A 72,089-nucleotide genomic window follows, 5' to 3' on the forward strand; every position below is an offset into this window, starting at 1 on the left:
TCATGGTGATAGGTACGTACGGTTTGTCCAGCATGTCCTAGGTGTGTCTATAAATATATTTTTTTTAAAAATAATAAAAAACAGTGGCCGGCCCTGGGGATTGGGGTCAAAAAAATATAATTAGGAGACAGGCCCTGGGGGATGGGGTCATCAGGGCCAATAAATTAGAATAAGAAGGGGAACCACTCAGCTCCCCTTCTTAAAAAATTAAAATAAATAAAAGACTGGCATTGTGCCGGAGGCCACGCCCCCTCCTTGCAGCACTCTGCAAACGCGCCCCCTGGTGAGTTGTAAGTTGGGGAATTAATTCCTCTTCAATACTGAGGGTCCCTGAGGGCCAACTAGCCCAACAGGCATCTCCAGTATGCGCCAGGGAGCTGCGCTGCAGACAGGTGTTCTGAGGCCAAGCCCCTTTTTACACCTCTCTGCAACGCAGCTCTGTGGCGCTTACTGGAGGTACCTAGTGGTCTAGTTTGACCCTAGGGACCCTTAGGATTCAAGGGGACTTAATCTCTTAACTTAGAACAGCCACAGGGCGCGTTTACACAGTGGTGAAGGGAGGGGACGGGGCCTGAGGTGACGGGTGCAAACACGTACTATGGCACGTTTTAAATTGGGGATATAATTTCCCTTCAATACTGAGGGCCCCTGGGGGCTAACTAGCCCACCAAGTGCTTCCAGTAAGCACCACTGAGCTGCATCGCAGAGAGGTGGTCCAGGCCGTGCCACTTTTTACACCTCTCTGCAACGCAGCTCTGTGGCACTTACTGGAGGTACCTAGTGGGCTAGTTGGACCCTAGGGACCCTCAGGATTCAAATGAACTTAATCTCCCAACTAAAAACGGACACAGGGCGTGTTTACACAGTGGTGAAGGGAGGGGACGGGGCCTGAGTTAACGTGTGCAAAAACGCCCTGTGGCCTGTTTTAAGAGGTAGTTTTAATCCCCCTGCCCTATTATATACTAGGGACTTACAGAGGAGGTCATGCTAATCACAGGGGGACCCCAACGCATAATGTTCCCTATTGTATGTAGGTGTTTTCACTGTATTCTAAGTGTCTTTTAACATAGCACAGGCTCTAGGACTGGTTAGTCAGACTCAGTTACCATCAGTATCCGTCTGAAAAAGTTGAGGGTACAGGATGATTTTGCAACAAGGCTTCTTTCTGCTCTTCTTTTTGTTCTTTCTGCACGCTATCCTTCTTTCTGCACTTTTCTTCGTCTTTGAGGACTTCTGTTGCTTCTTTCTGCACTTCTTTTTTTTCTTTCTGTGCATTTTCTCTTCTTGCTTCACATGTCCTATCTCTGTAGGCATAGTTAGAAATTAGCATTTAAAAAACCTTTGAAATTCACAGAAAAAAACATAGGTTTCAGGCACGTTATAGTTAGGAATTAGCATTTAAAAAAACTCAGAAATTCACTGAAAAAAACATAGGTTTCAGGGGTGTTATAGTTAGCTGGACTTTTCACTTGTACAAAACCATTGAAATTCCCCCGTTATAGTTAGTTCAGCTAACTATAACTCGCGCGCCCGCAATGCACTGCTGATGACGTCACATATTACATCACTCATGACTTGGTCAGTGACATCACTCATGACATCACTGATGACATCTCAAATGACATCACTGATGACATCACTGATGACATCATCCTTGTGATAGAGTGGCAGACCTCCCCTCACCCTAATATAACCTTTGATAAACACATTCAAAAAGAGAGACTAAAATTTTCAAAACAATGGACATACCAATACCAGTTACAACAACCTCTTCAGTAATTCTAAGATCCACATACACATCCACTCATTCACCAACAGTCCTATACAGTCACTCATACATGTACTCACTCATCATATGTACTCATACACCTATACATCCTGTTACACAATGCCACTCATCCATAGAGTTACTCACACACATAGTCACTCATGCTAATAAAGAATCAAACATACATTTACTTGCATATACAGTTATACACACACCACCACACTTACTTCTACGGAAACTTACACATACTTAGTCTTTTAAACAATCACTTATAGAAACACATACTTATTCATACAGGAACTCTTTCAATCTCTCACTCTCACATATACTCACTTATATACACCAATAGTCACATATACTAGTTTAAAACATATGTAGTTACTCATAAAGACACTATTGAGACAGTCATTCACTCACTAACACACCCATACACACACTCATCCACCCATACAGTCCTGCACACATGCTGTCTTCAACACATACAAACAGGGAGTCACTCATTCATGCAACTATGCACTACGTAATACCCCCCACCGAACGATGCAGACAATCAGACTGATACTCAAAAAACCAACTAATAACCTATATAGACACCCATGTAGCTACTCACCAACCCATGCAGCCACTTATACACAAAGTGAGAGACTGATACAGATATTTACATATTTACACATTACTCACTAAGCCATGTATTCACTATGATACACTTAATCAGTCAGTTACACAATCAATTTTCCAAAAACAAATCATCCATTTAGACACTTATATACACATTTATTCTTCCATCGACCTTGAGATATACATATATAAAACATATTTAATTTTCAGAAAAAACACACATTCACTGGATGGTGTCATCAGTGATGTCATCAGTGATGTCATTTGAGATGTCATCAGTGATGTCATGAGTGATGTCACTGACCATGTCATGAGTGATGCAATATGTGACGTCATCAGCAGTGCATTGCGGGCGCGCGAGTTATAGTTAGCTGAACTAACTATAACGGGGGACTTTCAATGCTTTTGTACAAGTGAAAAGTCCAGCTAACTATAACACGCCTGAAACCTATGGTTTTTTCAGTGAATTTCTGAGGTTTTTTAAATGCTAATTCCAAACTATAACGTGCCTGAAACCTATGTTTTTTTCTGTGAATATATATATGTATATATATATATATATATATTTATAAATATATATATATATATATATATATTATAAATCCAAAGATGCGGCACTCAGGAAAGAGATTTTCAAGAGTTAATTTATTAGGCAACACAGCTCCACCAACGCGTTTCAGCCAACAAGGCCTTGACATCTGCCTTACACATAGCGCATTTCTCGAAGCGATCGTTTGTTTGATGTAGGACGCACACGACCCGGTCTGTATACCGATACAGCGGGAGCCTCCTCTCAGACGCATAGGGAAAGAGACCACATCAAATATATGCAACAATTTCATACACAGCTCCAGTGTCTTTTTTCGACTTGATAAAACAGAAATTGTAAAATGGAAGCTCGGAAAGGAAAACGAGCAGTTACAGCGGCAACTTTATTCAAAGTGACGGAACCTACGGAACAAACAGAGGACGTTACCGCCAGAGTAACGACATCACCGGCTGATCTCACGATTAAACAACAATTCAATAAAATGGAGAGACTATACAAGAGGGAAATCAACAAAAGTTGGGAGATACTTGCACTTGAAAACTATATTGAAGTCAAACGAGTCCCTAGAGGACTTCGCATCTTCACAATGCCAACACATCCTGATACTAAAATTGAACTATTAGAAGAATGGGCAGAAAACAACGCCCAATGTTCCATGAATATGATGCGCATCCTGATTAAGCACGCAAACATCGATTTGCTGGAAATAACAAAACATCTTGAAGAATTAGAGACATTGATACAAGCACATCCAAACTTGGAGGAAATTATGAAACTACGTAAGGACATGGAATCAAGACTGGAGAAATATGAGAACGAAATTCAGGAACGGAAAAAACGTAAATTCATACGAGACGAACAAGATTATCGTTATGGAAGAATCCTCACTTTTGCCAAAAGGTTCGAAACTCTGAAGAAAAATTACCCCGCACAAATTCCAAGGTCAACAGATAGTACAACTGAAGGGGAATCAGACCTCAGTGAAGGGGAATCTAATATTGGAGCAACACCTGGCCCAAAAACGAATTTTTTAGAGGAAATGCGGTTGATGCACGTAGATCAGACTTTGACACGAGGAAGAGGCCGCGGAAGAAATCAAAATCGCGGACGAGGAAGGGGAGAACACCCCTCACAAGCACCAGAAAAACCCGACGTGCAAAGCGGAAAAAGACAATATTCACTACGGAATCGAAAATAAAAACACACAATGTCAACCTGATCATTAATCTTTCGAAACATGTACTCACACCTGAGGAGGAATCCGCACTAAATAAAGGACTATCTTTTTGTCCAGAAAGCCACTTTGACCATACTCAAGTGAGGATAGATTTGTATAAATATATCCGCAAACTGAAACTTGCCAAAATCCATGCAAACAAAGCCTCTAAAGAAATGATGAGCGCAGAAGTACCTAACGATGAATTCCTTCTAAATCAGGAACCTATGCTGAGTATTGACCAAGCAACTGATTTAAAGAACATCTTTGATCTCTTATATGACCTAAACGACGATGAGATGACTGAGGAACAACTTCTTGAACATCTATCAATAGAAACAGACAAAAGACCAGATAGTGGACTAAAGAAGAAATCGAAGTACTGCCCTGTCTTACCACCTGGAAATCGCTTCGACCAATTCAGCGAGGCAGTAATTGAGGAACTGGATAAAATCACAAATACCAGAAATGTCACACATAGAGAGAACATGAGCAAAAAAGAACGAGAAGCAATCAAAAACCTGATGCAAAATAAAAATTTGATAATAAAACCGGCGGATAAAGGCGGCAATACGGTACTTCTAAACACTGAAGATTACCTAAATGAAGCATATAGACAGTTGAACAATACCTCGAATTACAACAGGATTACCACTAATCCAATTAATTCAATGACAAAGGACCTTAGTGAAAAACTAACCAAATGGCATAACGAAAATCTAATTAGTGCAGAGGAATTAAAATTCATGACGAATGAATTTCCAACTATTCCAACTATATACTTCTTGCCTAAAATCCACAAAACCTTAAACCATCCACCGGGTAGGCCGATCGTATCCTCATGTGATTCTATGTTTGAGAACGTATCAGAATATGTGGATCATTTTCTTGCCCCAATAGCCCATAGCATGAGCTCCTACATTAGGGACACCGGAGATTTTTTACGTGTCTTGAATGGTATATCTTGGAACAACCAGTTTCTGCTAATCACCATAGATGTGGTGTCATTATACACATCCATACGACATGAGGTGGGTCTGGAAGCATGCAATTACTTCTTGAGACAAAGGAAAATCACAGAATTGAAACATACTCAAATGCTCCTTAGCATGATCGAAATGTGTCTCACCAATAACATTTTCTGTTTCAATAAAGAACTGTTCAAACAAATGTGCGGAACAGCTATGGGCATTTCCTTTTCTGTAAACTACGCTAATATCACCATGGGATGGTGGGAAAAAACTATAGCGTGGAACCTAGACAACCAGGATGAACTAGAGAAGATCGTATTATGGGTTCGTTACATCGATGACCTGTTTTTAATTTGGCATGGCACAGATGAGGATTTCAAAAAATACTTTGATAAATTGAACAACAACGAAATCGGCCTATCATTTACATACAGTATGAGCAGGTCAGAAATCCCTTTCCTGGACACTTTGATCTATATTGAGAACGATCAGATCCATTCGACACTATACAGAAAGGAAACAGCAACAAACAGTATCCTACATGGGACTAGCTTCCACCCCAAACCCCTTCTGGACAGTATTCCCTATGGTGAATTCATGCGATTAAAACGGAACTGCTCTAAACCAGAAGTTGCTGAAAGTAAAATTCATGAATCCATGGAAAGACTCAAACAGAGAGGTTACTCAGAACTGACTCTCAAGAAAAATAAAAAAAGAATCGACAACAAAACTCGAGCAGAGACACTAATACCCAAAATGACACCAACACCTGAAGACGAAAAACAAATACCGAGATTTGTAACTACTTACAGCAAAGAAAGTAGCACCATCATGGGCAAAATTAGAAAACATTGGCACTTAATCATGAAAGACCCAGATATAGGGAAATTAGTTGGCACCAAACCAACTGTTACATACAGAAAAACCAAATCTCTCAGGGATATGCTTGTCAAAAGCCATTTTGTACAAAGAGAAGAAACAACTTGGCTAACAGAAAAACAAAATGGATTTACCAAATGCAATTCATGCAAGGCATGTAAGATTGGCAAAAATATAAGAACTATTACAGAGCCTAACGGAAATGTTGTAACCATAGGGACAAGAATAACTTGTAACACCAAATTTGTGATCTACGTCATTGAGTGCACATGTGGACAGAAATATGTGGGGAGCACCATCTGCCCACTAAAAAAGCGTATTCTTGAGCACATTCGAGCAGTTAAAAACAAAGACATTGCTTATGCAACTGCTAAACACATGATACTTTGCCAGAAGGGGAACTGGAGATCAATGTGCTACTATGGTATTGACACCATCCCAGCAAATGAACGAGGTGGTAATAGAATCAAGAAGCTACGCCAACTTGAATCACGCTATATAATCAAACTCAAAACAAAGAACCCGAGAGGCATGAATAATGACGAAGAACTCTATGTACACTTAGAATAACGTCCCGTTACATGATGAACTTGTTGACCTCCGATGAACCTGATTGGGACCTTTATTCTCTCACCTTTCTTGTGTTTTCTTCTCTTGCTTGTGCTCCTCTCCTTTTCTCTTTACTTCCGTCCATGAAAACACAGTACTTTGAAACCTTTGTATTCTCTATCAATAATGCCGCTTGTATTACAATTGTACTATACAGTTACTTGAAGATGAAATCTACACTTTCTGAGAGATCATGATATTACTGTTACTGAACGTTTCTTTACTAGTACAATAATTTATAACCATTGATATATGAAATGTCTGGTACTAGACCTTAACTCAGTTTAAAGCATCTTTTCCTGTTATTTAACAGTCGAAAATGAGTTTCCTTTTGGATTTAAATACAATTTTGTTTTTTAATGCACTACATTACCCACAATGCAACATTGAGGCCTAGTGGTTGTATATAAGGTGCAATAGAGAAAGGACTCACTGACCGTGATCAAGGCCTTGTTGGCTGAAACGCGTTGGTGGAGCTGTGTTGCCTAATAAATTAACTCTTGAAAATCTCTTTCCTGAGTGCCGCATCTTTGGATTTATAATTGACTTTGGGGCCTGGATCCGGCCCGTATGCAGAGCACCCGCTGCCAGTGTGCCCCGGAACTTTGGGTCCCTTTGTTTGGCGATATATATATATATATATATATATATATATATATATATATATATATATATATATATATATATATGTATATATAAATATTAGAACGCAGTTCCAATCGCGCTCTCGGGCTACGAAACCAACCAACAATCCAAGATGTAGTAAAAGGGGTTTATTCACACCATAAACCCTCCGTGACGCGTTTCAACCCCGTGGGGTCTTGTTCACACAACGGAGTATCCAACAACCAGGTCTTACATACATTTCTGGGTGGGTAATAAACAAAAACAGAGGACTACACAATAGTGTGAAGTGCACCACAATTACGTAGCTATTTTGTAATGTACATTTCGGTAGTCTCCGCACCATTGTTAAACGTATCGAATTCATAGTTAAACCGATAATAAATCAAATGAAAAACAATGTTAGAGAAATATTGGCGATGTCACTGCCCGTGATATATCTTGAAATGCAGGCCACATAACTTAGAATGTCACCTAAAAGCATGTGCTTTATCCGCTATTGTTAGTGCGGTATTGGACTTCCGTGCCTTGTGTTGTAACTGCCACTCAGTGTCCATGCATTAGCGGTGTTCTCTAAGTGGTACAGTTGTGTGTGTAAGTTAGAAAACTCCATTGTTCCCAATATTCCCCTTGTTAGTGGGAATCGACAATATATTCTTTGCCGTCATGCACGTGTGTAGAGAATAGTGTATACTCTATCCAGAAACATTCCCCTTGTTACCGGGAATGCAGAGTAAGTTGTAATTGCTGCCGTCCTATTAGTATGTAGAGAAAAACATATACTCTAACAAGGGATAAGGAACACCTCAATGTATATACTCCCCTAATTAGTTAGATGTGGTATGAGGAAGGTATACCCAATATGGCATCTGGAACAACCTGGTATATGATCTGGTCATGGTACTCCAAAACGTAAAAATGTAGCCTTCAGGTACAAGGTACCCACAATGTAAAAGAAAGGCATAAGACTTGTGTTAGCTACAACAACCCCTGTGACTTAACTATCAGTGCACATAAATAAGACAAAATATAAAGTGCAAATAAGTCTTATCTGTGAACTGGATGGCAGCTGGATGATATATCGAAGAAAATGGTAGGGATCCCGTTGTCACTGGCATGAGACATGGTGCCTTCCTTCCCTCCTGTAAAGAATGCGTAGAAACTGTATTAAAATTTAATGGGGAGTCAGCATACGTGTATATACATGTGAAGATAAAAGCAATACAGAGAGAAATGTTACATTAATTCCTCTGTGGCATACATGCCCCTACCAAAAAACAAATTGTTACTTGGTGCCAAATATATTGATCATCAAATGAGTTAAATTATTCCTGCAGATATACACCCATCTCCTCGACCAGATTGTAACCATGCGAGCAGTGTGTTCCCATCCCTATGATCTGTCTAGATTCCTGTTGTCTAAGTCTAAGAGTGTGATTACCACCCCTCTTACTGCCCGTAACCTGCTCTATCACATAGTAGCTAAGTTTGGTGCTGTCGAGAAGTGGTGCGCGTCAAAGTGTCGTGGAATTGGGTATTGCTCATCTCTATTAGTGATGGCCCTCATGCGTTCGAGGATTCTCTTCTTGGCCATGTGTGTCGTGCTCCCTACATATCTCAGTTGGCATGGGCATTCAAGAACATATACAACAAAAGTGGTGCTGCATGTAAGGCATTGTCTAATGGGAACCATACTATTTGTGCTCCTGTTCCAGTATTCCTTCCTGAGGCGGCTGTTGTTGCAGGCCTTACAGTGGCCATATGGGAAGAAACCCTCTAGGTTGACTCTTCTGGTTACCTCTGTGTCCCTGAGGTCACTATGCACACGGAGATCTCTAAGATTTTGTCCCCTTCTATATATGTGTGTTTCCTAGAATGGCATCCCTGTCTACTGTTTTGATTCCCTCTATAGCTTTTTTGAGGACCCATGCTGGATAACCTCTCTCTCTGAATCTCTGTGTCATGACTGCTTGTTCCCTTATGTATCCTTCCTCAGTGCTACAGTTGCGTTTTGCATGGAGCAACTCTCCATTAGGGATGCTCCATTTTAGGTTATCCGGATGGCTGCTCATGGCATGCAACAGTGTGTTCCCTGCAGTGCACTTTCTAAAAAGGGTGGACTGTACTTTGTTGGATTTTATTTGTACCTTGGTGGCCAAATACTCCACCTCATTCTTACTGAGAGTGCTTGTGAGCATAAGGTTCCACGAGTTTTGGTTGAGTTTGTTTACAAACTCCAAAGCTTCGTGTTCATTGCCCTGCCAGACTACAAAAAGATCATCTATGTATCTGCGCCAAAGGATGACATTGGCGAAGTCGGCGGACAAACTGATGTCTTTCCTGACGTCCTCCTCCCACGCCTCCATGAACAGGTTAGCAAAGCTTGGCGCAAAACATGTACCCATTGCGGTTCCGAGGGTTTGCCTGTACAGTACATCACCAAACATGAAAAAATTGTTGAGCAAGCAGAATCTAATCATCTCCAAAATCATAAGTGTGTGTCTCCAGAACCTTACGTGTCTGTGTGTCAGAAATCTGGCACATGCATTAATCCCCTGTTCATGGTCAATCACTGTGTACAGTGAATTTACGTCCATGGTTAACAGGAGGTAGTCGGGCTGCCACTTAAGGTCATGTATTTTGGAAAGGAAGTCCTTAGTATCCCTCACATACGAGGGTAGGGTCATCTCAAAGTCTCTTAAAAAATTATCAACATATCGTGAAATGTTCTCTAAGGCGCTGCCTCTGGACGATACAATAGGTCTGCCAGGGGGATTAGTTCTACATTTATGCACCTTGGGTACCAGGTACATCACTGGAAGGATAGGGAAGTCCCTTTTCAGAAAGCAGTATTCTTCCCATTCAATGAGACCCTTGTCTTTCCAATCTCCCAATTTGTTCCATATGCAGGTAATACTGTTGTTGTACTCTGTTCTGGTGGTGATCATGTAGGTACCAGTGTCAGAAAGTTGCCGCCTGGCTTCCTCTAGGTACATGGTTTTAGACAGGATGACGATGTTACCCCCTTTATCAGCGGGTCTCACTACAATCTGGTTGTTGTTTGCCAGGACTCTGATGGCCTTTTTCTGGGTTAAAGTCAAATTATGTTTGAACTTCCTCATTTTTTTAGCCCAATTGTCCTGTCTGAACTTCAATAGTTCTGTCCCCACTACTTCCTGAAATGTATCTATATTGTCATGTGCCATAGCTGGTAAGAAGTTTGACTTGGGTTTAAACGCAGTACATGCAGATTTGTCATATCTGATCTCCATCTCGTCTAGAATTTGTTGAGTACCACTACTGACAATGTACCTGTCTGATTTCATCTCCAATTTGTGTAGTGCCACTAGGGCATCAATATCCCCAATGGTTAACCCATCATTCTGGTCCGAATGTTCCTCACAACGGTGTTCCCTACTTCTGGCTGGTTTCAATTTTTGCCATTTATGTAGTTTGAGCTTTCTACTGATTTTGAACATGTCTATTCTGCTGTCTACATTGTTCGTGGGTACTACCGGGCATAAGGAGAGGCCTAAGCAGATTGTTCTTTTTTCTGAGTGCTCATAGCCCTGTTGGAAAGGTTAATAATCATTTGGTTTACCGTAGTATCATCCATTATAGTTGTCTCTTGGAGCGTGTTTGCTTGTATCCCACTTGCTCCGAGTTGCTCTCTTTTTTCTCTCCTCTGCCGGCACCTCTTCCTCCACTTGTCCTGGTACCCCTTGTTCTTCCTCTTCCTCTTGCTGTTGGGGTGTCTTTCTTCTGATTCGCTTTGGATGACGATCTCATTGTTTGCCGGCTTAGTTTCATGGGCCGGTACTCATCTAAAAAAGTATTTGGCCGTGTGGTGCCATCCCCTTCTGACAGTGAACTCTCTGAGGTCCTGGACCCCTCAGAGACATCTCTGTTGGGATCACTCAAGCTTGCTGCTTCCTCGTCATAGTTTTCTCATGTCGTTGTTGTTCCAGTTGCCCCTTCTCCCGTGGTGTCATAAAGATGGTCATATTTCTGACTGTAAGTTAGTATACAGCCTGATTCATAATCACCGCAGTCGCTGTGAGGTTTCCGTTGTTTCCTCGCCTTGTTATCATCTTCTACTAGTTTAAGTCTCTTCTTCATCTCCTCTACAAACTTGTAGATCACTTCTTGTTCTGTGTTCGTGTTTAATTCTTCTTTGATACGTGCTATTTCCTTCTTAATGATCTCTCTATCTGACCAGGCGTATTTTATTAGGATCACCAGCATGTTCCTGGAGCTTATTGCGGAATTAGCTGACCATTCCTCCAACATCCGTGGGTCTGGCTAGTCATACGAGGGAGTGATGTAGATTCTTAAACCTCGTGGTATTATTTGTTTTTTCAACATAGTCCAGAAGTGATGTAGCTTCCCACCACTTGGATATCTCTTGTTTGTGGAGTTTCTCATATTTTCGTAATGTGTCCATAATGATTGATTTTTTATTTGTCACCACTGGTAGACTGCGGCCCACACCTGGTGCACGTGCAAATAGTGATTGTGCAGCTGCTCTGTGCTCACTTTCGTCACACATATTGCTGCTCCGATGTACCTGTTCACAGATACCTGGTTTGTGGTTGGTGTGTTGCCCCTCTGGTTCGTGGGCAAAATTCCCCTTGCCGTGTGGAAATCAAGGCGCAATGTTATTGTGTTGCGTGCATGTGCACCGATGCAATTATCTTGGTGTTTCCCTTGTTACCGTACAAACATTCCATGCATCCTGATCCCTGGATTGCATGTGTAATGAAAGTACTCTACGGCTCCCCTAGTGCACAGTCCCCCTAAGCGCTCTAGTGAAAAACTGCTGTTCCCACAATGGGCTTACCTTCACATTGTATCCCGGTCCTGGGATAGCGTGAGGGCGGAGTTCCTCTTGGGGTCCTGAGCATAAGCTGCAATCTGCGACCATGCAGCGGATTCCACTATTTCGCCCGGCCGGTGAATTCCTCGATCAATATCCTTTCACAGAGTCACTCCTTCCGGACTTCCGAGCCCGTGGAGAGGCGGCGTGATGACTTTTTTAGATGAGTACCGGCTCATGAAACAGAGCCGGCAAACAACGAGATCATTGTCCAAAGCGAATCAGAAGGAAGACACCCCACCAGCAAGAGGAAGAGGAAGAACAAGGGGTACCAAGACAAGAGGCGGAAGAGGTGCCGGCATAGGAGAGAAAAAAGAGAGCGACTCGAATCAAGTGGGATACAAGCAAACACGCTCCAAGAGACAAATATAATGGATGATACTATGGTAAACCAAACGATTCTTAACCTTTCCAACAGGGCTATGAGCACTCAAGACAAAAGAACACTCTGCTTAGGCCTCTCCTTTTGCCCAGCAGTACCCATGAACTATGTAGACAGCAGAATAGTTGTGTGGAATATTCGGACCAGAATGATGGGTTAACCATTGGGGATATTGATGCCCCAGTGGCACTACACGAATTGGAGATAGAATCAGACAGGCCCAATGTCAGTAGTGATATTCACCAAATTCTAGACGAGATGGAGATCAGATACAACAAATCTGGATGTACTGTGTTTAAACCCAAGTCACACTTCTTATCAGCTGTGGCACAAGACAATATAGATACATTTCAGGAAGTAGTGGTGACAGACCTATTGAAGTTCAGACAGGACAAATGGGCTAAAAAATGAGGAAGATCAAACATAATTTGACTTTAACCAAGAAAAAGGCCATAAGAGACCTGGCAAACAACAACAAGGTTGTAGGGAGACCCGCTGATAAAGGGGGTAACATCATCATCCTGTCTAAAACCATGTATGTGGAGGAAGCCAGGCGGCAACTTTCTGATACTGATACCTACATGATCACCACCAGAACAGAGTACAACAGTTTTACCTGCATATGGGACAAATTGGGAGATTGCTCTCATTGAATGGGAAGAGTACTGCTTTCTGAAAAGGGACTTTCCTATCTTCCAGTGATGTACCTGTTACCCAAGGTGCATAAATGTAGAATTAATCCCCCTGGCAGACCTATTGTATCGTCCAGAGGCAGCGCCTTAGAGAACATTTCACGATATGTTGATAATTTTTTAAGAGCCTTTGTGATGACCCTGCCCTCATATGTGAGGGATACTAAGGACTTCCTTTCCAAAATACATGACCTTAAGTGGCAGCCCGACTACCTTCTCTTAACCATGGACGGAAAATCACTGTACACAATGATTGACCATGAACAGGGGATTAATGCATGTGCCAGATTTCTGAAACGCAGACACGTAAGGTTCTGGGGACACACACTTATGATTTTGGAGATGATTAGATTCTGTTTGCTCAACAATTTTTTCATGTTTGATGAGGTACTGTACAGGCAAACCCTCGGAACCGCAATGGGTACATTCTTTGCGCCAAGCTTTGCAAACCTGTTCATGGGAGCGTGGGAGGAGGACGTCAGGAAAGACATCAGTTTGTCCGCCGACTTCGCCAAGGTGATCCTGTGGCGCAGATACATATATGATCTTTTTGTAGTCTGGCAGGGCAGTGAACATGAAGCTTTGGAGTTTGTAAACAAACTCAACCAAAACTCGTGAAACCTTAGGCTCACAAGCACTCTCAGTAAGAATGAGGTGGAGTATTTGGACACCAAGCTACAAATAAAATCCAACAAAGTACAGACCACCCTTTTTAGAAAGTGCACTGCAGAGAACACACTGTTGCATGCCATGAGCAGCCATCCGGATAACCTAAAATGGAGCATCCCTTTTGGAGAGTTACTCCATGCAAAACACAAGCGTAGCACTGAGGAAGGATGCATAAGGGAACAAGCAGTCATGACACAGAGATTCAGGGAGAGAGGTTATCCAGCATGGGTCCTCAAAAAATCTATCAAGAGGATCAAAACAGTAGACAGGGATGCCATTCTAGGAAACACACACAGTGAGAATCCTGATAAAATAGACAACACCGACAAGTTAGAAACACACATCATTCTCGTTTACAATGGCAATTCCAACAACATACACAAAACCATCACAAGTAATTGGAACATCCTCAAACAAGACCCAGTGATAGGCAAACTATATCCACCAGACCCAACATAACATATAGAAGGGGACAAAATCTTAGAGATCTCCTTGTGCATAGTGACCTCAGGGACACAGAGGTAACCAGAAGAGTCAACCTAGTGGGTTTCTTCCCATGTGGCCACTGTAAGGCCTGCAACAACAGCCGCCTCAGGAAGGAATACTGAACAGGAGCACAAATAGTATGGTTCCCATTAGGCAATTCCTTACATGCAGCACCACTTTCGTGGTATATGTTCTTGAATGCCCATGCCAACTGAGATATGTAGGGAGCATGACACACATGGCCAAGAAGAGAATCCTCGACCGCATGAGGGATATCACTAACAGAGATAAGCAATACCCAATTGAACGACACTTTGAGATGCACCACTTCTCCGACAGCACCAAACTTAGCTACTATGTGAAAGAGCAGGTTATGGGCAGTAAGAGGGGTGGTAATTGCACTCTTAGACTTAGACAATGGGAATCTAGACAGATCATAGGGATGGGAACACATTACTCGCATGGTCACAATCTGGATGAGGAGATGGGTGTACATCTGCAGGAATAATTTAACTCATTTGATGATCAATATATTTGGCACCAAGTAACAATTTGTTTTTTGTAGGGGCATGTATGCTACAGAACGATTAATGTAACATTTCTCTCTGTATTGCTTTTATCTTCACATGTATATACAAGTATGCTGACTCACCATTAGATTTTAATACAGTTTCTATGCATTCTTTACAGGAGGGAAGGAAGAGACCATGTCTCATGCCAGTTACAACGGGATCCCTACCCTTTTCTTCGATACATCATCCAGCTGCCATCCAGTTCACAGATAACACTTATTTGCACTTTATATTTTGTATTTTTTTCTTATTTATGTGCACTGATAGTTAAGTCACAGGGGTTGTTGTAACCAACACAAATCGTATGCCTTTCTTTTACATTGTGGGTACCTTGTACCTGGAGGCTACATTTTTACGTTTTGGAGTCCCATGACCAGATCATATACCAGGTTGTTCCAGATGCCATATTGGGTATACCTTCCTCATACCACATACCACTAATTAGGGGAGTATATACGTTGAGGTGTTCCTTATCCCTTGTTAGAGTATATTTTTTTCTCTAAATACTAATAGGACGGCAGTAATTACAACTTACTCTGCATTCCCGGTAACAAGGGGAATGCTTGTGGATAGAGTATACACTATTCTCTACACACGTGCATGACGGCAGAGAATATATTGTCGATTCCCACTAACAAGGGGAATATTGGGAACAATGGAGTTTTCCAAATTACACGCACAACTGTACCACTTGGAGAACACCGCTAATGCATGGACACTGAGTGGCAGTTACAACCCAAAGCACGGAAGCCCAATACCGCACTAACAATAGCAGATAAAGCACATGCTTTTAGGGGACATTCTAAGTTATGTGACCTGCATTTCAAGATATATCACGGGCAGTGACATCGCCAATATTTCTCTAACATTGTTTTTCATTTGATTTATTATCTGTTTAACTATGAATTCGATATGTTTAACAATCGCGTTGAGAATACCGAAATGTACATTACAAAATGGCGACGTAATTGTGGTGCACTTCGCACTATCGTGTAGTCCTCTGTTTTTGTTTATTATCCACCCGTAAATGTATGTAAGACCTGGTTGTTGGATACTCCGTTGTGTGAACAAGACCCTATGGGGTTGAAACGCGTCACGGAGGGTTTATGGTGTGAATAAACCCCCTTTACTACATCTTGGATTGTTGGTTGGTTTCTTAGCCCGAGAGCGAGCATGGAACTCCGTTCTAATATTTATTGAAAAAAACGGTGTACTCCGCCAGCATCGCTCCACCCCTCCATGGGCTCGGAAGTCCGGAAGGAGTGACTCTGTGAAAGGAGATATATATATATATATATATATATTTCGAAACAGTCGATTCCTGGTCAAGAAAAGAATCCACACGAGCCCACTCGATCATTAAAGCAGCTTTATTCCTCAAAGGGCAGAAGAGGACGACGCGTTTCGACCACGTCCGTGGTCTTGGTCATATATATATATATCACTTTCACTAAGTACTAAGGTACTGTTGCACTCTCGTCAGGAAACAATTACCGCTACGAGTCCATCCGTCGATGAAAGATCATGTTTTATTACATAATACAGAGCATCTGCCAGATAAACACCCAACGCGTTTTGGCGAAACTCGCCTTGGTCACGGGTAAGTGAAATGTCTCACAAACACAAATTTAAAGCTTCATGTTGCATGCAACGTCATATACATAAACACAGACGACAGACTTACATATCAAACCTGTAACATAAGCGTGGCGGCCATTTTGGAACAGTCTTATTTCTATTGTAACCCAAATATTTAGTAAATAAAATTCTAGTTGAAAAATTACTAACATTTATACACAAGCTCGATTTTTCCCCAAACTCAAGTGTATCTAATGCGATCTTCACCAATTCTTTTACATATTTATTCGTACACATGCTGCCTTAGTGGTTTTATATGCCGTATTTCTCCTCGTAAGTAAATACATGTTATTAAATACATAGGTGCCGATTACGATCCGTTAAAAACTGCGTACGAACCGTCGGTCGGAGCGAATTCCCCGTCCGACTCGTACCCGGTTGCAAAACTTTACAAACATGGAATTACGATTCGCACGGAAACACCATTTCCGTACGAATCGTAAAAAACACCGACCGACGAAAATATACATACGAATGTGATCCGGGAATGCTGCGACGTGACGTCGGGACGCTTTCAGGCAGCGTTCCACGAACCAGGAATTACGATTCGAACCGACAGCAGTCCGGACGGCAATATTTTCACGGCACCCAAAAAGTGCCGCAAAAGCGAAGTACGGCGCGAATCGACCAGAGCAGGTGGCCCGGTACGCGCCGACCCCCCCCCAGCCCCCGTAGGTACGCGCCGACCCCCCCCCAGCCCCCGTAGGTACGCGCCGACCCCCCCCCCAGCCCCCGTAGGGACGCGCCGACCCCCCCCAGCCCCCGTAGGGACGCGCCGACCCCCCCCCAGCCCCCGTAGGTACGCGCCGACCCCCCCCCAGCCCCCGTAGGTACGCGCCGACCCCCCCGTGTGTACACCCGTGTACGGTGCGTACCCCCCGTGTACGCTCGAGTCGTACCCCCCGTGTACGCTCGAGTCGTACCCCCACCCGTGTATGTACGGTGCGTACCCCCCCCGTGTACGCTCGAGTCGAACCCCCCCGTGTACGCTCGAGTCGAACCCCCCCGTGTACGCTCGAGTCGTACCCCCACCCGTGTATGTACGGTGCGTACCCACCCCGTGTACGCTCGAGTCGAACCCCCCCGTGTACGCTCGAGTCGGACCCCCCCGTGTACGCTCGAGTCGAACCCCCCCGTGTACGCTCGAGTCGGACCCCCCCGTGTACGCCCGAGTCGAACCCCCCCGTGTACGCTCGAGTCGGACCCCCCCGTGTACGCCCGAGTCGAACCCCCCCGTGTACGCTCGAGTCGGACCCCCCCGTGTACGCTCGAGTCGTACCCCCACCCGTGTATGTACGGTGCGTACCCCCCCCGTGTACGCTCGAGTCGGACCCCCCCGTGTACGCTCGAGTCGTACCCCCACCCGTGTATGTACGGTGCGTACCCCCCCCGTGTACGCTCGAGTCGAACCCCCCCGTGTACGCTCGAGTCGGACCCCCCCGTGTACGCCCGAGTCGAACCCCCCCGTGTACGCTCGAGTCGAACCCCCCCGTGTACGCCCGAGTCGGACCCCCCCGTGTACGCTCGAGTCGTACCCCCACCCGTGTATGTACAGTGCGTACCCCCAGGTACGCACCGTACATACACGGGTGGGGGTACGACTCGAGCGTACACGGGGGGGTTCGACTCGAGCGTACACGGGGGGGGTACGCACCGTACATACACGGGTGGGGGTACGACTCGAGCGTACACGGGGGGGTCCGACTCGAGCGTACACGGGGGGGTTCGACTCGAGCGTACACGGGGGGGGTACGCACCGTACATACACGGGTGGGGGTACGACTCGAGCGTACACGGGGGGTACGCACCGTACACGGGTGTACACACAGGGGGGGTCGGCGCGTACCTACGGGGGCTGGGGGGGGTCGGCGCGTACCTACGGGGGCTGGGGGGGGGGTCGGCGCGTACCTACGGGGGCTGGGGGGGGTCGGCGCGTACCTACGGGGGCTGGGGGGGGGTCGGCGCGTACCTACGGGGGCTGGGGGGGGGGTCGGCGCGTACCTACGGGGGCTGGGGGGGGGTCGGCGCGTACCTACGGGGGCTGGGGGGGGGTCGGTGCGTACCTACGGGGGCTGGGGGGGTACGGCACGTACCGGGCACCTGTTTGGACGTCTCCATGGTTGTTATGGGAGTTCGGTGCGGACGGTCTTTTCACCATACGGTTGTACATTCGGACGCCCGGGATGGATCGTGATTCCCCGGTCGGAGTTCACCTTTCACGTTTGTACGGTGAATCGTACGAGGACGTGTCGGACACATTTTCCGACCCGAGGACGTGTGGGGAAATATTCCCAGTGCGGTTCGTATGGACTTTTTACCATGCGAATCGTGATTGCCAGTTCGTACGGCACTTGTACGATTCGTACGGTAAAAAGACCCGATACGAGTCGTACGGGGACATTTTTTACCGGATCGTGATCGGCACCATAGTGTATCATTTACCGGCATAAGAGAAACTGCCACTTACTTCAATGGCTATATGAGCATGAAGCTAATAAACTCCCGCTCGTCTCACAATTAAACTGGAAATTAATCAATACACAGTTTATGCCCTACTCTGATTGCTATAACCAAAGCTCCTATAACATAGCAGCACCTCTTAAAGAGAACACGCCCCCAGTGGGGTTAAATTCATTCAATTTAAATAATGAAAATCATACTCAAATGAGACATATCACACAAGATTCTCTTTCAGCATATCGATAGTACTGCAATGTTAATAGCAAACCCATTATATTTAAGATGCAAACCATTTTAATTCAAATAAAAAAGTAAATGACATACATCAAAACATTGTACACATTAAAAACATTAATAATTATAAACATTATCATTTTAAATAAGCAAAAACATAGTAATAGAAATTGTAACACTATAAAATAAATGAAAACATTTTCCTTTAAATACATATACTATTACCATTACAGTTTATACAAAAGTAGGCAATACGTTGTACTATGGATGTACAAAAATTACTACTCCCACTTCAGGCAATGCATATGTAGGACAACTGTTACATCGCACAGGGGTAGAATTTACTATTCCTACTCCTGTCAGTGCAACAGTAGGGAAAGGGTTGGATTGCGGAGGGGTGAAATTTACTATTCAAACTCTAATAACTTCAACAGTAGGGAAAGTGTTGGATTACAGAGGGGTAACATTTACTATTCCCACTCCAGTCAGTGGAACAGTAGGGAAAGTCTTGGACTGTGGAGGAATAAAATTTACTATTCCCACTCCAGTCAGTGCAACAGTAGGGAAAATGTTGGATTGCAGAGGGATAAAATGTACTATTCCCACTCCAATGAGTGTAACAGTAGGGAAAGTGTTGAATTGCGGAGGGGTAATATTTACTATTCCCACTCCAGTCAGTGCAAGAATCATCAAAGTGTTGGATTGGGCAGGAGTAACATTTACTAATACAAGTCCAGTCAGTGCAACTGTAGGGAAAATGTCGGATTGTGGAGGGGTAACATTTATTATTCCGACTCTAACGAGTGCAACAGTAGAGAAAGTGTTGGATTACCAAGGGGTATAATGTACTATTCCCACGCCACTCAGTGCAACAGTAGGGAAAGTGTTGGATTGCGGAGGGGTAAAAATGACTATTCCCACTTCAGTTAGTGCACCATTAGAAGCAAACAAATTGTCTTCAACGCAATAACATAATTTCAAAAACATAGTACACCAAAATATGAATATGTAAAAAAAAGAAATAAAAATACATTTTATATTTAAAACTTAATTAAATAAAGTAAATACCTATTACAATGTTAAAAACGTATCATAAATAACAACAAAAAGTATTATGATTAAAATACAAAACTATTTTTCACAAAAAAAATTTTTTATATTAAATTATTTAACAAAAAATATGTATTAAATATTTTTATTTTTGTTATTTCCCTCCCTACACCTCTACACCCCTACAAAACTCAAAACCTGCACCTAAAACGTATCTTCAAAGAACAAATTATTTACACCTTTGACATAAATATTTATCAACAAACGAATTATCAGTAATTAAAAGTTAATTGTTACTTAATTATAATTAGTTTACTTTCCAGAATATACTCTCTCAAAACACACAACACGCTCCTAAAATTTAACTAAACAAAGCATTAATTAAACAATTAACACAATTATCAATTTAATAAAGAATATCAATTAGAAAATTAGTTATTACGTAATTACAATTAATTTAATTTCCACCCTATACCCCTACAAAACCCACACCTAAAATTTGAGTGATAAAATGGTATTGCACAAAATGTATAGTTAATTGCCAAATACATAATTTTTAATAATCAAAAACTAAATATTAATTACTTATAATTAATTTACTTACCACCATGTACCCTGATAAAGCTCACAACCCGCACCTAAAATACAAACATTTTTTTACACTATTAACATAATTAATTATTAATTAAGTACATAATATTAACTAACAACTAATTATTAATTAATTCGAATTAGATTACATCCCACCTTATACTCTTATAAACTCCACAACCCGCACCTAAAATAAAAATTTTAAAAATGTATTTAATTAAAATATAATTATCAATTTATTATAATTAAATTACTTCCGGCCCAGTACGCCTATAAAAATCACAAAAACTAATTTAATTTAATAACTGCTAAAAAATGTACAACTATATTAAAAAACAAACAATAATTATAGGAAAAATGTACATCATATACATTTAAAATATATACTAACATAAATAACAATAATTAAAAAACAACTATATTTTTGTAAATGATATTAATGACTTCAATATTTTAAAAATCGATATTACTTAACTTAAAATCGATATTCTTCACAACGATATTCTTGCAGAAGATATTTCCATTTCACTATATATTTTGGACATGATGGTTTGGTGTGAAGATATTTTAATTTTGATATTTTGTCTGAATATCATTTCCTGGTTATGTAGCATGCATGTAGGTGATCATGCTAATTTGGTAACCTATAAAGTGAACCATGAATCTGGTATATATGCACTGAATAAATGTATTCTGTTGATATGTGATGGTCAGGTGTGAAAACACAGTTGCAACAAACCTGTTTTACATGACATTTTCAGATTCATCCAGGGCAATCGAACAAGAAGGAGCCAACATTGCTGGGTACACAGCTGGTCACAGTGGGTCTGGACGTTACATTTCAGTGACAAGGAGGGAGTGGGTGTGCCATGGAGGACAGAAGCTCAAGTTCTTCAGAGTCTCAGTCATCCTCCGGCGTACACTCCCAAGGGACCTCACAGGATCAGTTCCAACTTCTGCTTGTCCATCACCCCAAGTTCCATTGCCACCCTCCCTGTTGTTCCCTAAACAGTTGGTTGGGCCACCTCCACTAAAAGGGGAGCCATCTCCTGCACTGCAGGCAACTCAGCCCCTGCCCCTGTACCACCCACTGTGCTGAGTGAGGAGGCTATTGACCTCCTGAAGAACATCTCCTTCAGTCAGACTGCATGACTGAATGCCATCCAGGGGCAAGGTATCCATCTGCAGACGATGGAAGGCATTCCCAGTCCAGTGTGTTGGTCTGCAACTGGATGTCTGCAGTGGCCCTATGATGAAGCATGCCACTGCATTGTGGGTGAGGTCAGCATTAAGAAATTCTTTAATTTCCCTTCTTTTATCATATCTTTCTTCTCTCTCAGATACACCTTAAAAGACATATTAGGGTACAGGAACACCTTACCAGAACCAAGGTTAATATCTCTGACCCTGTTTTTTATAGTACTTCTCTCTTTTGTGAGTCTTAAGGCATTCACAGTGCCATTTCTGTCTTACAGAGATCTTTTCAGACTCTGGCCTCCTCATTCACCGCTGCCTCCCATCCCCCCAAACCTTGCATTCCTCCCCCTGGCCTGTACCCACCCGAATTCTCTATTCCCAAATCTGCCCAAATCACATGCACACATTGCCATGCACCCACCCATACAGACCCAAGCATCACACACATACCCACACATAAGAACTGACACCACATCCACCACTGACAACACTACAACCACATACTCACACCACTCCCCATCACATCTCGGCACAGCACAGAAGACACCACACACGCATGCACACACCACGCCCCAAAACCCAACTTTCCCACCCAATAAAGACATTTTCACACCCACATGCACCATCACAACCACCATCACATCCATACAGACAACACAGATCTCTACACCCACAGTCACCACCACATCAGCATTCACAACACACACACTCTGTACTTCCACTAAACCAACATCCACAGACACATCACTCACACTATAAACACCTAGGAAACAGACAAAGACTATCACTGACTCAACAGACACCTAATAAAGCAGACACATGCATACTTGCAGCACATACACCATACACACATGCACCTGCTAAGGTTACAACAACAAGAAGCTCTCTATCCCTAACGAAGCCTGCCACAACGAGCTCAGAGCTGCTTAAGCCTACCTAAGGCAAGCTTAGGAGAACAACCTCCTCCCTTTTACTTCACCAAATTTGCGATATCCCAGGTCGGGCCATGAAAAGTAATCAAAAAACAACAGTAGCGCAAATTCATGCAGGGCATCTCCCACAGAAATCTGTCACCCATGTAAGCCCCTAAATCTCCTTGGAGACACGATCCCCTCAAAGGGAACACATTTGACGTTGTACATCAGTCCATAAGTCAGGACCACTATCAAAGGAATTTCTAACCACCTTAAAAGCTCAAATAGATGATCAAATAGAAGCATCACTGGCCCAAACGCCACTGCTCGCGAGAGGCTCTACCTCCAATTACTTTTCTCCGCATTAATCACACTAAGGGTGTAGTGGTCCAGCAAGTCCTGTAAGCCCAGTACATTTATTCCAGGAGGATTTATCCAGATACAAACGGGATACAATAGCCAAAGTCCTACTCTGGCAATTAAAAAATTGAGTTACAGATGGACCTAATTCAGTCAATTGCCACAATGCTTGCGGATTAAGGAAACAGGCTACTGCAGATTGAGCTTAAATTTAGCCAGATAGACATGGGTCTATTTTGCTCAGGTACTCATCTGATGGATAAATTGTCCGCATTACCAAAAATCTTGTGGGCTCTACTGCACAAGGCAAAAAAGAACCACCCCCTGAATAATTCTCGAACAGACAACATAGCAGTGGCAGCTAGTTCATTTCCATTAACAGCAGAACCAGTAATCTACTTGGCAGCTTGTTCAATTCCAACAATAGTGGAACCAGCCTCCCTCCTGGTGTTCCCCACCCAAGGTGAAAATATGGCCACTAATGACAATATCGATATAAGTACAGATGTCAATGCAGCCGTAAACTCTGTACAAAAACTTAAGACACAAGTGAGTCCGTCTCACGACATCCCAAACTCTCATACATTGGGAGAGCCTTCTCTCTCTAGAAGAGTAAAGAAGAAACAGAAGAAACTTTCCAAAAAACAGTGCCTTCAAAAAAGACATCTGGGGATACTGGGTCCAGGTTTCTGTATCGCTCCCAGTTTAACTGAACTACAGTTAACAAACTAGGGGCCCGTGGTCAGGAAAAGCAATCACCTTCCAAATTGAAAACCACAAAGGGGATCCAAAGAATGCCTATTTCTAATTGCACAAACAGTGGCAACTCAGGTGACTCGATGCTGATTCCGCTTCATACCACGGAAACGCAAATGTCTTTGGGAGGAATTAAACAAGAAGAACAGTCTAGGCCGGGAAAAACTATTTCTAACACAGGAAGCCTGACCTCACTACATGGAGCTTACCCTAGAGTTGTTCTTCCTTCAGTTGGCTCACCTATGACAGACAACCAAACTGAACACCCACAGGGTGCTGAAAATGAAGGCATACCGAATCTGTCTCGAATCAATAGATCTTCAAAGGTGAATAAGGATACACGGGAGATCGGCAGCAGCTCCCTGCAATACAAAAAAGGGACGGAAAATAAAAATTAAGCGCCCAGGGCTGCTGCACCCACAATATTATTTATACATGCTCAAGAGAAAGAGAAAGTACAGCACTTGCCTCCCAGCAACTAGGGCACCTAATACATTATAGCACTAAAAAATCTGGGCGAATGGGGGAAGACAAGTCCATGACCGGTCTAGCAATTACCCCCCACTACACGTCCAAAGGGACAGCGGATATCCTGTACAGAGGTAACCTTTTAAGACTATTTAAACATATCCCATCACTGAATCATCTTACTACTATGGAACTTCAATCAGTAAAATTTGCCCATTTCCTGGGCTCCAGAGTACCTGAATCCACCATAACCAACCCGGACTCAGTAACAACCCGAAATGCAATCCTCAAAGAGGCACCCACTTTTGAGTATGGGAGCATTGAGCTATAGCCCATACAGCCTCAGAAATACCCACATGTTTTAACAGAAGCTGTCGGACCTCCCCCTAGAGGAAGCATAATGAAGGGAGCCTGGGGAGCCACCCATGATAAGCTAGTAGGGTCTAGGCAGAATCTAATTCTCTAAGGATCCATTGCAGTTCAACGCACCAGTCCATCAGGTGGCAACCTGCAGCACAGTCCCAGGAGGGGCCATTCCAGCAGCTAATGCAGAGGGCCAGCAATTTCGACATTGATTCCTAGCACAGTGGAACCTTTTTCCCTCATACTATACATGCACCCTCAGATAAGTAACACAGCACCAAAAGATCAATTTTCAATCACAAGTCTCAACGTGGCAGGGCTGGCCTCAACGTTACAATCTAAACAGGGCTGGGACATTTTAAACACCTGCAACATCTTATGCCACCAGGAGACATGGTCGCTGAACCCCACGACAAAATATGGATTCTATGAAATCTTCCACCCGGCCATGCAGACAAGCCTTTTGGGCGGCCCTTAGGGGGCCTCTCGAGCTTCTTAAAGCAAGGAGATATAGGGGGTCATTAGTATAGCGGGCGGATCGTCACCGCCCGTATGGAGGTAGCGATCCGCTCTCTAAAAATCACCGCCTGCTTTCAAATTCCCCCCGCCACATTATCATGGCGGGGGAAACCCCGGCGGACGGGAGGACCGTCCGCCGGTTTTTCACCAATAGGCAATCCGCCCGATTGCCGACCGGGCGGAAAAGCATTTTATATGGTGGCAGTGTCTGGTAGACACCGCCATCCATATTACAATGCAGGCGGGGACCTGCCTTTCCTTGGCAATGCTGCCACGGAAAGGCAGGTGGTTTTTGACATTGGGGGCCCGTAGCAGGCCCCCAGAGTTTCTGGGGGGTGGGGGGTGCACATGGGGGGTACCATAGGTACCCCCCTGCAGTTCCATGCACAACATGGCAGACACCGCGTGGTGCCTGCCATGTTGTGCATGGAAGTGCACGACATGCCTTCTTGGCATAGCGGCGGGCAGTGCTGAGAGCGCCGCAATGTCAGGAACGCAGGATGCACCCGCCAGTGTGGCGGGTGCATCCTAATTTCACCTACGGGACCCCCGCACTAATAGCGGGTGGTCCCATTCCACGACAGGATGGCGGGCCATCCTAATGACCCTCATAGTGTCAAATTCCATTCCCATGCAAGACTATAGGGGCTAGCAAGCTTTATCAATAGTGGGCCTAAAATGTGGCCAGAAGACCTTCTCCTTGCTCCTCATTTACTGTTATTTGAAACCTCACAAATCCTCGACAGCACGTGCCATGGGTTAACTGTGCACAAGTATAAAATAAATTATTGAAAATTATCCAGACCACGAAGTTGTGTTAGCAGGGTACTTTAACACCAAATACCTGGGTCAATATAAACATGCACCGCAAAAGTCCAACGGAAAAATCCAATTCAACGATCTACAATCTGCATTCAGGCTAACATCGGCAGACAAGACACAGCCAAACACGGGGAACGAAACCCGCCACACGTTCAAAAAACATTCTACAATTGATTACATTTTCATGTGAAACTGTTTATTAAACAATCTCCAGAGCTTCAACTTAGTAACCCATGTAGAAAGTGATCATAATCCTCTGGTCATAAACCTGAACCAAAACCTCCAGAAAGCAGATACTGGCCAGGTGCTAGGTCTCTCAACAGGTGGCGAATTACATAACTTAGTTAGGAGAATCAATTGGCACCCTCATCTATTGTCCCCGTTGGCAAAATGGCTCGAGGACAGGACACCTTAGGTGAAGGACCAACCAGGGGTCCAAAACCTTTTAGCAAAGATCAGAACACTGGTTGCAGCTCTCCAGGGCCATGCAGGACCCCAAAAGCGAAATCGGCAACATCTTAGCCAGCATAACAACTCCCAACAGCAACAGAGTATTAATCAAACGCGGAAGAACTTGAGGAAGAGAATCCACCTGCTCAAATCCAATTTAACATCTGGGAACTTAGCAGCAGTAAAGGAGGCAGGGAAAGCACACAGGAAAAATATCTGGGCCTTAAAACATGCAAACCTAGAGGAGGAGTGGAAAAAGATATTTGTGATGATCAAGGAAGGATCCCTAGCATGGTTCTGGCAGTATGTAAATAGGCTAAAAGTGCCCGGGCCACCAAGGGCAAATGCAGTCTCAGCAATAGTGTGGGAGAATCATGTGAGGTGTCAGTTCCTAGCCTACAACCCCTCAGCCATCTTGGAACCTGCTAGGGCAAAAGTAGAAGAACACCAAGCCCCAATTTCATCTATGGAAATAGTAAAATTAATCAAATCCATGAAGGTTAGTGGAGCACCCACTCCAAACGGGCTCCCTGCTGGGATTTTCCAATCCGCCCCAAATAGCTTGGCTGAGCTTCTAACACCATTCTTTAACACCACATACATGTTGGGCAAAATACCTGAATACTGGCGAGGCTCAATACTGTGCCTGATCCACAAAAAAGGTAACCTCCTGAATTCAAATAGCTACCGTCTAATTGCCTTGTTAGACCTAGAGGCTAAAGCGTGTGAGAAGTTGGCCTAATATATGCTGTCCACTAGTTATAGTGGGCACCTTGTATCAGTCCAAACAACCCCTTATCGGTTATAGGGTAAAAACAACCTTTAATGTAAGCTATCCTAGTGGTAGCTATGGAGAGCAGCCTTCAGGCTATGTCTTGAAGGAATGTAAAGCAGCTTATTTTACCAGTCTATAATCTCTTGAGTCACTAAATGAATGACATCCACACCAGGTATATATATACAATATATGTATTTAATACTAAACACACCCTCCTAGTCTCTTTATGAGACTAGAGGTCAAAACACATAAGTTACGCTTCAATAATCACAGCAAAATAGCACAAATACACGTCAGGCCCTAGGGGCGAGCAAAACCATATACTAAAATATACTAAAATAGTGGTATAAGAACCACGACTTAACTAGACACAAGGCCTAGAGCATGTAAAATCGCTGTGACCCCAAGGAACCACCCAAGGGAGTGGCACAGGGACCCACTGGGGCCGTGTGCAGTGTGTGAACACAGCCGCGAGCTCCCGTTAGCTTCTATGGGGAAAGTCGCGGTTAGATTTCTAAAGATTAGGGACACTTACAATTGAGTCAAGACCAAACCCTTTTGGACTTAGGAAGTTCTAGGGCTAGCACTCACTAGGGGCGGGCGGAATTTGCGAAATCCACTTTCGCAAATTATCGCGAAAATGTTAAAAATTATCGCAAACACGTGGAAATATCGCAAGGATGCATAAGTTTTTTTCCCGCATGTTCGCGAGATTTTCTGCATGGTTGCGGCTCGCCAACTTACCCATGTGGTTGCTCGCGGGCGCGGCCATCTTGTTTTCAGTTGTCTCGCGGTGCATGATCGCGAGAAGAAAGACGTGATCGAGCGACGCATGACGTCACTGCGGGCGCGAACTGTCGCGAGACAGCACAAACGGCTAAAAACAATACAACAGCTCATGGAGAACGCGACCGGATCAAGAAAACTTGTCGGCGAACGCAGGGATTCAGGTAAGGCGATCGCGCGCGCGCGAGAATGTATTATTTTACAGCGCGAGCAAGAACCAAATTATCGCTAAGCTGTGGAAGGCGGAAATTTTGACATTTTCGCGCTTTCCGCGGAACGCAAAAATGTCAAATTATCGCAATTTCCGCGAACGGAACGAAATTTTAGCCCAGGCCTAGCACCCACGGGAGCACCGGAGTACTCATGTTACCTCACCCAGGGGAGCCGGGTGCATAGGTGTCTTTTGGTGTTGGGTCGCATCGTCGATTTCAATGGGAGCTGGCGAAGAAGTGCTGCTGCCATGAAGATGCAAAGTGTCCGAAGAGATCCAAGCCTGGATCAAGATGAGAAGAACCTGAAAGCAGAGGGGACAGATTCTGGGTCACTTACCAGTGACCAGCAAGGCGATGAGCAGATGCCCACAGATGTTGGGTGATTTCAGGAGAAAGAGATGAAGCTTGACTCTTCAGCATGAGGACCAGGAGGTGTCGAGGACAACCAGGAGCTGGATTCAAGCTGTCCTACAAAGGAAGTTGAGTGCTGCAGCATCGGTGCCTGGATTGGACACAACAAGCCTTGGCAACAACAACCCACGCAGAAAGAGAAGAAATGCTTTGGTGCAGACCAGCAAGGTCTGTAGGACTCACCACTTGGATGAGAGTCAGGGCACATCTGGAGCAACCAGGAAAGCCCAAGGAAAAGTGAAGTTACCCCCTCAGCGACCCACCAGTCAACGGACCAGTGATCAGGAAGGGACCTCGAGAAGAAACACAAAATGGTGGCCCACAGGTCACTCAGAATGACCAGGCTGACAATCTTCGGTGCATTCAGTGCTCGAGGGGGGGGCTACAAGTCAGCCAAGCACGACTTCAAGAGATGTCGAGAAGTCAATGCACTTGCAGAAATGCACGATAACCAGGAGTTCCGTTTCCACGCTACTCACAAGGGCTGTGGGTCTTAGCTTTGCTGGGGACTCGGGTCGGCATCTGAGATGTCTGGAAATTCTCTTCCTGGGCTGCAAACAGTTCGGAGTCTGGCGGGAGCTTCGATGATGCAGACCGGCAAATTGCTTTGTTGGTGCCTGCCAAGCAGGGGAGTCGCTCCTTGACCCCAAGGGAGATTTCTTCAGTCCTCTGGTCTTGAGCAGAGCGTCGAAGGTCCAGGATTCAGCTTCAGAGTTTCGTCCAGGGTAATCTAAAGTCCTAAGGACAGGGGTCCCATACTTATACTAAGGTAGGGGGTTGGACATACTCTGGGGACCCACCTATGGGAGGGTTTGGAAAGAGGGGTGGCTATACCCATTTCCTTTGTCCAGTGTCTGTGGCTGCAGCATCCATTTTGTGATGCCAGGGCTCTATTAAGTTTCTACCGGGTATACCAGTGCTGTCATGTCTCTCCCTCTAGAAGGGTGGGATTATACTTCCACACCAGTTACTGGTGTGGGGGTATGATTCCAAGGTGTTTCACACCAAACACGACATGTTTACATGCAGCCAGTCCAAAGTTAGCATTTACCGTTTGGTTATAATGCACTTAAGAGTATATGGTCAGGCTGCACTACCAACAGCATCAGAGAAGGGTCTCCGAATGCTGCAGAGGGGCTCTGCTCATGCAGGGACACCCTCTCACATAGGAACCAAGCACTCTGCCTTCAGGATTGATAAGGCCTGCCATAGGAGTGACTTATAGGTTTATATGTGGGTATGGTGAGATATAGTGAACCTATATCTCAGTAAGGGCTGCATGCACCACCGTACCCAGGCTGCAGTAGCAGTAGCAGACCTGTGGTGTCATTTTGGGTGGCTTTCCAGGGGTGGCATAATACATGCTTCAGCCCCTGGTAGGCCTTTGGGGTACCTATGCCCTGGGTACATAGTATACCATATACTAGGGGCTTACAAGGGCACCTCAGTTCCAATCTGAAATGTACCTAATGTACATGGAATCATTTTAGAGAGGAAGAAGCTAGGCTAGGGCCCTGATTAGCAGGGTCCCAGCCAGACTAAAGTTGAAAAACAGTGAAACACCAGCAAAAAGTGGGGGTAAACATGTGAAGCAGATCCCACTCTCCAATACAACCCCCCCAAACGCAGGGACATTAAACCAACCATGACCACTTGTGTCTTCATGTTCTAAGTGGAAATATCTGGAGAGTCTATCTGCATTGACATGGTTACTCCTAGGTCTATGTTCCACTATATAGTCCATCCCCTGTAGGGAAATGTGCCACCTGAGCAATTTGGGATTTTCACCCTTCATCTGTTTTAGCCATAAGAGGGGCTTATGGTCTGTCTGAACAATGAAGTGAGTGCCAAATAAGTATGGCCTCAACTTCTTCAGAGCCCAAACCACAGCAAAGGCCTCCCTCTCAATAGCTGACCAACGTTTCTCTCTGGGGGTCAACCTTCTGCTTATGAAAGCTACTGGTTGATCCTGACCTTCATCATTCAGCTGTGACAGTACAGCCCCTACCCCCAACTCAGATGCATCTGTTTGGACAATGAACTTCTTGGAGTAGTCAGGACTTTGCAGAATGGGAGCAGTGCACATGGCCTGCTTCAGGTCATCAAACGCCTTTTGACATCTAGCTGTCCACTGAACCTTTTGGGGCATTTTCTTAGAGGTTAAGTCATTCGGGGGTGTCACTATTGATCCATACCCCTTGACAAGTCTTCTATTGTACCCAGTCAGGCCTAAGAAGGCTCTCACCTGAGTCTGGGTAGTTGGAGCAACCCAGTCCATGATGGTCTGGGTTTTGCTCTGCAATGGTTAAACCTGGCCGCCACCTACAAGGTGGCCCAGGCACACAACCTGACTCTGCCCTATCTGGCACTTAGTAGCCTTGATAGTTAGGCCTGCTTTTTGCAGGGCCTCCAAAACATTCCTCAGGTGGACCAGGTGATCCTCCCAGGTGGAGCTAAAGACAGCACTATCATCTAGATATGCTGCACTATAGTCTTCCAGGCCTGTAAGGACTTGATTCACCAACCTTTGGAAAGTGTCAGGTGCATTTTTCAAACCAAAGGGCATTACTACAAATTGATAGTGCCCACTAGGGGTAGAAAATGCTGTCTTTGGCTTTGCATCATCAGCTAGTCTGACCTGCCAGTAGCCAGCTGTCAGGTCAAATGTGCTTAGAAACTTGGCTGAGGCCAAAGTATTCATTAGCTCATCTGCCCTGGGGATGGGATGGGCATCAGTCCTAGTGACTGCATTGAGACCCCTGTAGTCTACACAAAACCTCATTTCTCTCTTGCCATCTGTGGTGTGAGGTTTAGGTACCAGGACTACTGGACTAGCCCAAGGGCTAACTGAGGGTTCAATCACTCCCAAATCCAACATCTTTTGGACTTCTGTCCTTATACAGTCCCTGGCATGGTTTCCTGTAGATCTTATTCTTCACAGGCAGACTGTCCCCAGTGTCCACTTCATGAGTGCACCAGGTGGTCTGACTTGGAGTCAGAGAACACATATGTCTGAACTGACTGAGAAGCTTTCTGCAGTCAGTTGGCTGCTGCTGGGCAGTGAGGATGCCTGCCAAGGCTACTCCATCAACTGACCCATCATCAGGGTTCTGAGAAAGCAGGTCAGGAAGTGGGTCACTCTCTTCTTCCTGTCCTTCATCAGTAGCCATGAGCAAGTCCATGTCTGCCCTGTCAACATAGGGTTTTAGTCTGTTGACATGAAGTACCCTGTGGGGACACCTAGGGGTTCCAAGGTCTACCAAGTAGGTAACTTCCCCTTTCTGTTCAACAATTGTATGGGGGCCACTCCATTTGTCTTGGAGGGCTGCTGGGGCCACAGGCTCCAACACCCACACTTTCTGTCCTGGCTGGTAAACAGTCAGTACAGTCTTTTGGTCATGCCAGGCTTTTTTTAATTCTTGGCTGGCCTCCAGGTTTTTGGTTACCTTTTTCATGTACTCAGCCATCCTGGAGCGGAGACCAAGTACACAGTCCACTATGTCCTGTTTGGGGGTCTTGAGAGGTAACTCCCATCCTTCCTTAACCAGAAACAATGGACCCCTGACAGGGTGACCAAACAAAAGTTCAAAAGGGCTGTAGCCAACCCCCTTTCGAGGCACCTTCCTGTATGCAAATAAAAGGCAGGGCAAGAGTATGTCGCATCTTCGCCTAAGCTTTTCTGGGAGTCCTTTAATCATGCCCTTTAAGGTTTTGTTGAACCTTTCAACTAAACCATTGCATTGTGGGTGATAGGGTGTGGTGAACTTGTAGTTCACTCCACACTCCTTCCACATAGCTGTCAAGTAACTAGACATGAAGTTTGCCCTCCTGTCAGATACTACCTCCTTAGGAATGCCTACTCTTGAGAATACACCCAAGAGAGCTCTTGCCACCACAGGTGCTGTAGTGGTCCTTAGAGGAATTGCTTCTGGGTACCTGGTGGCATGATCCACCACCACCAGTATAAACCTGTGTCCAGATGCTGTTTGAGCATCAATGGGACCAACAATGTCAATCCCCACCCTCTCAAAGGAAACCCCCACCACAGGTAGTGGTATCAGGGGGGGCTGTGTGGTTCCACCTGCCTTGCCACTGGCTTGGCAGGTCACACAGGAGCGACAAAACTACTTTGTGTCTTCTGATATGTGGGGCCAGTGAAAGTGAGGGACAATTCTGTCCCAAGTCTTGTTCTGGCCCAGGTGCCCTGCTAAGGGAATATCATGGGCTAGTGTCAATAGGAAGCCATTAAACTTCAGAGATATAACCAACCTCCTGGATGCACCAGGCTTGGGGTCTCTACTCTCTGAGTAAAGGAGTCCATCATCCCAATAAACTTTATGGGTGCCACTAGCATTCCCAGCAGCCTCATCAGCAGCTTGCTTTCTGAGGGGTTCAAGAGAGGGGCAGGTTTTCTGTTCCTGGCTCAGATCAGACTTGGAGGGGCCCCCTGTCCCCAAGAACTCAACCTGCTCATGTTCAAGCTCCTCTGGGACAGTTCCTTCTTCAGGCCCAAGATCATCTCACTAAGTAGACTAATCAGCATTCTGAGTCAGGTGGGAAGGCACTGCCTTAACCCTACTGCTCCTCCTCTTGTATGGCACCTGGTCCATTATTCCAGAATCCATGGCCTGTCCAGCTTTAGACATTTTGGCCTGTGACCTAAAATTTCTGCATGTGTCCTGAGCTCCACTTCAGCCCATGCTGAAGTTTCTAGATCATTGCCAAGCAAGCACTGTACTGGTAGGTCTGCACTTACCACAACCTTCTTAAGGCCAGTTACCCCTTCCCAGGAGAAGTTAACAACTGCCAGAGAATAGTCTGTTCTGACATTGCTAGCATTGGTCACTTGGTACATTTCACCAAGTATAATCTGCCCAGGATCCACAAGATCTTTTGTCACCATTGTGACACTTGCTCCTGTGTCCCTGAATGCCCAAGCCTCTACTCCATTTATTAAAGGATGTTGTCTGTGTTTGCCCAGATTACTGGGGCTCACAAAGGAGGACATATCCATGCCCCCATCACACACAAGCACAGCCTGAGTTGGAACTCTGACTAGGCCAGAGTCCATCACAGAACCCAGGGTCAACCCTACTACACCCTTATTCTGAACATTACCACCACCTATTGTAGCTGTACTAGGGGGAACAGTTGCCTTAAGGGCAATGGTGGCTAGAGTAGATTCTTTGGACTTGGTGCAATCACTGGTCCGGTGAGTTTTCTGTTTACAGATTTTGCACCAAGGTTTCTTTTGGCCTTTTCCCTTGTTAGACTGTGACTCGCCACCTGAAGAAGATTTTTGGGGGCCTGTGAAGACTTCTGGTCTTTACCCTTCTCCCCACCCTTATCAGAGTTTTTGGGATCTTGCTTCTTGGGTTCATCACCTTGGTTCTGTACCTTCTGCCTCACCCTGGTTCTGACCCACTTGTCTGCCTTCTTTCCCAATTCTTGGGGAGAGGTCAGATCTGAGTCTACCAGGTACTGGTGCAACAGCTGATTCTGACAATTATTAAGGATCTGCTCCCTCATAATCAAATTGTACAATCCTTGATAGTCATGCACTTTACTGCCAAGTAACCAACCTTCCAGAGCCTTAGTAGCACAATCTACAAAGTCTACCCAGTCCTGAGTCTGTGCTTTTTGGGTATCCCTGAACTTTAACCCGTATTGTTCAGTGGTTAGGCCAAACCCATCAATTAATGCACTCTTCAGACTGTTGTAATCATCTGACTCCTCTTCTCTAACAGTGAGGAGTTTATCTCTACCTTTGTCTGCAAAGGAGAGCCATTAGATTGCTGCCCACTGCTCCTGGGGGACCCTTTGTACTTTACAGGCCCTCACCAGTGCAGTTATCCATTTGTGGATGTCATCCCCACTCTGGTAGGGAGGGAGAATCGTATTCAGGTTTCTATGGTCATGAGACCTTTCCCTATCTCTAGGGCTGTTGCTGCCACCATGGAACTCCAGTCCCAACTTTTTTCTAGCTCTGTAGAGCTCTAGGGCCTCCTTATCTAGGGCTACCTGCTTTCGTCTGATTTCAAGCTGAGCTTCCTCATACTTAAGCAGTCTCTCCCTTCTCTCCTGTGAGGTTTCCCTCCTATGAGAGGAGATTGAGGTCCCTATAGATGAGTTAGAATGGTTAGTCTCCACTGAGGGAGATCTTGACCTTCTTGGCATACCACCAACTCTCCCAGGAGGGACAAAGAGGGATCCATTTTGATCCTCTCCATCACTGTCTAGGGGAGCTGGAATTTACAGGTCCAGATCATTGTCATCTGCCTGGAAAGACTCAGAGGTCAGGTCATGGGGAATTTCACCCCAAGGCCTTTCCTCATGTGCTGTCCCAACCACTCTGCCTACCTCACCAGATCCTAAAGATCTGCTAAGGTCATCCAGCCTGAGTACCTCTATGAGATGCTGGGTGGTTGGACTTTTGCCTGTCTTCAGTTTCCTAGTTGTACACGATGCTCTCAATTCCATGAATGGGAGTCTATCATACTGGGAATCTTGAAGCCCATTGGCTTCTGGCAAGGACCTACTGGTTCCTGGCCTTGAACACATTACTAGTGTGGTGTGGTGTATTGCACTACCTACTCTAGTGTGGCCTACTAAACTCTCTTAAGTTGTAGAAAGGGTGTGCTATCCCTTAACACACAAATCTAAGTTCAGTAGAACTTACTATTCTAAAGCTTGTATTATATGTACCTAGGGTACCTTTAGTGGTTTTCAGTTAGTTACTTAATTGAGATTATCTGGTAAAGCAATAGCAAACTGGAATCCCACCGCTGCCACCAATGTGATAAGTTGGCCTGATATATGCTGTCCACTAGTTATAGTGGGCACCCTGTATCAGTCCAAACAACCCCTTATTGGTTATAGGTTAAAGACAACCTTTATTGAAAGCTATCCTAGTGGTAGCTATGGAGAGAAGGAATGTAAAGCAGCTTGTTTTACCAGTCTATAATCTCTTAAGTAACTAAATGAAAGATATCCACACCAGGTATATATATAAAACATATGTATTTATTACTAAACACACCCTCCTAGTCTCTTTATGAGACTAGAGGTCCAAACACATAAGTTACACTTCAATAATCACAGTACAATAGCACAAATACACGTCAGACCCTAGGGGCGAGCCAAACCATATACTAAAATAGTGGTAAAAGAACCACGACTTAACTAGACACAAGGCCTATAGCCTGTAGAATCGATGGGACCCCAAGGAACCATCCAAGGTAGTGACACAGGGGACCCACGGGGGCTGTGTGCAGTGTGTGAACACAGCCGCGAGCTCCCGTTAGCTTCTATAGGGAAAGTCGCGGTTAGATTTCTAAAGATTAGGGACACTTAGAATTGAGTCAAGACCAAACCCTTTTGGACATAGGAAGTTCTAGGGCTTGCACCCATGGGAGCACCGGAGTACTCGTGTTACCTAACCCAGTTAAGCCGGGTGCATAGGTGTCTTTTGGTGTCGGGTCGCGTCGTCGATTTCAATGGGAGCTGGCGAAGAAGTGCTGCTGCCGTGAAGATGCAAAGTGTGCGAAGAGATCCAAGCCTGGATCGAAGATGAGAAGAACCTGAAAGCAGAGGAGACAGAGTCTGGGTCACTTGCTAGTGACCAGGAAGGCGATGAGCAGATGTCCACCGATGTCGGGTGATTTCAGGTGAAAGAGATGAAGCTTGACTCTTCAGCCACGAGGACCAAGAGGTGTCGAGGACAACCAGGAGCTGGATTTGAGCTGTCCCACAAAGGATGTTGAGTGCTGCAGCATTGGTGCCCAGATTGGACACAACAAACCTTGGCAACAGCAACCCACGCAGAAAGAGAAGAAATGCTTCGGTGCAGACCAGCAAGGTCTGTGGGACTCACCACTGGGATGGGAATTACGGCACATCTGGAGCAACCAGAAAAGCCCAAGGAAATGCAAAGTTACCCCCTCAGGGACCCACCAGTCAACGGACCAGGGATCGCAAAGGGACCTCAAGATGAAACACAAAATGGCAGCCCACGGGTCACTCGGAATGACCAGGCCAACAATCTTTGGTAGATTCAGTGCTCGAGGTGGGGGCTATAAGTCAGCCCAATCATGACTTCAAGAGACATTGAGAAGTCAATGCACTTGCAGAAATGCATGCTGACCAGGAGTTCCGGTTCCACACTACTCACGAGGGCTGCGGGTCTCCGATTTGCTGGGGACTCGGGTCGTCCTCTGAGATGTCTGGAAATCCTCTTCCTGGGCTGAAAATACTTCAGAGTCCGGTGGGAGCTTCGATGATGTTGACCAACAAATTGCTTCGTTGGTGCCTGCCAAGGGGAGTCACTCCTTGACCCCAAGGGAGATTTCTTCAGTCCTCTGGTCTTGAGCAGAGCGTCGAAGGTCCAGGATTCAGCTTCAGAGTTTCGTCCAGGGTAATCTAAAGTCCTAAGGACAGGGGTCCCATACTTATACTAAGGTAGGGGGTTGGACATACTCTGGGGACCCAGTTTGGAAAGAGGGGTGGCTACACCCATTTCCTCTGTCCAGTTTCCCACCAGAGCAGGGGCTGGAAGCCCCTTAACCGGTTTGAGCTGGACTATGCACAGGGACACCAAATGTGCCCCCAGTGCAGGACTTCAAAGCACTCAGAGGGTGCTCCCACCCAGCCCCAATACACATAAGCCTGTCTGGGAGGTGGTTACACTTCCCTGTGACAGGAAACCTATTGTCCAAGCCTCCCCTGCTGGAGTTTCGGTCAGCAGCAGGAGGCTAGACCCGTGTCTGTGGCTGCAGCATCCATTTTGTGATGTCAGGGCTCTATTAAGTTTCTGCCGGGTATACCAGTGCTGTCATGTCTCTCCCTCTAGAAGGGTGGGATCATACTCCCACACCAGTTACTGGTGTGGGGGTATGATTCCAAGGTGTTTGACACCAAACACAACATGCTTCCGTGCAGCCAGTCCAAAGTTAGCATTTACCGTTTGGTTATAATGCACTTAAGAGTATATGGTCAGGCTGCACTACCAACAGCATCAGAGAAGGGTCTCCGAATGCTGCAGAGGGGCTCTGCTCATGCAGGGGCACCCTCTCACATAGGAACCAAACACTCTGCCTTTAGGATTGATAAGGCCTGCCATAGGAGTGACTTACAGGTTTATTATGTGGGTGTATGGTGAGATTTAGTGAACCTATATCTCAGTAAGGGGTGCATGCACCACCTTACCCAGGCTGCAGTTGCAGACCTGTGGTGTCATTTTGGGTGGCTTTCCAGGGGTGGCATAATACATGCTTCAGCCCCTGGTAGGCCTCTGGGGTACCTATGCCCTGGGTACATAGTATATCATATTCTAGGGGCTTACAACGGCACCTCAGTTCCAATCTGAACTGTACCTAAAGTACATGGAATCATTTTAGAGAGGAAGCAGCTAGGCTGGGGCCCTGATTAGCAGGGTCCCAGCCAGACTAAAGTCGAAAAACAGTGAAACACCAGCAAAAAGTGGGGCTAAACATGTGAACCAGATCCTACTATCCTACTTTCCTACAAAGCGTATGCTCAAATTTTATTGGAAAAACTGGAAACCTTGGCAGAAGAAAATGTGTTTCTACCTTTTTTCCAAGCAGGCTTCCGAGGAGGAGCAGCAACTACTGATAAGATAATAGCCCATCTGCCCTCAGCTACCAAGCCACGCAGATGAACCAACCTTCCCTCCTCTGCTGCTTTGTAGACCTAACAGCAGCCTTTGATAAAGTGGATAGACATGTCCCTTGGAGGAAATTGGCAAACTGGGGCATTCCATCTTCGCTCCTAACAGCTATAATATCTCTGTACTCTGACACCTGGGTTAACACGTGAACACATGCCCCCTACCTCGGTCTGCTAAAATCTGCTAGTTTGTAGGTTTGAAGCAAGGATGTGTTCTTGTCCCTTTACTTTTTAATCTGTACACAGTGGATCTGGCCAAGGCTCTCTCCAACAGCCATTTGGTACCTCCACGATTAGGCCACCGCTCTTTACATGTCCTTCAATACACGGATGACATTCTTATCATGGATCACACCGAAGTAGGACTGCAATGCACACTGACCAGTCTGCACATGTACTGTACCTTCAACAACTTAATCATTAATTCAGAAAAAAAAAGATTCAGGTACTTGGAAGACAAAAACACAAAAAGCTAATAATTTGCCATATAGGCACTATGACCATCACCTCAGCCCCAAAATACAAATACTTAGGGGTCTGGATTCTGTGCACATAGAAGCTGTGATGCATGTGCAAAGTGGTCTATGGCCCAGGGCCCCATCCTTCCAGGGATCTCCCTGATAGTGGCAAACCTATTCTGCAGAGAGTCTTTACATTGTGCCCTTTGAATGCTTCTCACACTGATTATTTGGAATCAAGTTTGCCTGACATTAGCGTTTAATGGGGGTGATGTGTGAGAGTCCTTTACAGAGTTTTAGTGGGGAAGGTGTGTTTGAGTTTCATGACACATCCATACCGATGTATCTTTGTTATCACAACAGGACCTAGCATGTGAGCAATGTGAGGGTGTCACATAGATCAATAGGTGTGATATTGATGAGTAGGTTCTGTTGTGTGACACAATTTAATGCACACATTATTATCTCTGATTAGGAGATGTTGACTTTTGTAGAGTGTGCCTGTGCATTGTCAGTGACCTGGCCAAAGAGGGCATCATAGAGCTGTAATTGGATCATACATTGAGAACAATTGCGAACAGGGGCCACAAAATAGGTTTAGCCCAGGGACCCCAAACTCCTTGCCAGATTCATGGCAGGGCATCTATTTGCTGAGGAGTCTACGGAAATGGGTAAGAGCGTGGCTTCAAGACAAAGAATGTCCTGAAGAACTCCCTTATTATTCTTCATTATGGTTCATGTTGCCTTCCTTTTTTATTGTTTGGCGTGCAGCACCCATATTAGTGCGTTGTTCCTTACGCACCTAAGCATAATTCATTCAAGAATGGTGGCCCGCAAGTTAGCAGGTCAAAGTAGGTTGCACAGCTGTATGCACATTGGTATCTCAAAGTATTACACATCCACCTGAGTAAACAATTTTTGTCCATTTTATTTTCTTCATTTTTCATCATTATTTTTCCACTTATTTTTCTATCACATCAAAAGCTGTGAAATTAGTTGAAAAACTTTTAGCATGTAACTTGTTCTATGTATTGCCCATCCAGGCCTATGCATGAACGTGTTCAGAATTTCCTCCATAACATTCAATTCACATCCTAATCAATGCATTTTGGTTGGAAAACCTTCATCAGGAGTACCTACAAGTCAAAAAAGTATGTATGTCAGTCACATTGCATTTCCGACCCACATGATATGAAATAATTATCTCCATAATTTCCCATTCTTCTTTGATACCGACCAATTTATGCAAAAGTGCCCATGTCCCGATCCGATACCCCATAACGTGACTCCCACCTCACTCACCACATGCAAATCATTCCGTGTGATCCACAAGTTTAACCCCTAACGTAAACGTAACGTAAACATTCATCCTAAATTTTAAAAAACGCATCCTTAATCTGTGCGTCCTAATGCAACTCACACCCTAATATCCTAACATCGAACCCCTATGAGCCTTAAGCCACCTCTACTCAACCTAAACGGTCTTCCAAAACTACTACATTATTGCCTTATGTTAAGTTTGTCACCTTATCGAACCCCCATGCATACCTAATGTGAAATAAGAGTGTGGCTTACCATCGGCTTCGTCCACGACGGTGTCGGTTTTTGTGATACCATCAAGCAGGAGTAGCAGTAGCAGCAGCAGTGCGTGTACTATCAGCGAGCAAAAAGTAAAGGGTGTTATTTATTTAATATTACTTATCCAGTCGTCTGTTGACTTCCACCACCCCCAACCAGCCCCACTCCACCTCCCACCCCTCTTACCTGTGCAAGCCACTACTGCTTTAGACATTGCCTCTTTAGATAAGCGTAACTGCTCTGTGCCAAGCTACCAGAGGGTGAGCACAGGTTATCTTTCAGTGCGTACCTATCTTACCATGACTAGAGTGGTGATTCCTACCTGGCCTGGGTGCTTACTTCAGCCAACCAGGAATCCAATTTCGAACAATCATAAATCAAAAGGTAGCAATGAGAAAGAGTAAATCAAGTCAGTGCAATAGTTCATATTCAATATATGGTCCATATGGACAAATATTGTTGGGCATGACCGTATTGTTGTTTTAAAGCTTTTTTTGTCAATCACCATGTGATGTATGAATGCCTAACTGCTCTGTGCCAAGCTACCAGAGGGTGAGCACAGGTTATCTTTCAGTGCGTACCTATCTTACCATGACTAGAGTGGTGATTCCTACCTGGCCTGGGTGCTTACTTCAGCCAACCAGGAATCCAATTTCGAACAATCATAAATCAAAAGGTAGCAATGAGAAAGAGTAAGTCAAGTCAGTGCAATAGTTCATATTCAATATATGGTCCATATGGACAAATATTGTTGGGCATGACCGTATTGTTGTTTTAAAGCTTTTTTTGTCAATCACCATGTGATGTATGAATGCATTCTCTCATTGAGTTGTACAGGAGGCTTCAGTGATATTGATTACTCTGTTGTCTTATGGATCAAGGTCATTTAGCATCACTGACTTGGTTTCAGGGAAACGGCCATATGATGTCACTTGACGTTTGATGTAACTTCTGACACCCCGGGAACTTTGGCGAATCGACGCCCATGACTGTTAGTGTTAAAGCCCTGTAAAAATGCTAACCAGATACAAATGGAGCCCCGTTGGATCCGTGGTAGTTAACCTGACGTAAAGTAGCTTTATAGAGGCAAAGGTGCGATTACTTTTCCATGGCTATTGCAGAGTTTATCAGCTCTGCTGAGATTGCAGAAAGGATAATATCCGGCGGCATTCTGGGCATCCCACAGTAAATGATGCGGTTGTAATGCCATACGGCAATTTCTTGTGACCGCATAAAGCAAGCGAGCTCAGCCTGTGGGGGACTTAAATGTCAATGGAGACCCAATGGCGGTCTAACGCATCCCCGGCTGATGAGGAAGAGGAAACATTTTGGAATAGGATCCGAGTACCGGCATAAAAACCACTCTGAGGTTTTACAAGGAGTGCAATGTGCGTTCAGTTATAGGCGACTGGGCATGGTCCTGTGCTGTACGGCAGCCATAACGCGAGGCTGATGATGGCCGTCGGTGAGAGCGCGTGTCCTGTAATAACATTTTGAGAACTTGCACTACGAATATTGGGCAGAGGCTTCAGCGCGGGGCCCATTACACAGGGGGTAATGACGGCTGTCGGCGCCATTAAAAGAATTACTGGCGCCAGTAAAGTGGCTCGCAGTACGGAGATGAACAGCGGGAATTCGGCTGTAAAAATGCCAGGAGCCACGCTGAGAGGCGTAAGCGGCTCCATACCTATGTACTTTCCACTCTTTCAAACCGAGCACGAGCAGGCAAAACCGCGCAATTATGACCGTTTCTTCATTTTGTATTAGAAATATGCCGGGTTTTTTTTAGCTGTAAATTTTAATCTCAATTTATGCCGGCAGTTCACAGGGTGAATCCGTTTGTATTGTTACTGCTTTCAGTTCTTTTATGAGGATGATTGCAGTTTCAGTAGATTGTTACATGCTAATCAATTTTAAACAACCAATGCCATTATTTTGAATGTGTTTCTGTTGTTTGTCGTTCTAGCTTTGGTCCGTCAGTTTTCATCGGAGCAGTCGTCACAAGGCACTCGATGTTAAATCTATTAAGCTCCTGCATGAGGCTGACAAGAGCAGAGTGATTGCTAACTGCACTGGCTATTACACCGAGGCAGGCATTCTCTCGCCACACCGTTTAGGAACTTGTATTGTTAAGGGACTGAGCTCAGATGTACCTAAAGTAGCAAGCTGCAGCACACACGCTAAGAAAAGTTTGTTGTGCCTCGTGGCCATGCAGGGTGAAATTCCAGTTATTGCCTATGGGTTTTTATGGCTAATATTTGGGTACCCTTGTAATAATTTCGCAGCGTTTGAGGATAATTTCATTAAATATTTGAGTTTATTTCGGTGCCTCGCAGGTGTTGAAGGTTAGGTTAGAAGAGGGAAAGTTAATTGTCAAATAAACTTTAAAATGACACCTGGCTGAACCCTATTCTGACTTAAGCCTACCCTCTGGCTGGTATCCAACCTCACGCAGTGACAACCAGAAAACAAGCATTTGCAATGCAATACGTTTCACATTCCTGAAGGCTTTAGCTATGGCGCAAGAATGTTTTTTTGATTTTTATTTTTTGTCTGCAAAGATCCCAGCATAAGTAATAAAAGAAAATCCATAAAAAAAGGCAAGGATATAGTACAATAGGCCGTTACTCGGTGTCGCTGTGGCGTAAAAGGACCTCTATTAGCCATATAAGGTTGATCCAGCGTGACACCTAATCAGGGATCAATACTTGATAAACATCACTTTCAAATGGGCCATACACATTCACCCAAATCGCTGATGCGCTGGGGGTCAAGTTTTAATTTCGTAAAAATGTATTTCCTTCACAGATTCTTGTTTGACATCTCTAGATACATAACTATACCTTATATCAACTCTCTTTCCTCTCGGTCGACGGACCAATTAGTTGAGAAGTTGATGATAATGATAGCACTATCTATCTAACTATCTAGTCAGCTAAATAATCACAGACTCTTGATACGATTAATACGTTTTATCTCAACTCGTTGTAAAATATAATGCTCATTGCATAAGGTTACAAATGCAAACAAAGAAATTCACAAAGAGAGAGAAAACAATGAGAATGCAAACAGTGTCATTCTCATCATCAATATTGATGTGCACATGAAGGAGTGAATACATTAAGAGACATAAGTTTCAGCAAAATAATGCGAAATAATAGACATATATCGGAGAGGATAGATGAAGAGACATCAGTTTCAGAGACAAAAATACATTTGCAAATAATTATGCAAAGTACGAGTCAGAAGGATAATACAAACCTTAAAGGATCTGTGAAATACCACCCCCTTGGCCGAGGAGATGGTGGGGGTCCCCTGAAATAGACCCAGGGAACAAAGATTTCAGAGACAGGAACGGAACAGGGACAGCTAGGCCTCTCTGCAAACCGACGAGCAGCAACACATCACCCCTCTTGAACAGCTATCGGCTAAAGGCACTAACCATACCCCCAAAGACACCCCAGTTTTACCCTAAAATGTACATGTCTGTCCCACATCAGTTAAAACAATTCATAAATTACAATAGCTCATTGGTGGTTTTGGTAGGTGGTCTGTCACACCACTGTGACTTCATTCACAATTTGTATGTGTCCATTGTACCACCTCCTTTCCCATTATATCAATTTTGACTAGTTCTTTTAATACAATACCCAATACTTTTACATAAATTCTCATATATTTCCCAACTACGTCTGTGGAAGGAGCCCTGGATCCCACGGCCAGTTTCATCCACTTGGCAGACATTCAATGTTCTCTGTGCTGCATAGCCTTGAACCTTCACACTTTCTATGTGGCGCTCAGCACTTCCGTCTGCTTGGTCATATGTTCACTCTCGCTCATTTCCAGCCCCTCATCTATCCGGACAATTTAAGAAATATGGAGGCCCATTCAGCTCACTACGGCAAATACAACGTAAGCATTAGTTAATTACAATAGAAATATACGTATCACTGTTTACCACCCGCCTTTGCACTATTCCCTGTTAATGTTTTCCTAGCAGAAGCTTAAGGCAAAAGCCACATTATTTGTTATTAATATTAAAGCAAATGCAAGATACCACAAGCGGCCTAGCCACGCATTATTTCTTGTTTCTTTCAAAGCGCAATGTAGATGCGGTTTAATTCTTCCATGCATTAGTTCACAATTAGTGCTCACATGCGCAAAAGCGTTTTCCCTTGTGTTCATGTGTATAGTGTGTTAGTCTCACTGCACACTGTTAGTACGTATTATGGGGGTGTTAATCCGAGCAGGTTTCATTTTTCAAAAACCTCTGCTCCATCAAGGTACTGCACCCACAATTCAATTAAAAAGAGAAACATTGCAGCTGAGCATATGTTTCCATTTGTTTTTATTGAAAGTGAGATTTTTGTTAACTTGTGTTTAAAAAATGCACTATTAAAAAAAAAAAAATGGTGCATTTTTAAAACTCAAGCTAACAAAAATGTTACTTCTAATAAAAACACATGGAAACATGTTCAGCAGCAATCTTGATCTTTGTAATTGCATTAAGGATGCAGTGCCTTATGTGGCTAATAGTGGTCCCTCTACAACTCCCCTGGGACACCTAGTAGCAGCCTGTGGTACTGATATTTTTTGTTGCTTCATGGATTATATTTTATTACTTATGCTATTGCTGAGATATCTCTTGACAAAAAAAACTATAACAGACATTATCATTTGCAACGCAAATAGCTCCATTGTTCAGTAATGCAAGACCTATTGCATTGCAAATGCTTGTTTAGTAATTCTTGCAATGCTTAGTGTTAAATCTGAACACAATATCATACATGCGTATGTATTTGATAATAAAGACAGATAATTATGAAAAGTAATTTATGTTTTTGCACGTGCATTTCAGTGCAACATTAGAGATAATAATGAATAGCAATGTAAAGACATGATTATTGGGGGATTCTTTTGTTTTTGAGTTAAATGCCTTGCAGCGTTTGTTGCTGGCAAAAGCCGTAGCTCAGAGCAATGTGTGGTGCAGCATTTCCTGGTGCTATAGGACTATCCTGCTTTGGAGCAAGATATCTTGGTTTCCCGGTTTGAACCGGTCTCCACGCCCTCCCTCTCTTCTCACCACAACAGCACACCGCCTCAGGGCAGATAGAACTGCTTGCTCTTGCAGATCACACACACTCTTTTAAGTATGCTGTGCTAAGATTTGTTGGTGCCATTTTTCAGCTCTGAATCAAATCAAGTGCCACAAGAGATGCAAGGCACTCAGCCCATTGTTCTCTTGAAGTAGTGATAAAATAAGCTAATTACATCACTTTATGCAACTCTTACTCAGTTTGAAAACCATTTTATGTGGAACAAAGAACAGACAAATTAGCAGCTTACTTCTACATGTTAGTATCTTGAAATCTGCACTTCGAACAAACAATAACACCTCAGCTGCCCTTGGCTTCAGGCAAGGCACTCAGAAAGAGGGGTGAGGGGTTAGCATGAGCAAGCAGTGTCCTGAGAAAACAGCATTGGCCTCAGAGGGTTGGTTGGGGCCTGGATCCGTGTTGTGGGAGCGGTGAGGGGTAGGCACGTAGAGATTAAGCGACCAACCAAATTAAGCAATAGGACCGCAAGCAAATGGAGTGACTGAAGTTTCATTGCACAAGTAAACAGAGCACTTAAGAAGCAAAGATGCTGCCCAACCAAAAAAAAAAAGATTTTGCTCCAAGAATAAATACTGTACGAACACATGTAAGAGGGCCAGTCCACTTGGGAGGGTACAACATTTTGAAAGGAGGCACAACTAAGTGTATTCACCAATGGAAAGTTAGCATTTTATAAAGGACAGCAATAGGAACCGATGAAAAAGATGGGCGTTTTTTCAAGCCTGTATCCTAGATACAGCATGCCTAGGTGAGACCGAATGAACAATGAGTTTCAAGTAAGACTGTGTACAGAGTAGCCCAGCTTAGACAAGTGGTTAAAATAGCTTGGGGGCATTGAACATACTTCCCTAAGTATGAGTGAAGTATCAGGATCAAGTAAGGGTGAATTTGGGGTGAAGTTTGTACTTTTGAAGTCATAAGTAGGGGTATGGAACAAGGAAGCAAAGTATAACAAAGGTGAGCATCAGATGAAGAATAGAAGTACATTTCAGGAAGGAATGTGTAGAATTGTCCAGCTTTGTATCACGTGCAACAGGAATGGTCCCTTTGCTCTTTTGTACAGGAGCACTGTTAGCAGAAAGAGAGGTGGAAATGTTTTGAGGAAAAGCAATGAAGACAATGAGAAGTAGATGAGAATTAGGTAGGTCAATGGTACCTCGAGGATGCTCATTATTGTAACCTAGGGCTGAATAGAGTTGAGGATAATGGGATGTGTTTCATGGACAGGGGAGAGCAAAAGCAATTAACCATATATTGGACCCCAATTAGCCTGACCAATTTCTATGTATCAAGTACGTGAGAAGGTATGCAAAACCAGGTGGGAAGAATCACTGAAGTTTCTCAAGAGAACCTAAGGAAAGATCTTTTTTCACAGGATAAAATGCAAAAAAGTGTCAAGTTCTGTGTGCACAATACACACAGAGTTTTTGTGATAAAGAAGGAAACTTAGAGAAGAACTTTCCAAGTTGTCTAAGCAGGGTACTGTTGGGGAAAATTAAACTTTTGCCAGGTTGGGAATGGTAATGTTGGCATGAACGCCCAATAGTATGATGAGCATGTGTGTGTGTTTCCATAACCTCCAATTCCAGCATCTAGTTGGAGCACTACCCACTTCCTAATATGTCTGAGATACTGGTGCTGACTGACGGGTGCTTCCATATTTACTACCTTTAGACATTTCCTCAGTGTACCATAAAATATTGCTCTGTGAATAATTGTATCATCTCACTTCATTTGAAAGTCTAGAGGGAGCTTAACAATTTACAAGAATGCTGTCAAGACTAGCATCTGGGTCTGGAGTCTTTCAAAGAGACTTGCCCTTTCTATTTAAGCATGGGATGAGTATTTTATGCCCCAGGTAATATTCCTGTGTCTAGGACAAGTAAGTAGTAATAAAACAAATTGTTGATATGAGTGTGGAACATCCTGTAGGCCTACAGAATGACATTAAAAAGCAAGACATGCAAGATAGTCTTTAGAAATGTTGATTATCTGAGACATCCTTGGTCAGGAAAAAGGGTGAGGTGCAAAGTAAGTGTGCTATCAGCAGGAAAGGATGAGCCTATCTCCAGAAAAAGGACCAGTTCATTTTTGGACTTTTCAACTGTTGTGCTCAATTTGTATCACAAAAAAGACAACACTATTCATTTGCTGCTCAAGAAGAATGAGATGTCCTGATGGGAATGAACAAATAAATAACAAATGTAAGGAAGCATTTATGCAAGCCACAAGTGATAAAGCGTTAACTTTGAGGCATTCAACACATATATTAGGTGTGTTGTCACGATGGATGAAAATGATTACGGGCTGGGTGCTATCTTGAAGCAGTTGAGAAAGGGACAGGAAGAGGCTGTGGCGCTTGCGTGCAGGTTGCTGAGGGGAGCAGAGATCACTTATTTTGTGAAAGACCAGAAAGCTCTGGCATGCTTGTGGGCTGTGAATTATTTTAAGGTCTACCTGCGCAGAAGTGCAATCACACTGAGGCTATACCACAAGCTGGTATTTGTTTAACACCAGCATACCATTTCAAGATGGCCAAGTGACAGTATATACTGCAGAAGTCCATGATGTAACATGTTAAGGGTGTGAGGCATGTGGCTTCTGACGTTTATTCTCGTGTAAGATGCTAGGTGGAGGGAAGGTCTGGTGAAGATCGTGTGGTGCGGCATTTAGGAGGTTGCTGTGATGAAAGGGGTCTGAATGACGAAGAATGGGTGTAAAGTATAGATAAGCATGTGAGGTGACCAAGTATATTAATTAAATTAGGAGGGGAGGTCCTCAGCAGGGAAATGTACCAAATCATCGAATTATAGTTAAGGGATTGCGGGGAGACTGCAGTTGCTAATAGGGACTGCATGTAGGAGGAGCATACTGCTAGAATTCGCCCATGTGAGCCACATGGAAATGCAAGAAATTAAACACTGAATGTATGAAGATTTGTGGAGGGCCGCTTTGGAAAAAGTGGTGAAGCGCTTTTCGAGTGAATGCTTGACTGAAATTAGTGACAAGGATTCAGATGACAGTTCCTAGTTTTAAAAAGTTGCAGAAGTATTGCAGGGCTTTGATGCAACTTTTCTCTGGGTGTGACCACTTCATTTAGTGTGCTCTCTGGAGGTCCAAATACATAATCGTTATGGTGGATTAAGATTCTACGTGGCCCGATATGACATCTGTTCATAATGTGTGTTCAAAAGCTATCATAGGTTTTATCGGTGGTGTTTTGAATCGAGAATAGATTCCTAAAGAACGTGTGTCAGATAATGGCAAAACTCTTGTACCTGAGGCGATGGAGCAGTTTTTGAGGTTGTGTGGGATTAGACGCGTGGATACCCTCTTGTAGCACCTGAAAAGAAATGGGCTGGTTGAATGTAATTAAAGATAATTTGCAGTTAGCTTCACTGAAAGGCTTATACTAGTAGGAAATGGTGAGATGCAGGTTGTGAGTGGTGCAAACATACTTCGAGTCAATACTAGCATAGCCTTTTTAGGTCTCGCCTAGCGTTGCAGCGCGAATGCGCTGCCATCGCTTTGCGAGGCATGCAGTATATACTGTAGTGTGGAAGCTTCGTGGTAGCTTGACCCACTCTCTGCCCATTGGCTTTTGTCTTAAATGCTGGCTTCCAATTGGTTTGAGGCTCATTACTCCCTCCTCATTCATCATTTGTATCCTTCCACAGCTATTGGCCCCTTTACTCCATGCACTATTTTCTTTTAGGCCTCGTCTAGCTCTGCAGCGCGCTTGCGCTGCCATTGCTTTGCAAAGCATGCAGTATATACTGTGGTGTGGAAGCTTTGTGGAAGCTCCTCCCACTCTCTGCCCATTGACTTTTGTCTTAAATGCTGCCTTCCGATTGGTTTGAGGCTTGTTAGTCCCTCCTCATTCTTCATTTGTATCCTTCCATGGCTATTGGCCACTTTACTCCTAACACTATTTTCTTCCCTGTCACCCCACCCCATCGCCCCCTCCCTCAGTCTGTGACTTCTCAACCTCCCCTGCCCCTCCCCCCACTCACGTTCGTGTTTTCTTGCCTGCCGGCACTTCCGTTTTAATCTTTATTATTGCCACCTTGAAATAAGCGCGTTCAAGATGCGTGCTGTACAAAAACTTCTCTTGTTTAATAAACTAGATATTAATGTTACTCTAAATATAATAAGACTCTAGGCAACATTTGGGGTATGCATGGCACCTGACGCCTCTTAGTTCACAAATGGCATTGTTGTCGGGCAGGAGCGGCAGTGTTTTAACTCATGCTTAAAACAAGCACTTTTAATAACTTCCTCTCAATCCAGTGCTATAATCTTGTGTACTGAGGTGACGCGCTAAAGAAATGCACTTTTGTGAATTCTGAAGAGACATTATCGCACATTTACATCGTGTTTACTGTATGATTAACATGCCGATCATTTTCACGTCTCGCCCACTGGCTCGTATACGCTTGGCTCTTCTCCGGCTGGCTCTACCTGCTAATTAATATATTGGCTTGCGCACCTCTAACAAAGAGAGATAAATGGATACATGACAGTGAGCCCGGTAGATGGTAGAAAAATAGACTGGTGCAGACAAACAAACAAAGTCAGTCTCCATTGCCTCACGTCAGAATCATCACTTTCAATAACCTGGAAATCTGCCGGCAACTCCCGCATGCCCCAACCTCATCCCGCTCACCTATTCTTAGCAGAAGCGGCATATTCTGAGCTGTGCCATGCTGGTGCAGAGGAGCACGGCAGAGTCTGTAGAAGCGCTAGGATCTCTAGCCTCTCCGGGCGGGCAACTAAGCCTTCCGGGTGCCTTCACACTCAGGATAAATGAATACATTTTGTTCTGTGCTTTAGTCGCCCCTCTGTGATCACTGTCTGGTAGATGAACCTCTATGTTAATAAACACATTCAAAGAGGTGGTTGGATACAAACAAACAACAGCCACAATACCGTACGTTTTAAACGTGTAGTTAAATAACTGCTCATCGAGTACCTCATTGGCTGATCATTCCATGGGACTACCAAAACGACATTTGGACACATTTGCTCAACTGTAAAAGACTCCCTTCTATGGGTAATGTAACAACTCAGGGCTTTGGGGTTAGGTAACCTACGTTGGATGCTGTGTAAAAGAGTAAATACAAAAATAATGCAATGAAACTAAGCAACCAGTATTGTCTAAAACACTGTGAAAACTGACACGCATTCTGGCATTTTATTTAGTTAATGTCGATTTCCTCATAGATGCGAGTAAAGTACTCTAAATATCTTAATGAAATCTGCACTCTTTTAACTAATAGCACCGGGCAACCTTTGACAACTAGGCAATGAATACATTTTCATGTACCCCCGAAGCCCCCCTTCCCCCGCCCCGTTGGCAAACTTCATTGCCTCCCAGTGTTTTGGCGATAACCAAGACGCAGGATAGTGAGTCAAATAGTCCAGAAAATGAAAGAGAAGCCGGGATTCAGATTCACATGCTCCGATCCCGATCGCGTTGTTTAGTCTGTAAGCACGAGTTTCACAATATTAAAGCACCACAGTGTGCATGTGTGGCAACACTTCACCCATGAGGTACGTGCCAAGCAATTGTTGACACAATCCACACTGCGTCTTTTTCAATATATTTATTACGAAGTGCAGGACCTTTCCAAGGGATTTTGCAAACTACATACATTCACTCCAAAAATAAAACGTGTAGGTAAAAAAGAAATTGCCATTTACAACGTCTATAGTTCTAACTCACAAATGCGAGACCTATTTGCATTGCAAATGCTTGTTTGTACTTGGGAGCGGTAGGGTTGCTGGTACCAGGTAAACCAAAGAATAGAATAATCGGAAGCATGTAAATAAGGACAATATGGAAGGGGAGAGAGAATTAACATATGGTGCACAGGAAGTAGGCAGTGTGGAAAGCAGGGTTGGAAAGGTGAGAATAAGAGAGATAGTGACGGTGAAAACAATTATGACTGGTTGCAAGAGTGAATGTATATTCTCTGCACCTGGAAAGGTGGTTAGGTTTAAGGATGAGGGTATTGGTTGAGTGTGGAGCAAAAGCAAGGTATCTGAGTTGCCAACGATGGTCTGGGATGGACTGAGTGAAAGGTTTGGGGAGCAAGAAAGTGATTGGGCACAACCAATTAAAGGATGTACATCAAGCCTATGTACTTGAAGGATTGCATATCTACAAACATGAATTAAAATTTTGTTTCAACGCACTATGTGCTGGTGTAGTCATGTTGTCATTCTGTTAAACATTTGTTGGGTGGGAATGAAAGGTATGTGTTTGAAGGTGCTTTCTTGGAAAAACGGAATGTGGAATCCTGAAGGGGTCAGTTTGTAAAAGGAATGCCCTTGTCAGAACAGTAATGAGAGAAATCAATCAAAAAACATTCATGGTTGACAACGCACATTTCGACCTTATGGAAAAACTTAAGTGGGATCTTCTTCAGGATAGGTGGTCGGGAGAGGGTGTATGTAGCCTTACGGCTAGAGCGGTCGACTTTAAAGCTGGGGAACCAGGTTCGAGTCTCAGCAACCAAGCTCAACATCCTGTGATTCTGGGCAAATCACTTAATCTCCCTGTGTCTACCAAAAATGAATGTGTCCTTCTGTAACGAAACTGGTGCTCATGTAAAGCGCTCTGATACCTGATGTCTCGGGTCTAGTTCGCGCTATATAAAACTCTTTAAAAAACACAAAAAACATGGCACCCCAGTTCTAAAATAACTGCGTAATTTAGGTTTGTAAAGAAACGATGAATGGGTGAAAGAGGTAAAAAGATGATGGTGGTGAAAGGCATCCGCCAGAGCGAGGGTGCCTGCAGCAGCAGAGATCAGCCTTAACAGTGCTGACCGAAACTGCCTTCTTACTACAGCTGTGCCTGAGCTGTTCCCTGATGATCTTGACCTGCTTGCTGTTACCGCTGATATTTAATACCCACCTGCTCCATGGTGCACCACACACCGCTTTATGATGTTATCTCAGCACTGACCTACCTACTCCCTAATAACCACTTGATCTCACTGACATTACCTTAGTCGTGCCCTCCAGGTTGCTCAGTGAAGCTCATTGCTAGGCCTCAATATCCCAACACACTTCCTGTTGTCAGATATCCTTAGCTGCTTCCAATTACTCATCACTTGCCACTGTCACCTGATATGGAGGCGGGTCACTTAAATATACATGACTAAGGGACATGGCTACACCAGTAATTGTATGTAAGACCCTGCAACGCCATACTTGAGCCAATGAAGGCCACTGGATGGACCCAGCACGCTCAAACGCCGAGATGCGTTCACGAGGCAACGAGCATGCGCTGTACAAGATATATAAATGAAATAGGTCAGTTTTTCATCATAAATGACAGCAAAATGAGCGCTGGACTCTCCATAAAATGCAGGCCGAGGTGAAATTTTGGTAATGCCAGTGTAATCTTGCATATTTTTGGGCAGTTCACAGTACGCTTGTAATGTAAAATTCCCGAAATGATGTCATTATGTCATGTTGCATAATTTCAAGTCTGTTCGGTTAAAAATCCTACTGTGGGAGCATGAAAACAACATGAACGAACAGAGCGCAAGCTGCTGTGGTTTGGAGCGAAATACATTCACAATGGACAAGATGGCGCATTTAAAGCACTAATTGCCAGATTGAGGACACCCCTTTACACTGACCTGCTCCCTGCTGACGAGAGGCAACTACCTCGAAACACGTGTCCAGGGATGGCTAACGCAACACATACTGTTCTATTTACATTCCGTGGCATAGGTGTACCCGCCGTCGCCACTACATTTCCCACAGTCCCTTGGGGCAACTTGCTGGTGTGACGAGCAGTGTGCGACCTACTTTTCCACAATTTAAACGGCTTCCTTGAGCTAATGGGCTGACGAGCCTTGGATCTGCACCTGCGCGCCAGGAGAGGTACTTGACCTGCTTTTAATTACACTTTGGCAGTCCACACGGCACCCCTTTACACTGACCTGCTCCCTGCTGACGAGAGGCAACTACCTCGAAACACGTGTCCAGGGATGGCTAACGCAACACATACTGTTCTATTTACATTCCGTGGCATAGGTGTACCCGCCGTCGCCACTACATTTCCCACAGTCCTTTGGGGCAACTTGCTGGTGTGACGAGCAGTGTGCGACCTACTTTTCCACCCTCTTTTCGCCGGACTCATCTGTTCGCTGATCTAATGTCACTGTCCTCATGATGCCCCTCCATCACCTGCTCCTTCAGGCTTCTTCAACTTGTTTATTCTGACGTTACCCAGTGCCCTCAAGTCGACACATCTCCGTACCTCTGGTAAACCCATCGCCCACGCTTCCTGAACCAGCCAACACTTGTCCCCTGACATGTTTAATAATAGTTGCCAAGCAGCCTCGTATCACGTGTAAAACCAAAGCCATTCCGGGCTTAGTAGTCAAGGGCAGGCTGCATTCTGGGACTTGTAGATGTGCCTTCCTGAAGCTCCAAGGGTCCAGGGAGACAAAGTGAACGGGACCCTTAAGACACCGCCTTAAATATGCCATGGCTTAGGATTCAGTTTCGTTTCCGCTAAAGACCATCCCAACCCTACGTCACTGGTCAGTCCCCCTCCCAACTACCCCACCTTGGGAGCTCGGTCCTGAGGCGCTACTAAGGGCGCCCCTCCCCTAGGCACGGGGAGCGCCTGTGCAGTATTACAGCTTTGAGCATAAATAATGAAGTTTGCAATACCAATGAATCAATCAATCAGTCACTTGTAAAGCGCACTACATACTTGTGAGGGTCTCAAGGTGCTGGGGGGGGCGCTACTGATCGAACAGCCAGGTCTTGAGTAGCCTCCTGAAGGTCAGCAGGTCTTGGGTCTGTCATAGGCTCAGTGGGAGGGTGTTCCATGTCTTGGCTGCGAGGTGGGAGAAGGATCTCCTGCCGGTGGTTGTTCTTCGGATGCGCGGGACGGTGGGGAGTGCGAGACCAGCAGAGCGGAGCTGGCAGTTGGGGATGTAGAAGGAGAGTCGTCTGTTCAGGTAGGCTGGGCCGGTCTTGTGGAGTGCCTTGTGTGCGTGGAAGAGTAGCTTGAAGGATATCCTCTTGTTGACGGGGAGCCACAGCAGGTTTCTCAGGTGGGGGGTGATGTGGCCGTGTCGTGGTACGTCGAGGAATATTGGGGGATAGGGTGCGGAGCAACCCAGAGCTGCCTCTCTGCTGATAATGGAATTGGGGAACTACTAACTGGTGCTCAAGTAAAGCACTCAAAAACCTGTGCCTAAAGTTTGCCCTATAGAAAACTGCAAAAGATATATGTATATGTATGTGCTGCTGGCTACGAAGTCATAACTATCTGAAGCTGCATGCAGGGCATGGGACTACTCAGGAACAATAGGAAGTAGCTGCACCAGTACCCCTCCCCAGCTCGCTGTAACTCCCAACCCATGTTTTTAACCTGCTCTCCAGACTACTGGCCACCTCCCTCACCTGCTCCCCATTCCATACAGGATCCTATTCACTTCTCACAGCTCCCGCTCCAGAAGGTAATTCTCCAGGACCTGTTCCAGCTATTCCAGCTCCCTAGCCATAGCGAGGCGCTGCGGGTGCTCAGCGTCTACAGCCAAGTATGAGTCAAGGGCAGGGGTGGAGCCATGGGGGAAACGAGAACCCCTGGGAGGGAGGGTGCTCAGGGAGAGGCGGGCCGGGAAAGAGAGGGGTAAAAACTTTCTTTGAGCATAAATAGTCAAGTTTGCAATAATGGGGGAAAGGAGTCAAGGTTGCAATATTGGGGGACAGTGTGTGGCGTAACCCCAGAGCTGCCTACCCTGGTGAGATTGGAATTCGTGAACCATGTTTGAGTCTCGACGTCTGCTCAACCTCCTGCGATTCTGGGCAAATCACTTTATTTCCCGTGCTTATAAATATGAATGTGTCCTTGTGTAACGGGGGTGCTCATGTCAAAGCGCTCAAATAGCTTTGCCGCGAGTTCGCGCTATATAAAACTTGATGAATAACAACTATGCTATTTCCATGGTATTCCAATTAGCTGTGGAACTAAACGGAAGGTACTGGAAATAGACTGGTGGAATAGAGTTTTCATTATGGTCAATCACGGCATGGTAGAGTGAATGTATGATTGCTCTCTTTCTCTGATTTTGATTGTTAAAAATGATGAATTCAGCAATTAATTTTACATCAGTTTCCCCCCCCCCCAGGTATGGAGTTGGGCCACATTTTTTTTCCTTTCTTTTTTAAGGTTAGGCAAGAGGTTCTTGCCTCTGCTCGACTGTGGTTGACCATTGCGGTTGAAGGTGTAGGCTGGTGCATTTGTTTGAGTGGTTGTCCTTAATCAGCCCATAACAAGCTCCCTTGTGCGCAGTTTCACTCAATGTAAACAAGTAGTCTGAGGAATGGCTCTTCTCAGTGTTACGCTTTGAGCCATAATTATTATTTGTTCCTGTGTGCGCCAACTGGACAGTTGCCAATGGTAAGTTGCCAATAAGCGTATCACTGTTCTTTTTTCATAGCTGCATGTGGGCCTACGCCAAGTATGACACATTCAGTCTGTCCTGGCTTAAACTGCTAAAAAGCTGGGACTGGTTGACGGTGTGACATGTGACATGAGGCCACTTGGTAGCTATGTTTTGTGAACTGTTGATGTCTGCATTATACATAAGTGCTTTACAAGTCCAAAAGAACGGACTCCTTGGCTGGAGTCTTGTTCATCGAGATGGGGGTTCAAGAATAGACACACTCACTGACTATCTATTTTTTTGTATCTGCAATCTGTATGGAAGTAACTGGAGAATGGTGGAAGACCTGTTAACCAGTGAGGTTAAATAAGCGTTCGTCAAAGACGTAATGGTAGGTTGGACCCGTTACACTTTCTGGTAACTTATTAAGTTATGGGAATTGGAAACATTTAGTTGTTCAATCATTCTTCAAGATTGGGTGGCAGTGAAAAGCCAGAATTCCTTGGATGTTTAACAAACAAACTGCCCGTGTTTACTCATCCCGGATCACCACATGCGTTTCTCATACCTACACAGATGAATGGTTGAATGGCCAGCCCCCCACCAGCGTAGATCAAGAGAGACGCAGCTGTACAATCATATTTAGATAAAACTATATGTCACACAAGAGTACTCATGTACAGCTGTACACAGAAACACTCAGAATTTATTAAGGGTGTAGGTAAAGGTGTTCATTGGTAGAATTAAGAAAAATGGCAATTAAGAAATACGTACTCCTTACAACAATATATATACCTAATCGTCAAACAACTACAAGTGTCAGATGTGGACTTCTAACAAAGCCCATCAGGATCGCAACCTCACGTGTGACATCAAAGTCCATCACTGATTATTCAAATTTTCTAAATTACCCAAATGCCCTTTCTACGCTATTCACTGAGGCCTCTAAGGAAGAGGTCTTTGCTTCCAGGAGGAGCTTGAGGGGACAATAGAAGTGTGAAGGGAATAATAAAGCAGCTGCCAGACACAGGGGGGTTGGGGGCTGGGCAGGATTAGGCTGACAGAGAAGGGCAAATTTAGCTCCTTGCTACCAAGTTTGGTGCAGGCGCCCTCCCGCTACATCCATACCACACTCAAAATCCCTCACTCCACATGTGGCGGCTGGGCAAGGCACATTCCTTTGGGAGACATGGTGTGGCGTAACCCCAGAGCTGCTTATTCTGCTGAGATAGGAATTGGGATCCCCATTCGAGTCTAGGCGTCTGTTCAACATCCTGTGATTCTGGGCAAATCACTCTATCTCCCATGCCTACAAAAATAAATGTGTCCTTGTGTAGTGGGTGCTCAAGTAAAGAACTCGAACACCTTTGCCTCGAATTTGCGCTATAGAAAACCGCAAACAAACAAAAAAATACATAAATTTATATGCTGCTGGCTATGAAGTCATAACTATCTGAAGGTGCATGCAGGGCATGGGATCACTTGGGAGCTATAGGGAGTGGCGGCCCCAGTACCTCTCTACAGCTTGCTGTAACCCCCAACCCATGTTTTTAACCTGCTCTCCAGACTACTTGGCGATGCCCCTCACCTGCTCTCTGTCCCATACAGGTTCCTATTCACTTCTCACAGCTCCCGCTTCAGAAGGTAATTCTCCAGGGCCCGTTCCATCAATTTGAGCTCCGCAGCCATGGCGAGGCACTTTGGGGGCCCAGTGTCTACAGCCAAGTAGGAGAGTCAAGGGCAGGGGGCAGGACCACAGGGGGAAATGGATAACCCCTGGTAGGGCGCTCAGGGAGATGCGGGCCTGGGAAAAAGAGGGGTGAAAACATGAGAGCTAAAGAGAGAGACGGGGACAAGGGTCAGACAAGCGACTTCCACACTGACGAAACACAGCCAACAAACTGGAAAGAAGCACCTGTGTTCCTAGAAGCAATCAAAGGCACACAGTGACGAAATGGGCGAGCCCATAAAGGTTTGGAGGGTGGGGCCGGTTACAATATGGAAATAACTAAAACAAGATAAAGGCACGCAAGCAGCTTACGCGCTGCTGCTTGCTCCCGAGCCAATACTCCATGGGTGTTAACTTTTAAACACAGGTGGGACATGCAACACCCATCAGCCATTACCACACTCACATTTTTAAATGACAATCAGATAAGCCAATCCTAAGTAAAGGAGGAATCAGACGACACAAAATAGATACAACAGATCGCCTACAGCACAAGCGCTGTTTTGGCTCGACCTAAAAATGAAATTTCCAATAATCAATCGCATTTGTGCTATTTGTAAGGTAATTGCCCGAGGTTTGAGGGGTATGGTCAGACGAGGTCCAAACTACATTAAGTGGGATAAAAACAGCTGTGGCCCATGCAGGTAAGAGCAGTGGGGCAGTGGGGCCGGGTGGGGGGGATTTCGACAAATGACCATGAGGGAAAATTAAATAAATAATTTATTACCCCTCATGGTCATTTGTCAAAATCTCCCCCACCCAGCTCCACCCACCCAGCTCCACCACTCCACCGTTCTTACCTCCACAGGCCACGGCTGGATAAAAATAGTGGGGAACTTTCTTAAAGGGGTGTCACCTATGTAATTAAGGGCATGGCTTAATAAACACATAAACTACATTTCTGACATACACCTAAAACTAGCCTATTATCTTTGTAAATTTCTGTTAGCTGTTGAAGATTAATGAGTAACAAGAAGGATTTTTGGGTAAATAATTAATATGGAAAATGTTTCAATTCTGAAATTATGAGACAAATATTACTGAGACATGTGGAACCGATAGCAGCCTTTAGAGTGTCTCAGTCACTCTATGTTAGAAATGTACACCCCTTTTCTCTCCACCTCTCATTCATGTAGAGATCTCACAGCTCATATATTTCAACATTCAGCACCCTCTTTTCAGTCTTTCCAGCCAGTACTTCCCTAAATTTCTTGCACTTCGCCACCTCAAAAAACCACAATGCACCCACTCATCTGTACGCATTGTATTTTCTTTTACTTTCATATTGTCAATATTTTGAAACCTGTGTAATCCTTCACACACATTTGCACAGAATCTCAATTGCAACTGGAATAGGTGACAGTTGCTCAGTGTTCTCTGTAGCTCGTTGGCTCACTGACAGACACTGTGAGAAACTTGCACTGCTTTCAACCTAAACTCCAGAGCTCTTAATCATGGCACATTATAGGCACCTGGAGGTGACTCAGTTCAAAGTATGCATTTGTGATAAAGTCATCCTTATTGTCCTGTTCACCCCCATTTTTCTGATAGATGCTGGTGGTAATTGATTCTAACTGAGCCCTGGGCTCTGCTAAACAGGCCCAAGACCAGGGTTCTGATATAAAAGGTATATGGTAATTAGGTATAATTAAAATTGTCAATGACAAACCCTGCAATTACCTCGTATATAATAGATCAAGGGGGATGCAAAGTACCTAGAAGTCACTAATATAGAATAGGTGATGGGGATTTAGAGGCCCCAGAGTTACTGCACTTGCATGTGAGGACTGCTGCAGCCTGCAGTCATTTTAAAGGCAGCCTTGCTTTGCAGGCTGTCTTTAAAAGTAAATTGCATGCAAATTCGACTTTGGTGGTATGGGCATTTTTAATGTGATAATCTATCTTCTTTTTACATATTAGGCAATCCCAAGTTCTCCCCCTAGGTATCCCAAGGGTGGGGGTCATGTCCCTATAAACAGGGACCTTATAAAATGTTTTCTATGACCTGGTGAGGGAAAAACTCCCCCTTTCATGTTTGCCCATTGTAGATACTTAGCCCTATAGGCGAAGATTGCAATATTCTATATAAGAACAACTATTGCTTGGAAAGGAGAACAATGTCAATCAAGGACTTAGAAGATTTGTATTGATACATTCAACAACCTGCCAGTGTTGCACTTATCCTAAGTAGTATAGAAGAAGAAAAGAAGTTAAAATACGTTTCTGTGAGCCAGAATCCAGCCTTCTAGCAGTCTCCCCTGATTGTTCAGCTCTAACAGGTTAGCCAGGCTGCTTTGATTAGGTGATGAGTGGCTTGGCCAGAGTAGAGGTTATCTAATGGTGGGAGTTCTGCAGCTGTGAATACCAGGGCAGGCAGGGGGATGGGTGATAAAACATGAGCTTCAAAGAGACCTGTACAGTAAGCAATGCCAACCAGGCCCGCCCCTCTTCCTGCCAGGTGGCAGGGCCAAGAATAAGATTTTCAGGAGTATGAAGGGGAAGGGTTCACGTTAATGAACCACACTAGTAGGTTGGTTTAGCCAGCTTTTACTCCTTTGGAGAGAAATTATCCATGTTGGATTTTGAAAGTGCAGTGCTCTGTGGGACAAGAAGATGCCACAATTTGGAGGACGCTGTCATGCTTTTGGATGGCACCCTGCACCTCATTGGAAAGGTGTGCCCCCCTGCTTGTTGCCACAGATCATTGAATAAATAGGTGAGAGCTGCAGAGCAATTCAGTTCTGAATTTGAATTTGCTGCCTGTAACTACAAGAAGAAAGATTGCCCTGCTGGAAACCTGATCAGCACCACACAGGATAGCTCCCTGAAGGACTGCTCGTCTTTGTACACTTGTAACTACAGCCCTGTGGACTTTGCCTTGCTTCAAAAAGGATTAAGGCGTAGACTCCCTGAAAGCAACAGGTTAAATGAGCTTGCCTGCACCATCGCCTCCAAGAAGCCCCCAGCCTGTAGTGTGACCAGAGGTCTTTTAATAATTTGGCCAGGTGCATTGTGGGAACTGTACTCCAAACTTCCAAGGACCATCTCAGAGCTTCTACACTAGGCCTGGGCAGAGTTTCCGTAGTTTCACTCAGCTGAATTCTGCAGAGTTCCTGAAAAATTTGCTGAATTCTGAGGAGGTCCACGGGTGGGCAAAGTATTGTTTGGCCACCCTAACAATGGTACAACAACACAACACCTTCCATGCCTATGGCAGAGCCCTCAGCTGGTGTGGCGCACAAGAGTGAGCCGTACATTAAGGCCATGCACAAGAGCAGCCCAGATGAGGCTGCCCTTGTCAGAGAAGGCACAAGGAAAGGGATACTTGCCCTTGCCACCTCCATGCCTGCACAGTCATAGTGTCAATCACTGTGAGCCAGTAGTACAGTACTTAACAAATGCGCTGAGTGGGTCTGACAAGTCGCAGCTCTTCCACTACCTCAAACCTATAATTCAGCTGGTCCTAGGTTGTCGGCAATGGGAGCACCACAAAATGAATGGACGTCATGTCCTAGAGCACCACTGTCGGGGTAGACACCCTCAGGAGAACACGAAGGCCATGAGTCAAAGAAACATGGACTTCGGGTGTTATGTGGTAACCGGCGGTCTCAAACCAAAGCTTCCCTCCACGGCATCTGACTAAGCTCTGCTGTTGATGTTTCCCTGTCTGTCACTGCTCTGGTAGCCAGGGTCTTCTATATGCAAACAAAGTGCTGATTGGCTAAGGATGTCAGAATGGAAGACGCCAGTCACACCGGGTTTGGCCTGCAGGAGTTTGTGATGAAAGTGCAAGTTTTGTGAGGTTTACTTTTTTACACGTGCGGTATGTCCACTGCGATATGCCCAGTACTGCAGCATTGATTCAAACAGCTGTTCTGCCCACTCATATTTCACTGTTGCAGGCAGTCTTTTAATTTCTGAGTCCCACTAATTCCCTAGCAATGTCCAGGCAGGCTGTGGACGTTGCTTTAGATAAACTCAGCCCCTGCTCGTGGCCTGTCTGCCTCCTCGTGCATAGTGCGCCCTCACATTGACGGACCATTGAGAGTCATTATTATGCAGGCCTAATAAAAGCTTGGCTGAGACAAGGGTCCCCAAGGGCCATGCCTTGTGAACACATCACCTATTTTCCACCTGGTAACCCCCACAAGTCAGGGCTCATCAGAAGTTTGGGCCTGAACACATCTCCTTTCATTACACCCTCCATAATGGGCTGGGGATATTGTTCCTTTGTTTAGCATCTTGCCAACCTGTGCACTTTCAGGGGCGCTGACACAATAATGGGCATTTCAGGAACGTTTGTTCCAAGGCCGTATTACTCAAGCTCCTCCTCACTCAGCCTGGCAGGCATTACTAATTAACATGTACAGGAGGTGCTGGATTCACATAGGCTGTTTTAAGCAAAAGTAAAAGCACATTCCATACTACCTGACTGATTGCCATATCATTCTGCAGCTATCAAGCAGCAGAGAGCATGCAGCAAGTGTGCAATCATATCTCTTTGAGTGAGCGTGTCGGTAAACTCCACTCCGCCATCGGTTGCAGAATTTGTGCTGAACTTCACTCTGTAAGCAGAGTGCGGAGTAGTAAAAATTTCGCAAACTCAGCCGGCGGAGAAGAGTTTACCACTCCCTGCCCCTCTATTCTAGACCCTTGGATTTGTGTTTTGGACACTTTGGACCCTCCCGAGGAACTTCAGGAAGAAGTTCCAGAAGTTTGGAGAAGTTGGAGGAACTTTTGGAAAAAGCAACGTAAGTGGACTGGCACAACGATGAGAGTAAGCCAATCACCTTCAAGTGCGACCCGGCCTGGATTTCAGGTTTGTCCAACTGAAAGCACCGGAGCTCCAGACTTCCAGGATTTGACCAGAGATTCTCTAAAAATCAATCTGATGACCTTGCATGAAAATTGGCCTGCTGGAGGAGACTGCATGCCATCAGGAGAAAATCCCCCTGAAAAGTTTCTAAAAGTGAAGGTAAAATTTTGACCGGAGCCTCCGGCTTAATGTATCCGACCAAGGCTCCATCACGGTCAGCCTCAAACCTTTACTTTGTCCTGGTCAAGTGCAACCAGATTTCCCAGGTTGGTGCTATATTTTTAAAAGCAAAATAAAGTTGTAAACCTTTAAAAAAATCATATCTCCAGTTCCCTATATTGTAATTTTGTAGTTTTGGTAGATAGAAATATTTCCTATTTGTATAAATTGGTGTGGGATTTCTTTTGGGTGGTGTGCCTTACTTATTTAATGTATTGGTGTTTTTAAATACTTTACATACTTTCTCCTGTGTTAAGCCAGCCTGGCCGCAACCAGCTACCGAGGCTTCAGCCAGGGGCCAATGTTTTGAGAACTTCTCTGGACCTTATCTGGATTAGGTGGCTTTGTTGCTAGTGGTAGGTGCATACCAATCCTTACTAGTAGTCCATTCTCCAACATAATTGGTGTTCAGCGTTGTGGATATGTTACTTGTGTTTTAATTACACCATACAGTGAAGTAATTCTTTAAAGATCCGCTAAATTAACTTAGAACAAAACATTTGATTTTTGAATTTTTGAAATTTGGACTAAAACTAATTTTTAATCCATCTTTCTGATTTTTCTAAATTTGTGCTATTGCTGATTTGCAAATGTTGTGTGAATGATAATAACCTTTCTATTCCTTCTAGCACCAGGTTCATACATCCAGCTAATGGGGAGCTGGCAGGTTCCCCTGTACCGAGCCCACCAATGTTCCATTAGAGAGAGGGAGTTTGAGGCTCAGTTAGCGTCCATAACTTTGGAAGAGAGGAAGTTGGCCCTAGCGGAGAAGAAGTGAGAGGAGGCAAAAGTCAAACTAAATGTTGACAATAAAGAAAATGCTGAGATGCCCAGGGGTAGTGGGTGTAATTCCAGGCTTCCCAAGGGAGTAGTTCCCATGTACACTGAGGGGGATGATATTGACAAATGGCTGGCTGTATATGAGAGGGCCATAGAGAGGACAGAGGTCAACTCTAAGTATTGGGGGTCATTTCTGTTGAAGCTGATCCTGGTAGCTGAAAGAGAAAGGCTCCTGACCCCGCAGGGCAAAATCTTACTCCTACACGAGGCAATGTTTAGTCAAGAAATGTGGTCTGACCCTAGAGCACTACTCGGTGAAGCTCAGAGATACCCAAAATGTTAACACACAGTCCTTGGTGGGCTTTATTACCTTCTCAGTATAGGCACCAGAGGGCTGAATTAAAGGTAACTAAATGAGCACTTATGAGGGGCTGTACATTTTGATGTTGACAGAGCACATCCTGACTCATGGTGCAGAAGAAAATTTACACAAGCACCTAGTGGACTCTAAGCCGACTAATCCTAGAAAGCTGGGGGAGCTAGCTGATAAGTGGTTGAGGACCCAGGTTTCCCATCAGTACCAGGCAGGTGATCAGAAGAAGGAAGGACAGGTCCCCCGCCAGGGTAAAGCCCAGGGGAAAGAAGGTCAAAAAGAAAGTGTACTCACAAGATCCACAAAAACATATGCAGGGGGAGGGCCCCGAGCCAAGACATTTTCAAGAAGAAGGGATAACTGCAGAAGTTCTTTGAGCCTGCAAAGGCAGGAAAGTTCGTTGACCTGATAAAGGCAGTGTTTGTCTGGAGCCAGGACACAAGAGAGGAGATATTTTCTGCACAAAGAAGCCTCCACTGGTGGGCAGTTCCAGGAGATTGTCAGCATAGGTGTGGGGGTGGATTTTGTCCCAGAGATGGGGAACGAGTTGACAGAGGCAACTTTAGTGTTCTTGGGTGGGGTGAAAATTGCAATCCTGGTGCCTTGCCTCCCAGCATGGAGAAGTTATGTAGAGGTCAAAGATCAATGGAACTGAGGTTGAGGCTCTGAAAGATACAGGAGCCAGTGTGACTATGGTCACAGAGAAACTGATTTCCCCATGGCAGATAATGCCTGGTGTGTGTCTCCAGGTAGCGTATGGGGATAACAGAGCCAAACTCCATCCCATGGTAATAATGAGTTTGGAATGCAGAGGTGTGACAGGCCCTAAACAGGTAGTTGTGTCTCCTGCAATCCTAGTGGACTGTCTACTTGGAAATGATCTTAAGTGTCTGACTGGTCAGAGGTGGAAAGAAAGGTCCAAGCAAGGATGCTGGACCAACCTGAGTGGGTATGTACTGTGACCAGGTCACAGACTCTCCAGGAGGGAAATGCTGGACACTTGGACCTTGAAACAAGGGGCCAAGCATCCAATGACAAGAGACAAGGAAACCCAAAGAACTCAAGAGGAGCAAGAGGAATCAAACCCTGAGGAGGAATATTTGACCCCTGAGATAGGGATTCCACCCCTGCAAGGTCTATCCCACTTGGTAGAATTGCAAGGAGCAGGTGGACCCTCCAGAGAGGAATTATGTCAGGGACAGAGAAAGTGTCCACTTTTGAGAGCCTGAGGCAGATTGCCTCTCGACAATGGAAGGGTGATGCCAGTTGCTTCCACAGAGTCTACTGGGAGGGTAATGTTCTCTACATTGAGGCCAGGAACATCAAAGAAGGGGCTCCCAGGAGGTTGGTGGACCCCCAGTAGTGCAGAGAATTCCTCCTGGCTTTAAGCCATGACATCCCCTTGGCAGGTTATTTGGGACAGACTAAGACTAGGAACCGGTTGGTTCACCATTTCTATTGGCCCAGCATGTCTGCCAAAGTAAAGGAGTTTTCACAGCTCCCGTGCAACCTATCAAGCCAGTAGCAAGACAGGGGGCAAGCCAAAGGCTCCCTTGATACCACTGCCAGTGGTTGGGGCACCTTTTGAAAGGCGGGGGTGGACATTGTGGGTCCTCTAGAGCCCCCAGTAGCATCTGGGAACAAGTATATATTAGTGGTAGTGCATCATGCCACCAGATACTCTGAAGCAATACCCCTCCGAACGGTCATTGCACCTTATGTCCAACTATCCGAAAGTGATGTGGGATGAATGTGGTATTACCTACAAGTTCACCACCCCATATCATCCCCAAAATAATGGTCTGGTGGAAAGGTTCAATAAGACCCTGAAGGGCATGATCAATAGTTTGTCTGAAAATCTCAGGAGGAGATGGGATGCTCTCCTCCCATGCCTACTGTTTGCCAAATTGACAGAGCAATAGCACAGAGACAGAAAGCAGGTGATAGAGCAATTGGCTGGTCTGTTCTTTCTGTAATCCGGTATTTGTAAAGTGCAAACTAATCACCCCTAAGGATCTCAAGGCCCTGGGAGCCATCGGGAAGATTAAGCGAGCTATTTATTGCCCAGAGTCACATGGTGCTGGTCTGAGCTGCTGCTGGTGCTGGGGATCAAACAGTGAGGGACTTCACCAGCTTAAACTAATGGCCTTTGGATTAAAGAATGGCCCTGCCACCTTTCAAATGTTTGTGAACTGGTTCTTGTCTGGACTGGAGCAGTTCAGTGCAACTTATATGGATGATATCGCTGTCCACAGTTCTACCTAGGTGGATAATCGAAGCCTCCTGAAGGAAGTACTTCAGGCCTTGCATCAGGTCGGCCTGATTATTAAGGCCATTAGGTGTCAAATAGGACGGAGTTCAGTTGTGTACCTGGGCCAGCTTGTAGGTGGAGACATGTAAACCCCCTCCAGGCCAAAACTCAAACCATTGTGTATTAGACAGCTCCTACAACCCAGACACAAGTTGGGGCCTTTCTTGGTCTGACCAGGTATTACAGAAGGTTTTTCAAAACGTATGGGACCATTGTGGCTCTCCTAACAGAACTCACTTCAAAAAATCAGTCAAAGAATGTCTTGTGGCCCCCAGAGGGCCAGAAGGCGTTTTACACTATGAAAGAGGCTCTGTGTTAAGTATCAGTGTTTCTGGCCCCTGACTACACAAAGGAACTTGTGGTTCAGACATATGTTTCAGAACAAGGGATTGGGGCAGTGTTGGCACAAGTAAATGGGGAGGGCCTTTATCAGACAGTAGACTTCTTTGGCAGGTGTCTTCTCCCTAGAGAACAAATGTTAAGTACCATTGAGAGGGCATTCTTTACTGTGGGTTGGTCCCTGAACAAGCTGAGACAATACCTGTTTGGTACTCACTTCCATATTCAAACTGACCACAGAACTCTCAGATGGCTCATGCAGATAAGGGGGGAGAATCCAAAGTATTAAGTGGTCCATTTCTCCATATGAGGACTTCCGGGGTGCAGTTTATTTACCCATCACCTTTCGTTGGGGGGGAATGGGAGAAACTCATCCTTCTTGCCCTATTCACCCACATTTTTCTGACTGATTATGGTGGTAACTACTTTGACTGCGCCCTGGGCTCTGCTAAAGAGGCCCAGGGCCAGTGATCTGATGAAAAATGGTATATGGTAATGAGGTATAATTACAATAGGCAATGACAGACCCTGTAAGTCCCTAGTCCATAATAGGGCAAGCAGGATGTAAACTACCTATAAGTCCCTAGTGTATAATAGGGCAAGGGGGTTTAGAGGGCCAGCAGATTTCCTGCACTTGCATGTGTGCTCTGCTCTCTGCCTGCTGTCATTTTAAAGGCAGCCTTGCTTTGCAGACTGTTTTTAAAAGTAAATTGTATGCAAATTCGAACTTGATGTTATGGGCACTTTAAAATGTATAATCTCCCTTATTTGTACATATTAGGCACAGCCCAGTTCTCCCCTAGGTGTCCCAGGGGTTAGGAGCCATGTAACTATACATAGGGACTGTATAAAAGATGTTTTATATGCGCTGATGATCAATTTTTCACCATTGTAGATACTTAGCTCCATAGGCTAACAATGCAATATTTTATTAAGTATAAGGAGTTAAAAGATTGGCATTGATAAATTCAACAAATAACCACCGTTGAATTTATCATAACTAGCCAGATGGCAGGGCCAAGAATGGAATTTACAGGGGTCTGGAGGGGGAGCGTTCAGGTAAATGAGCCACACCAGTAGGTTAGTGTAGTCAGCTCTTACTCCTCTGCAGAGAAATCATCTATGTCAGATTTTGAAAGTGATGGGCTTTGTGGGACATGAAGTTGCCACACTTTGGAGGACGCTGTCATGCTTTTGGGTAGCACCCTGTACCTCATTGGACAGGGGTGCCCCCCTGCTCGTTGCCACAGATCATTGAATAAATGGGCAAGAGCTGCAGATATATATATCTATATAATCCTGTGTGCAGTCTCCTATGTGGTATATTCATTGTGTTTCGATGTGAGTGTGTTGTGCAAATGCTTTACACATTGCTTCAGACTGTAAGCCTGTCTGCTTTGCACCAAGCTATCAGAGGTTGAGCACAGGTTATCTTTGGTGTGTAACTTACTTGTCCTGACAAGAGTGGTGGGTTCTGCCTGCATTGGGTGCCTACCCTAGCCAACCAGAAACCCCATTTCTAACAAGCATGTACACTGCCTTTCTTGAAAATTTGTAGAGTGGCACACCAGTGCTGGCAAAATCCTTCTTCTCGTCTTCTCCTCATTGGGCACTTTGTTAGCAGTAACACCCCTCTTTGCTGTCATCTTCAAGTTCTTTTTAGCTCTGGAAGTTACCACATAGCTATACAAGCAGAAGCAGAGGAGGACTCAGGTAGTGTCACTGCTGGCCTTTCGTCTGGCAGTACTGTGTGTGATGTCTCTTAATGTGCACCTAAAAGAAAACAAAAACAAATTCAGTGAAACGTGGCATTTGCAGTTAAAATCTACAGACAATGTAATTTAGTGAGGTCACATCATACATACTTAACAATAGTGCATCCATTCCAAACTATAACATAATATTTCAATAAAAAACAGATTGAAAAGTTTACTACATGTGCCTATAAGGCCTATGAGACTCCTGTGGCAAGCAGAGGTTGTAGGGGGAAATGGAATAATCCTTAAACAATTATTGCTGCTCTGTGCCTATGGCCTATGAAACACCTATGACAGGCAGGGGGTGCAGAGAAAAATGTAATAATTTAAAAAAACAGTATTGCTGGTGTGTGACTATGAGACACCAATTGCAGGTAGGGGAAAATTGAATAATCCTTGAAATTATATTGCTGGTGTGTGCCAAAAAGACACCTATGGCAGGCAGGAGTTGCAGGGGAAAATGGAATAATATTAATAAAAATATTGCTGGTGTGCACCCATGAGGCACCTATGGCAGGCAGGCGGTGCAGGGGAAAATGGAACAATCCTAAAAAAGAAGTATTGTGGATGTGGGCCTATGGTAGACAAGGGGGGGGCAGGAGAAAATTGAGTATTTCTTAAAATATTATTATTGCTGTGTGCCCATGGCAGGGGAGGGAGTGCAGGGAAAAATCAAATAATTGAAAAAAAGCTTTGCATGTCTGTCTATAGGGACTATGAGAAATCCTGTGGGAGGCAAGAAGGCAAGGACCATATTGGAAAATGCATAAAAAACACTGTACATGCATACCACAATCATCCTAAAGCAAATTAAACTCATTACAGAGAAAAAATAAAAAATGAACTAAAACAAAAAGTCATAGGCCTCTTCAATCAATGTCCCTAGAAAAAAACTTTGAAAATTGGAAGTAAAATAATATACTGGCTATCCAAAATGGTGCACCCTGGCACATGGCTACCAAGGGCAAAGGCATGGACAACAGAGCCACGGTAAACAAAGAAGAAAACACTACCATTAATTTAGCAATTCAAAAAAAGGAAAATCATGACAACTTTAAAAATTCACCAACCACAAGCAATCCAAGTTATCAAAAATTACCCCACCAAAATGCTTTACACTTTGCACAAAAAAGTAAAATACAAAAAAAAACATATTTGACATTTATTTAAAGGCCATCCCTAAATAAATAGGGGCCCTATGTACAAAGCATTTTGCTGAATCGGCCCATTTGTGACTGGAAAATGCTTTTTGGAATGTACATATCCCAATCTGCAATTCTGTAACTTGTTACTGAATCGCAATTGGGTTTTGCAATTTGGTATTTGGAAGGGGAATGTTCAGGACTTTCCTTCAAAATACTAAATTGCATTGGTATGTATTAATGTTTTGTGACCGAAATTCTGTAGCAATCATTCGCACTTTGCCACCAACTCAAAGTTGGTGGTAACACATTCGCAAATTGTAAATTTTGGGAAAACATTTATTAAGAGCAGGCAGTGGTCCCATGAATCACTGCCTGTTCTTAAAAAATGAAAAATGAAAGCAAAATGTTTCATATTATGTTGTTGAAATGCATCCTGTGTAACCCTGGGCAGAGTAGGCAGAGTGCCACTACGCGGAGTACCATTGAGTTAAAAAAACCTCTGTGAAACTCTGCTCCACCCTCCCTAATAAAAAAACCTGAAAAAATATCACTTACCTGCTCTAGGTTCTCTGGTCTGCCCTCCTCCTCGCCGTGGTCTCACCTCCTCACCGCCCTCGTCCTCACCGGTTGCAAGCCCCTATGTTGTACGTCTTGTGAGGACTGGCCATGCATGCACGCGGCCGCAGTCCTCCCTAGACATACAATTTAGGGGATTGAGACCGGTGAGGGCGGCGAGGAGGAGAGACCACGGCGAGGAGGATGGCAGCCCAGAGACGCCAGAACATGTACGTGATTTTTTTCTCTGTTTTTGTGAGGATGAGCAGGGGCTTGGGCAGAGACTAACACCGCTCCACCATGGAGTCGGAGTTTTGCCTGAACTCCACGTTCCCAACTGAGCGCGGAATTGGCAAAACACCTCTGGCGGAGTGGAATTCCCCACCCGGGCTTAATCCTGTGTTTCTTTACGCAAAACGGGTTGTATTTCAAGCAAAAAACACCTTTGTTAAAATGCTATCACGAACATGGTGGTCTGTTGACCTTAGCAGGCCACCATCCCTGTGATGGCTGCGATTACTAATGGGTCGCAAACTGCGACCTACCTCACTAATATTCATGAGTTAGGTCAATTTGGGACCCCCATGGAATAGCAAGTATGAAACAAAAAGTTTCATACATAAGGGATAGTGATGCCCAAATAGCGATTTGGGTGAAATCGGTATTCTCATTCTTTGCACATATGGCCCTAGATGTTTTAAAAAGACACATACTACAGAAACAGCTCTTTAATATATACTCAATCCCTACTAATGGCTGGCTGGCCATGGCCTGCCGGCAGACTAGGCACCACAGTAAAATGAGCAAAATAGTGAAAAATTCACAAAAAAGCACACAATAAAATGGAGAAAAACCAGGCCACCAGCCCTTCCAAAATAGTGAAAACATTTTCACTTCAAAAAACAAGATATTGAAGAAAAAACAAAAAAGGTTAAAAAAAAAAGTCCTGGTGCATGCCCTCCATCAAACAATAAATGTATCCAAACTTAATTTAATTTACTTGATTTCTCACAAACAAATCCTTACAATCCAATGGTTACTTTAGCAGGGATTACAGACAAAGAAAAGAGTAATCCTTTCCCCTCATAATCCAAATGAAAAGTGACCAAGGGATGGACAAAGCACTGAGAGGAGCCTTCTGGCCAGGAAGAGTAAGTTGGAGTCTCTTTGGCACTTCCTTCCTGTTGTAAAAAAATATATATATTTTTCATGCTAAAAGCTACTTAAGCCATCCATTCTGGTAGAATAGGTACTTGAAGAACCAATTCCAAGTTGATTTTACTACTTCTTGGGTAAAAAATCTACTCAAGAAGCAGTCCTCTGAACGCCACCACTAGTGATCACCTGTTTTAGAAAGGAGCACCAGAAGTCTTCCTATCACCCAGAGATTGCGCTGGAGGACGCCAACTCTTGCTCCCACTTGCCAGTTCACTTGTAGGTGCCTCACGTTGTTCTCATTGTCATTGCTTTGCTCATACAGGAGCAAAATTCACCATGTTGTGATCGGCGGAATGGGGCTGGAATTTCCCGTTACAGGAATAATGGGTTGTGACCTAATTACGGTAATTCTGTGAACAGAATGACATTTTCCACCTTGGCCTAATTATTACCATGTAGAGTCTGTACCTGATGGTATCAAAAGTGGCTGAGAGGTCCAGCAGGATGAGGGCTGCGGTTTTCCCACTGTCGAGAAGGGTGTGGATATCGCCTGGGGCGGTGAGGAGTGCGGTCTTGGTGCTGTGGTTGCTTCGAAAGCTGGATTGGGAGATGCCCAGGACGTCGTTCACTTTGATGAACTTGGAGAGTTGGGCGTTGATAGCCTTCTCGATGACTTTAGCTGGGAAGGGGAGCAGGGAGATGGGTCTGAAGTTTTTGAGGTC

This window comes from Triturus cristatus, chromosome 6 (assembly GCF_964204655.1).
Source record: "Triturus cristatus chromosome 6, aTriCri1.1, whole genome shotgun sequence".
Taxonomy (NCBI): Eukaryota; Metazoa; Chordata; class Amphibia; order Caudata; family Salamandridae; genus Triturus; species Triturus cristatus.